This window comes from Heptranchias perlo, chromosome 12, assembly GCF_035084215.1.
Source record: "Heptranchias perlo isolate sHepPer1 chromosome 12, sHepPer1.hap1, whole genome shotgun sequence".
Lineage (NCBI taxonomy): Eukaryota > Metazoa > Chordata > Chondrichthyes > Hexanchiformes > Hexanchidae > Heptranchias > Heptranchias perlo.
The window spans coordinates 2,099,327-2,167,858 of NC_090336.1; the positions used below are offsets into that span (position 1 = coordinate 2,099,327).

Genomic DNA, 68,532 nt, shown 5'->3' on the forward strand with positions numbered 1-68,532 from the left:
CCCTTAATTAAGTTTTCAATACGGTGCATTTCATGTATTAAAGCACATCAAAATAGTGTCCTACCTGGCAGTGTGATTACAGGAGGTTTTCCTGAGGGGGAAAAAATTAAAGAAGCATTCAAAACAAAGAACTTTAGACACTAGCACTTACGAAAAACAAATGTCAAATTAATTCAAGCGTTAACAGCTTGAAGCTGCCCAATATAAACAGATGCCCGTGGAGATTATAATGGTGCCAGGCACTGCTTCAGGCAACTCCAGATAAACACCAATCTGATATACGGTCAATGTGATCTGAGGAGAGAATTCAAATGTCCCAAACTATTCCTTATTCACTGGAACGATAGGAGTAGATTCTGTTCTTCACTGCCCGGGGGGTAATCTGGGGGGGAGGACTGCACGGCCTTTACAGAACCCACTTGATTTTCATCACGTTGAAACTAATGGAATGAAAATCTGGCAGATTGTATAAAGGGCAGGTGATCCGCCCCCACCAGATTACTGATCAGGCAGTGAAGACAACAATCTATCCCATAGAGCCAGAGAGTTTTGACACCCACAGAGGAGGTCATTTGGCCCATCATCTCCATGCTGGCTCTCTGAAAGAGGGTGATACCAGAGATGAGAAACTATGAGGTGAGACTTGTGATACTGGGACGATTTTCCCTGGAGCAGAGAAGGCTAAGAGGGGAGTTAATGGAGAGTTTTATAATTATGAAGGGTTTAGCTAGGGTAAATAGAGAATGATTATTTAGTCTGGTTGGGGAATCAGTAACAAGGATGTCAATAACTTCAAATTCTCACAGAGCGGGGAGAGAAGTTAGGAGAGATTTCTTTAAGCAGAGAGTTGTTAGATCACTGTGGAATACTGTGCCACAGGGAATGGTTGAGGCAGAGACAATTACATCTTCGGAGGAAAAAGTAGATAAACGTTTGAAACAAAGGAAAATATGGAGGGAGTAGGGTGGAGTGGACTGTTCTAGGAAAATGCTGGTATAGAGATGATACGCCAAATAATATCCTTCTGTGCTGTGTACTTCTATAGTTCTAGTAGCATCTGAGAGTAAGTAATAGAGATTATCTCCCCCAGTAGGAATTGCCAGTTTAGAAATAAGATAGTTCTAAATGCTCAAAGCACCAATCGTTTTCTTTAACCAGGGCAATTGGAATATTTGAAAAAGTTGCTCCATTGGCAAATGCAACACAAATGTAAAGAATCTTACAACACCAGGTTATAGTCCAACAGTTTTATTTGAAAATCACAAGCTTTCGGAGATTATCTCCTTCGTCAGGTGAGTGAGCGAAGGTTTCACTCACTCACCTGACGAAGGAGGTAATCTCCGAAAGCTTGTGATTTTCAAATAAAACAGTTGGACTATAACCTGGTGTTGTAAGATTCCTTACATTTGTCCACCCCAGTCCATCACCGGCATCTCCACATCAAATGCAACAAAAAGGGAAGGAGGCCACGACATGCCAGGATATACTGTATCACAGTCCAAATAACCAGAGACAGGCAGTTTTCAACATTTGTGACTCCGGTTTAGAATTAGTCATCAAAAATATATCTTTCTAATTGTAGCATAGAATTCATCAACAATTAACACATGGAAATACAACAAAGTTATAAATCGGAACGAGGCCATTCAGCTCAACCAATCCGTGTCAGCATTGATACCCCATGTGAGGAAATTGTTCTAATCACGTTTACCTACCTTGTTCCCATACTCCTTCACTCCCTTTTCTTTCATCCACCTATCCAATCTAACGTTGAATGTTGACATAGTTGCTGCCTTAACCTCGAACTCTGGAAGTGAATGCCACAACCACACACTGAAGGAGATTCTGTTGCCTCTTGTTCTAAATCTCTTACATTTAATCTTGTTTCTGGACCCCCCCCCCCCGCCATCTACTGGAACAAGTCTGCTTCTGTCTACTCTGTCCTATCCTTTCATCATTCCTAAACACTTCTATCATGTGGGTTTAATTTTAAAATGAGATCTGGAAACATTAAACAAAAAATAACTTTTCAGCTGATTCTGACAATGAAAATGAATTCAGTGCCAAATGGATGGAATTTTCTTTTTCAGTTTCCAATCAATTCATTTTTCTATAACCTCGATTTTGAAATAGACGGTCACTTTTTTAACCAAGAAATGTGAGAAAGGTCTTGCCTTACCGCACGGTACACAGTGTTTTAAGTCTTCATGAAAGAACTCATCTTTACCACAAATGTAGCAACCTTTAAAAAAACATTACATTTGATCATTTGCCGCAGTCCTTTGAAACATTTAAGGAACAAGGAACAAATTTAACATTTCAAGCAGCAATCTATAAATCAGTCTGTACTAAAACACCCGTTAAAGTTACATGTAACGTATAAAATAATTCTATTGCTGCATGTAAAAGTATTCAATAAATACCTGATGATATTGATTTAAGTTCAATAAATACCTGATGATATTGATTTAAGTTCAATAAATACCTGATGATATTGATTTAAGTTCAATAAATACCTGATGATATTGATTTAAGTTCAATAAATACCTGGTGATATTGATTTAAGTTCAATAAATCCCTGATGATATTGATTTAAGTTCAATAAATACCTGGTGATATTGATTTAAGTTCAATAAATCCCTGATGATATTGATTTAAGTTCAATAAATCCCTGATGATATTGATTTAAGTTCAATAAATACCTGGTGATATTGATTTAAGTTCAATAAATACCTGATGATATTGATTTAAGTTCAATAAATACCTGATGATATTGATTTAAGTTCAATAAATACCTGATGATATTGATTTAAGTTCAATAAATACCTGATGATATTGATTTAAGTTCAATAAATACCTGGTGATATTGATTTAAGTTCAATAAATACCTGGTGATATTGATTTAAGTTCAATAAATACCTGGTGATATTGATTTAAGTTCAATAAATACCTGATGATATTGATTTAAGTTCAATAATATCTGATGATATTGATTTAAGTTCAATAAATACCTGATGATATTGATTTAAGTTCAATAAATACCTGGTGATATTGATTTAAGTTCAATAAATCCCTGATGATATTGATTTAAGTTCAATAAATCCCTGATGATATTGATTTAAGTTCAATAAATACCTGATGATATTGATTTAAGTTCAATAAATACCTGGTGATATTGATTTAAGTTCAATAAATACCTGGTGATATTGATTTAAGTTCAATAAATACCTGGTGATATTGATTTAAGTTCAATAAATACCTGATGATATTGATTTAAGTTCAATAATATCTGATGATATTGATTTAAGTTCAATAAATACCTGATGATATTGATTTAAGTTCAATAAATACCTGATGATATTGATTTAAGTTCAATAAATACCTGATGATATTGATTTAAGTTCAATAAATCCCTGATGATATTGATTTAAGTTCAATAAATACCTGGTGATATTGATTTAAGTTCAATAAATACCTGATGATATTGATTTAAGTTCAATAAATACCTGATGATATTGATTTAAGTTCAATAAATACCTGATGATATTGATTTAAGTTCAATAAATACCTGATGATATTGATTTAAGTTCAATAAATACCTGATGATATTGATTTAAGTTCAATAATATCTGATGATATTGATTTAAGTTCAATAAATACCTGATGATATTGATTTAAGTTCAATAAATACCTGATGATATTGATTTAAGTTCAATAAATACCTGATGATATTGATTTAAGTTCAATAATATCTGATGATATTGATTTAAGTTCAATAAATACCTGATGATATTGATTTAAGTTCAATAAATACCTGATGATATTGATTTAAGTTCAATAAATACCTGATGATATTGATTTAAGTTCAATAATACCTGATGATATTGATTTAAGTTCAATAAATACCTGATGATATTGATTTAAGTTCAATAAATACCTGATGATATTGATTTAAGTTCAATAAATACCTGATGATATTGATTTAAGTTCAATAAATACCTGATGATACTGATTTAAGTTCAATAAATACCTGATGATATTGATTTAAGTTCAAGAACAAATGAAAATCTTACTTCAATTCGGCCTCCTCTTTCTAGACTGTAAGGCTTAAGCTTCTCTAATCTTGGCGAATAGTTCATCCTCATTTAACAGATAATCGATGCCCTTACCCTCCATATTGAACTTTCCGAAGGTGTACACGTTGTCAGGACACAAACATGGCTGATAATGCCACCGAGTTGTGAAATTTCGAGTGGTATTTCGAGTATATTCACCCATGACAGAGTCCACCTTGTGTGAATTGAAATAGTCACAGTACACCGCTGAAATAAATTGAAAATGATTCATATTCATTATTTCAAACAGTCTCCTTTTTTATCTACAGCAAAAAAAAAACATGTAAATAACAGATTGGGTCAAGACCTTTATTCAGGACAGCTCTTTTTCAGATGCGATAAACCTGCTGTGTATTGCCACCATTATGGGCCAGAATATACTGTAGCCAGTGAGCGAACGGTGCCCGCTGTTCATTACACTGACCGGGGCCTCTTTAATTCCATGAGCTTTTGCGCGGCAAATTCCCGTCAGCGGGAGAGCGAAGCGGTGTGACGCATTCTACAGGGCAGCTGGGAACTGTGTGAACAGGGCAAGCAACTGTGTACCTCCATAACCAATCAGATTGAAGAATTGGTAATGAACAGCGCAGAGTCTGAAATAGGAAGGGGAAGTTAGATTAGTGAATACAATGTCAAATCAGGTACAGAAAGCGAAATAAAGTGAGCAGTGGCAACGGTGGCAGAGGAGGAGATCAGGAGAGCGGCCGATAAAAGAGGGGGGAGTCAGAGGAGGAGGAGAGCAGGAGAGCGGCCGATAAAAGAGGGGGGAGTCAGAGGAGGAGGAGAGCGGGAGAGCGGCCGATAAAAGAGGGGGGAGTCAGAGGAGGAGAGCAGGAGAGCGGCCGATAAAAGAGGGGGGAGTCAGAGGAGGAGGAGAGCGGGAGAGCGGCCGATAAAAGAGGGGGGAGTCAGAGGAGGAGGAGGAGGAGAGCGGCCGATAAAAGAGGGGGGAGTCAGAGGAGGAGGAGGAGGAGAGCGGCCGATAAAAGAGGGGGGAGTCAGAGGAGGAGGAGAGCAGGAGAGCGGCCTATAAAAGAGGGGGGAGTCAGAGGAGGAGAGCAGGAGAGCGGCCTATAAAAGAGGGGGGAGTCAGAGGAGGAGAGCAGGAGAGCGGCCGATAAAAGAGGGGGGAGTCAGAGGAGGAGGAGGAGGAGAGCGGCCGATAAAAGAGGGGGGAGTCAGAGGAGGAGGAGAGCGGGAGAGCGGCCGATAAAAGAGGGGGGAGTCAGAGGAGGAGGAGGAGGAGAGCGGCCGATAAAAGAGGGGGGAGTCAGAGGAGGAGGAGAGCAGGAGAGCGGCCGATAAAAGAGGGGGGAGTCAGAGGAGGAGGAGAGCGGGAGAGCGGCCGATAAAAGAGGGGGGAGTCAGAGGAGGAGAGCAGGAGAGCGGCCGATAAAAGAGGGGGGAGTCAGAGGAGGAGGAGAGCGGGAGAGCGGCCGATAAAAGAGGGGGGAGTCAGAGGAGGAGGAGAGCAGGAGAGCGGCCTATAAAAGAGGGGGGAGTCAGAGGAGGAGGAGAGCAGGAGAGCGGCCTATAAAAGAGGGGGGAGTCAGAGGAGGAGGAGAGCAGGAGAGCGGCCTATAAAAGAGGGGGGAGTCAGAGGAGGAGGAGAGCAGGAGAGCGGCCGATAAAAGAGGAGGGAGTTGGAGGAGGAGGAGAGCAGGAGAGCGGCCGATAAAAGAGGGGGGAGTCAGAGGAGGAGGAGGAGGAGAGCGGCCTATAAAAGAGGGGGGAGTCAGAGGAGGAGAGCAGGAGAGCGGCCTATAAAAGAGGGGGGAGTCAGAGGAGGAGGAGGAGGAGCGGCCTATAAAAGAGGGGGGAGTCGGAGGAGGAGGAGGAGGAGGAGGAGAGCGGCCTATAAAAGAGGGGGGAGTTGGAGGAGGAGAGCAGGAGAGCGGCCGATAAAAGAGGGGGGAGTCAGAGGAGGAGGAGAGCAGGAGAGCGGCCGATAAAAGAGGGGGGAGTCAGAGGAGGAGGAGAGCAGGAGAGCGGCCTATAAAAGAGGGGGGAGTCAGAGGAGGAGGAGGAGGAGAGCGGCCGATAAAAGAGGGGGGAGTCAGAGGAGGAGGAGGAGGAGAGCGGCCTATAAAAGAGGGGGGAGTCAGAGGAGGAGGAGGAGGAGAGCGGCCTATAAAAGAGGGGGGAGTCAGAGGAGGAGGAGGAGGAGAGCGGCCTATGAAAGAGGGGGGAGTCAGAGGAGGAGGAGGAGGAGGAGAGCGGCCGATAAAAGAGGGGGGAGTCAGAGGAGGAGGAGAGCGGCCTATAAAAGAGGGGGGAGTCGGAGGAGGAGGAGGAGGAGGAGAGCGGCCTATAAAAGAGGGGGGAGTCAGAGGAGGAGGAGGAGGAGAGCGGCCTATGAAAGAGGGGGGAGTCAGAGGAGGAGGAGGAGGAGGAGAGTGGCCTATAAAAGAGGGGGGAGTCAGAGGAGGAGAGCAGGAGAGCGGCCGATAAAAGAGGGGGGAGTCAGAGGAGGAGGAGAGCAGGAGAGCGGCCTATAAAAGAGGGGGGAGTCAGAGGAGGAGGAGGAGGAGAGCGGCCTATAAAAGAGGGGGGAGTCAGAGGAGGAGAGCAGGAGAGCGGCCTATAAAAGAGGGGGGAGTCAGAGGAGGAGGAGGAGGAGAGCGGCCTATAAAAGAGGGGGGAGTCAGAGGAGGAGGAGAGCGGGAGAGCGGCCTATAAAAGAGGGGGGAGTCAGAGGAGGAGGAGGAGGAGAGCGGCCTATGAAAGAGGGGGGAGTCAGAGGAGGAGGAGGAGGAGAGCGGCCTATGAAAGAGGGGGGAGTCAGAGGAGGAGGAGAGCAGGAGAGCGGCCTATAGAAGAGGGGGGAGTCAGAGGAGGAGGAGAGCAGGAGAGCGGCCTATAAAAGAGGGGGGAGTCAGAGGAGGAGGAGAGCAGGAGAGCGGCCTATAAAAGAGGGGGGAGTCGGAGGAGGAGGAGGAGGAGAGCGGCCTATGAAAGAGGGGGGAGTCAGAGGAGGAGGAGGAGGAGAGCGGCCTATGAAAGAGGGGGGAGTCAGAGGAGGAGGAGAGCAGGAGAGCGGCCTATAAAAGAGGGGGGATTCAGAGGAGGAGGAGGAGAGCGGCCTATGAAAGAGGGGGGAGTCAGAGGAGGAGGAGGAGGAGGAGAGTGGCCTATGAAAGAGGGGGGAGTCAGAGGAGGAGGAGAGCAGGAGAGCGGCCTATAAAAGAGGGGGGATTCAGAGGAGGAGGAGGAGGAGAGCGGCCTATGAAAGAGGGGGGAGTCAGAGGAGGAGGAGGAGGAGGAGAGTGGCCTATAAAAGAGGGGGGAGTCAGAGGAGGAGGAGAGCAGGAGAGCGGCCTATAAAAGAGGGGGGAGTCAGAGGAGGAGGAGAGCAGGAGAGCGGCCTATAGAAGAGGGGGGAGTCAGAGGAGGAGAGCAGGAGAGCGGCCTATCAAAGAGGGGGGAGTCAAAGGCCTGAGAACGGAGGAGGAGGAGAAGAAGGAGAAGGAGAAGAAGAAGAAGAAGAAGAGCAAGAGCGGGATAGCGGGAGAGCGCAAGAGCCCAAACATCAGGGAGAAAAAAACCCAAAGTGATATTAGCACAAGGAAAGGAGCTGACTGGTGAGTGTTTATTTTTGAAGTCGTTAGTTTATTTTTGTTTTATTAATCTAATAAATAAAGTATGGCAGGGCACCTCAGTCCCGTTGAATGTTAATCCTGCGCCATGTGGGATCTCCAGGACCCATCTCATGTCCTGGACAACCACAGGTGCAGGAAGTGTCATCAGCTGGAGGAGCTTGTGCTCTGGTTTTCGGACCTTGAGCAGCAGCTGGCGTCACTGCAGTGCATCTGCGAGGCTGAGAGCTACGTGGATAGCACATTTCAGGAGGTGGTCACCCCGCAGCTTAAGAGAGTGCAGGCAGAGAGGGACTGGGTGACCGCCAGACAGACAAGAAGGACCAGGCAGGTAGTGCAGGAGTACCCTGAGTGCAACTCGCTCCCCAGCCGGTATTCTGGTGGGGGAGAGGGTTCCTCTGGGGAGTGCAGCTACAGCCAAGTCCACAGCACCATGGGTGGCTCAGCTGTACAGTGGGGAGGAGAAAGGTCAGGAGAGCAACAGTGATAGGGGAACAGATGGGCGTTTCTGCGGCCGCAGACGTGATTCCAGGATGGTATGTTGCCTCCCTGGTGCCAGGATTAAGGATGTCACTGAGCGGCTGCAGAACATTCTGGAGGGGGAAGGTGAACAGCCAGAGGTCTTGGTCCATAACAGTATCAATGAAAATATGTAGAAAGAGGGATGAGTTCCTACAGGCAGATTTTAGGGAGCCAGGGAAGAAATTAAAAAGCAGGACCTCAAAGCTAGTAATTTCAGGATTACTGCCAATGCCACGTGCTAGTGAATATAGAAATAGGAGGATAGAGCAGATGAATGCATGGCTGGAGAGATGGTGCAGGAGGGAGGGCTTTAGATTCCTGGGGCATTGAGACCAGTTCTGGTGGAGGTGGGACCTGTACAGGCCAGAGGGGTTGCACCTCATGGGACCAATGTCCTCACAGAGAGGTTCGCTAGGGGAGGGTTTAAACTAATTTGGCAGGGGGATGGGCACCAGGAAAGGAGAAACAAGGTGCACAAAGGATTGGGAGAGACAGATAGCACTAGAGTAAGAAATAGTACAGTATTAGATGGGATCAGACTAAGGGAGAGTACAAGAAGATCTAAGATAGGTTTGCAGTGCATGTGTATAAACGCACGAAGAGTGGTTAACAAGGTTGGTGAGCTGCAGGTGCAAATAGCCACATGGGAATATGATGTTGTGGGGATAACAGAGACCAGGCTCAAAAAAGGGCAGGATTGGGACCTAAATATTCCTAGATACAAGGTGTTCAGGAAAGATAGGGAAGAAAAGAAAGGAGGGGGGGTGGCAGTATTGATTAAGGAGAATATTGCAGTGCTGGAGAGGGAGGATGTCCTGGAGGGGTCAAGGACAGAATCTATTTGGTTAGAGTTAAGAAACAATAGAGGTGCCATTACACTACTGGGTGTATTCTATAGGCCACCAACTAGTGGGAAGGATATAGAGGAGCAAATTTGCAGGGAAATTACAGAGAGGTGCAAGTGCCATAGAGTAGTGATAATGGGGGACTTCAACTATCCTAATATAGACTGAGATAGTAATAGTGTAAAGGGCAGAGAAGGGGAGGTATTTCTGAAGTGTGTTCAGGAGAACTTCCTTGATCATTATGTTTCCGGCCCAATGAGCAAGGAGGCATTGCTGGATCTAGTTCTGGGGAATGAGCAGGTCAAGCGGAGCAAGTGTCAGTGGGGGAACATTTAGGGAACAGTGATCATAGTATCATAAGGTTTAGATTAACTATGGAAAAGGACACGGACCACTCTAGAGTAAAAGTACTCAATTGGAGGAGGGCCAATTTCAGTGGGATGAGAATGGATGTGGCCTGGGTAAATTGGAATCAAAGATTGGCAGGCAAAACTGTAATTGAACAACGGGCGGCCTTTAAAGAGGAGATGGTTCGGGTACAGTCTAGGTACATTCCCACGAGGGGGAAAGGTAGGGCAACTAAAGCCAGAGCTCCCTGGATGACGAAAGAGATAGAGAGTAAGATGAAGCAGAAAAAAGGGGTGTATGATAGATGTCAGGCTGATAACATAAGTTAGAACCAGGCTGAATATAGAAAGGTCAAAGGAGAAGTGAAAAAGGAAATAAGAGGGGCAAAGAGAGAATATGAGAATAGACTGGTGGCTAACATAAAAGGGAATCCAAAAGTCTTCAATAGCCATATAAATAGTAAATGGATAGTAAGAGGAGGGGTGGGACCGATTAGGGACCAAAATGGAGATCTACTCATGGAGGCAGAGGGCATGGCTGAGGTATTAAATGAATATTTTGCATCTGTCTTTACCAAGGAAGAAGATGCTGTGACAGTCACAGTAACAGAAGAGGTAGTTGAGATACTGGATGGACTAAAAATTGATAAAGAGGAGGTACTAGAAAGGCTAGTTATACTTAAAGTAGATAAGTCACCCGGTCCGGATGGGATGCATCCTAGGTTGCTGAGGGAAGTAAGGGTGGAAATTGCGGAGTTACTGGCCATAATCTTCCAATCATCCTTAGATACAGGAGTGGTGTCAGAGGACTGGAGAATTGCAAATGTTACAACCTTGTTCAAAAAAAGGGTGTTCTTAAGGATAAACCCAGCAACTATAGGCCAGTCAGTTTAACCTCGGTGGTGGGGAAACTTTTAGAAACGATAATCCGGGACAGAATTAATACTCACTTGGAGAACTGGGGATTAATTAAGGAAAGCCACCATGGATTTGATAAAGGAAAATTGTGTTTAATTAACTTGATTGAGTTTTTTGATGAGGTAACAGAGAGGCTCGATAAGGGCAATGGAGTTGATGTGGTGTATATGGACTTTCAAAAGGTGTTTGATAAAGTGCCGCATAATATGCTTGTCATCAAAGTTGAAGCCCATGGAATAAAAGGGGGCAGTAGCAGCATGGATACAAAATTGGCTAAGTGACAGGAAACAGAGAGTAGTGGTGAACGGTTGTTTTTCGGACTGGAGGGAGGTGTACAGTGGTGTTCCCCAGGGGTCAGTACTAGGACCACTGCTTTTTTTGATATATATTAATGACTTAGGCTTGGGTGTACAGGGCACAATTTCAAAATTTGCAGATGACACAAAACTTGGAAGTGTTGTAAATAGTGAGGAGGATAGTGATAGACTTCAAGAGGATATAGACAGGCTGGTAGAATGGGCGGACACGTGGCAGATGAAATTTAATGCAGAAAAGTGCGAAGTGATACATTTTGGTAGAAAGAGTGAAGAGAGGCAATATAAACTAAAGGGTAAATTCTAAAAGGGGTTCAGGAACAGAGAGATCTGGGGGTATATGTGCACAAATCGTTGAAGGTGGCAGGGCAGGTTGAGGAAGCAGTTAAAAAAGCGTACGAGATCCTGGGCTTTATAAATAGTGGCGTAGGGTACAAAAGCAAGGAAGTCATGATGAACCTTGCTAAAATACTGTTTTGGCCACAACATGGACTATTGTGTCTAGTTCTGGGCACCGCACTTTAGGGAGGATGTGAAGGCCTTAAGAGAGGGTGCAGAGGAGGTTTACTAGAATGATTCCAGGGATGAAGGACTTCAGTTACGTGAATAGACTGGAGAAGCTGGGGTTGTTCTCCTTAGAGCAGAGAAGGTTGAGAGGAGATTTTATAGTGGTGTTCAAAATTATGAAAGGTCTAGACGAATAGGTAGAGAGGAACTGTTCCCATTGGTGGAAGGGTCAAGAACCAGAGAACATAGATTTAAGGTGATTGGCAAAAGAACCAAAAGCAACACGAGGTGGGTGAGTGGTTAGGATCTGGAATGAACTGCCTGAGGGGTGGTGGAGGCAGATTCAATTATGGCCTTCAAAAGGGAATTGGATAAGTATGAAGGGATATGGGCCAAAGGCAGGTATATGGAGTTAGATCACAGATCAGCCATGATCTTATCAAATGGCGGAGCAGGCACGAGGGGCTGAATGGCCTCCTCCTGTTCCTATGTTCTTATGTTGCTACTTGAAGAGAAAAAATTTGCAGGGCTACGGGGAAAGGGCAGAGGGTGGGACTAGCTGGATTGCTCTTACAGAGAGCCGGCACGGACTCAATGGGCCGAATCGCCTCCTTCTAAGCTGTAACCATTCTATGATTCTATCATTCTATGAGACGGACAGAAAGATTGGATTAAGAGAGAGAGAGAGATAAAAGAGACCCAACGAAAAAGTGAAAAAAAATTAATTTCAATTTTCAAAAAAATCTCCAACAACAATTAAAAGGTGAAGGAATGAGACTCCACACTTGTAAAAGTTAATTTTCAGTGCCAGAGAGGTTATTTGGCAGTAATTAAGACTTATCAAGCCATTAAAAAGGATACTTCGACTGAAAAGGACAAGCCCTAACTTTCTGTGGCAAGTTTAGTTTGCGTTTAACATGCAAATACAGGAACTTCACGCCATTCAATGCATTTGAATGGTGAGTCAGTCAGCGTGATGCCATTTTTGGGAAGCTAATGGCGGAGGGACGCATCTTGGACAGCAACTTCCGGATTTTCGGGTTTAACCTCGTATCTGCCCTCGCCTGAAGTTGCTGTGTGATTTGTGCATGTATAACGGTGAGCACTGTTAGCCTCACTGTTATTTTGACAGTAAATTCTGGCCCTATCTGTTTTATTTTTAGATTCCCAGCATTAGGATTTCTTTTACTTTTATATCTTTTAATCTTTTTCTCCCCACAGATGTTCAGCATATTATTCCAAGCCCTTTCATTTTAGGCAAGGTCAAAGACTAGGAAATTGAGTAAATTATGGAAGTGCTATTTTAAAGCATGCTGTGGATATATCTACAGATTTACCTTCATCTGCTTGAAAAAAGTACAGTATTAATTCAAGCACAATATGCTTTTAATCAAGAGACAGTTTTGTTAATACTGGTAATCTTTCCATGAATAAACTGGTGCACAGTAAAGTACAATATCGTCTACTCTTAGCTCAAAGCTGCTTTACTCAATTGGTCTGATAATTTGTGTTGAAATCTAGAGGAAAAAATACATCCGATTGAAAATGCATTGACAGTCCGTTGTTTAATTCATACCTCTTAATTTGAATTATTAGGCAACTCATTGAGTTTCATCGAGACTACAGCACAGAAACAGGCCAGTCGGCCCAACTGGTCTATGCCGGTGTTTATGATTCACACCAGCCTCCTCTCTCCCTACTTCATCTCACCCTATCAGCATATCCATCCATTCCTTTCTCCCTCATGTGTTTATCTCGCTTCCCCTTAAATGCATCTATGCTATTCACCTCAACTACTCCTTGTGGTAGCGAGTTCCACATTCTTACCTCTCTCTGGGTAAAGAAGGTTCTTCTGAATTCTCTATTGGATTTATTAGCGACTATTTTATATTTATGACCTCTAGCTTTGGACTCTCCCACAAGTAGAAACATTATCTCTATCCTATCAAACCCTTTCATTATCTTAAAGACCTCAATCAGGTCACCCCTCAGTCTTCTCTTTTCTGGAGAAAAGAGCCCCAGCCTGTTCAGTCTTTGCTGATAGGTATATCCTCTCAGTTCTGGTATCATCCTTGTGAATCTTTTTTGCACCTTCTCCAATGCCTCTATATCCTTTTTATAATATGGAGACCAGAACTGTGCACAATACTCCAAGTGTGGTCTAACCAAGGTTCTATACAAGTTTAACATAACTTCTCTGCTTTTCAAGTCTATCCTTCTAGAAACGAACCCCAGTGCTTGATTTGCCTTTTTTATGGCCTTATTAACCTGTGTCGCTACTTTTAGTGATTTGTGTATCTGTACCCCCAGATCCCTCTGCTCCTCTATCCCATCTAGACTCCTTATCCTTCCTACCAAAATGCACCACCTCACTCTTATCTATATTGAAATTCATTTGCCAATTCCACGCCCATTCTGCAAGTTTATTAATGTCTTCTTGCATTTTAATGCATTCTTCCTTTGTATTAACTATACCCCCCAACACGAGTTCAGATTCTCATCGTAAATGAGCCCTGACCAGTGAAATCCGTTGCTTTATTGGCATCGAGCCCATGATGAACATCAGGTAGCTCAGTGTGGTAACCCAACCTCATCTGAACGCAGTGCACATCTCGTGGAGACAGTTTGAGAACATGGGAAGGAAAAGCACAGCACCCAGGAGAACTGAGGGAAGTTGTGGGACAGAAATGTAACAACCCTCCCACCACTCTCTCCACTTAGCGGATCTTTTGCAGCCAAAAAAAGGATGCACATCTCAGCTCGTCCTGTCGTCATTTCAGCTTTGCTGAGCTGGTTCAATCAGGCTTGAGCAGCTCGCCTTCCTGAGCTATAAGGCTTCATCTTACTGCAAAAGGCAGATGAATCTGCTTCATAATTTGAAACTGACCCTGATTGACATCGTCGATTAGCTGTTTCAAAAACCGCCGCACGACCAAGTCCAGGTACACACAGGCAAGCGATGCTCCCACTGGAAGCATTGAAAACTCGGTATGTGATACAACTCCTGAAACGTTATCTCGTTTGGAGATTGAAGATATCTTCAACGCTGATGAATCTGGCATTTTTGACAAGTAGCACTCAAGCAGCAGGGTAACTTTGAAGAATGAAAAATGTTCAGGTAGGGGCCAAGCAATGAATTACCAGTTTGTGCTGGAGTGACTGGGGAAAAGGAACGCTGCTGCTGATTAGGAATTCCAATGTTTTGTGGTGTTGTCACTCTGCTTAAAACCTACAGAAACAATAAAAAGGCGTGAATAACTGGTGCTCTTTCTGAATCGTGGCTTTGTCACTTTGAAGTATGACGTCACAAGGTAGTAAAGTCTCCTTGATAGTTGACAGCTGTGGGGCTCAATGAGAACTGTCTGTGTCTAAATGTGATGGAGCATTTGTTAGTGATCCAGCCAGTATAGACTGGTGTGATTTATGCAATGAAACAGCAATACAAGAAATGTTTGGTGTGAGCAGTGATTACCATGCACCATGTTGGATGTTCTGCTGGAAATTGACAGGATCCATTCATTATCGGAGAAAGTGAAGCAGATTCCATTGTTAACTGCTTCGGTCACTGTAAATTAATCCCACCAGTGGAGGACACAGCTGCATCTGACAGTCAAGGATACCATCCCTGCACCGATTGCCAAATCTGAAGGAGTGGATCTCTTTGAGGGCATGAGTCTGCTGTTGCAATTGACAGCAGATGTGTATTTTGAATCCATTGTCTTTCCTTACTGACACTGAAATTCTTGATTGTGTGTGGAACAATGCTGCTGTTAGTGCAAGAGTGAAGGGGCCTTTTTTTTAGTCGTTCACGGGATGTGGGCATCGCTGGCGAGGACGGCATTTATTGCCCAACCCTAATTGCCCTTGAGAAGGTGGTGGTGAGCCGCCTTCTTGAACCGCTGCAGTCCGTGTGGTGAAGGTTCTCCCACAGTGCTGTTAGGAAGGGAGTTCCAGGATTTTGACCCAGCAACGATGAAGGAAAGGCGATATATTTCCAAGTTGGGATGCTGTGTGACTTGGAGGGGAACGTGCAGGTGGTGTTGTTCCCATGTGCCTGCTGCTCTTGTCCTTCTAGGTGGTAGAGGTCGCGGGTTTGGGAGGTGCTGTCGAAGAAGCCTTGGTGAGTTGCTGCAGTGCATCCTGTGGATGGTAAACACTGCAGCCACTGTGTGCTGGTGGTGAAGGGAGTGAATGTTTAGGGTGGTGGATGGGGTGCCAATCAAGCGGGCTGCATTGCCCTGGATGGTGTCGAGCTCCTTGAGTGTTGTTGGAGCTGCACTCATCCAGGCAAGTGGAGAGTATTCCATCACAGTCCTGACTTGTAGATGGTGGAAAGGCTTTGGGGAGTCAGGAGGTGAGTCATTCACCACAGAATACCCAGCCTCTGACCTGCTCTTGTAGCCACAGTATTTATATGGCTGGTCCAGTTAAGTTTCTGGTCAATGGTGACTCCCAGGATGTTGATGGTGGGGGATTCGGCGATGGTAATGCCGTTGAATGTCAAGGGGAGGTGGTTAGACTCTCTCTTGTTGGAGATGGTCATTGCCTGGCACTTGTCTGGCGCGAATGTTACTTGCCATTTATCAGCCCAAGCCTGGCTGCCTAATCGAGTAGATCCAATGAGCAGATGAACATTGAGGAACTAGCACCACCAGTGCTGCAGACATAATGGGAGGAAGTTGATGGCATGTAGTTATGTGCCGTTTGCTAATGGGACTCACAACTAAGCCAGATGTTCCAATGCAACTCTTCTCTGTGCTAAATACAACTGACAATTTTGTGGATGACTGTGCTTTTGGCAGGAAGCAAACCATAATATTTTGTGGAATGACCAAACTTTGTGTCGCACAGAACTTATACCGTGTTCAAGTTTTGATCAGGTGTGTATTCCAATAGTTGCTTTGATACTTTATGATCCTTTTTAGTGTTCCAGATGTGCTGTTTCACTAAAATTTCTTAATTCACATTACCAGATAATTGAAATATGCTGCACCTGTCACTGTCTAAGAATATACTTTAGTTGGACAATTGTTGTAAATGTGATTCTGTGCTGATTTACTTGTGACCATAACCTTAGATATACTCTATTAAAAGTCTAATTCTGTGCAGCTCGACATTCTCAGTTCATTGTGTTAATTTATCTTACCAAATTCTGTGCAATCTAACGTCCTGTCAAAATATATCAATAGAAGCAACTTTATCTATTTGTAAATGGACGATTACAAATTTGTGCTGGCATTGTTAAAAGTCAAGGCATCGAAATTATTCAGTTTAAAAACTATGCAGGTTTGATTTTAGTGAAGTTATCCCAAGAATCTGTGTACCTTAGGCTGTCAGACTAATGAAAGTAAGTGTGATAATGCAGATTAAGAATGTAACCTTTCCTGTATGGCATAAATGAGACGAGACGCATTAAAATAAATGTTGAAGCACTTGATTTAAACTCTCAAGACTGTCCACCTTGTGTCGATATTTTTATTATACGTCTGAGCAGATCTGCTGTGACATTGCTCATGGTGAGTCACAAGTTTTATAAGAACAGGAGTGTTATGCTAAATAGTATCACCAGGGAATTTCATTTATCAGGATTGGACGTCCTTGGCCTAGAAATCTGTGAACACTGGGATGGTGGCCCTGAATCTCACAGCACTGAGATGTGATTTCAGGGGCCGGGAGTATTTTAAGGGAGGGGGCCGGGAGCACAGAGAGGGTATGCCAGGAACATTAGAGAACGGGCTGCTTCTGGGATTTTAGGAGCATTGGGAGTAGGGTCTCAGGGTCTGGGAGCACTGAGGCAATTCTGGGATTAGGGAGCGCTGGGAATGCAATCAAGGTATTTGTGAGCACTGTGAAGGGACTATAGGGTCTGAGTGGGGAGGGGGTGTTTGGGGTCTTGGGGTCATGGTGCAGGACTGAGGAGAGGGTTTTGGAGCATAATGGGGGGTTGTTGGAATTTGGCAATATGGTGCGAGCAGTCGAACAGCCCCAAAGTCTTTCCTCTCGACCTCGTCCCATCGTGTCTGCAGTACACTTTTCACCTTTAGGAGCCCCCAGTACCACCTTCCCCATTTTCAGCTGCTTTCTGTTTTTATTTTTCTGCTTTAAAGCATTAAACTGCAAATTTTCTGCTTCCTAAAATTAATGGACAGAAAATGACAGACTGGGGAGGCACAGTTTCCTGATATACACTCCCAACATACACCAGGAGCAGAAAGGCAGAATGTTTTGTGCTATTAATGACTCACACAGTCTTTGATGAACATCAATTTCCATTAAAAAATATTATTTCATAAGACACTCAAAAGTTCATCGCATTATGCAGTTTCCATATTTTATATGTACAAAAACATTCCTTCAAAAGATTTTTTAACTGCATTTTCAACAGCAACCTATCGGTATCTTATCAAAAATCTTACGTTTGTTGCACTTCCCGTCGACAAAACTTTACTTCCTGTTGTCACCACTTTTGTCACACTTTTAGAATCATAGAATCATAGAAGTTTACAACATGGAAACAGGCCCTTCGGCCCAACATGTCCATGTCCCCCAGTTTATACCACTAAGCTAGTCCCAATTGCCTGCACTTGGCCCATATCCCTCTATACCCATCTTACCCATGTAACTGTCCAAATGCTTTTTAAAAGACAAAATTGTACCCGCCTCCACTACTGCCTCTGGCAGCTCGTTCCAGACACTCACCACCTTTGAGTGAAAAAATTGCCCCTCTGGACCCTTTTGTATCTCTCCCCTTTCACCTTAAATCTATGCCCCCTCGTTATAGACTCCCCTACCTTTGGGAAAAGATTTTGACCATCTACCTTATCTGTGCCCCTCATTATTTTATAGACTTCTATAAGATCACTCCTTAACCTCCTACTCTCCAGGGAAAAAAGTCTCAGCCTATCCAACCTCTCCCTATAAGTCAAACCATCAAGTCCCGGTAGCATCCTAGTAAATCTTTTCTGCACTCTTTCTAGTTTAATAATATCCTTTCTATAATAGGGTGACCAGAACTGTACACAGCTTTTCCTCACAAATCACTCAAAATGCTTTTTGAGAATTTTTCATCTGAAAACCTTCGATCTGCCATTTGTTTATCTCAGTAACTGAACTTCCTAATGTTCAAAATAAGGACTTCAATAGAATTAAAATTAGGCAGATTCTACACCAGGTGGGCGAACCACTTCGCCAGGTTACTGCCCAGACAGTGAAGTTGAAAATCACCCCTTGGATCTTTAATAAGATGTATACAGATATTAGTGCAGTATAATCACTTTAATTGTTTGTAAATATTTTGTCCGGGTTTCTCAGGTGAGTGCTGAGGATACATTGGCTGAGAAATCCAATGACCAAGGAAGGGCGGCTGTGATCGTGAAGTCAGGGGTTAGAGGTCATGGGTAGTGCTTGGGGAGAGTGGCCCTTAGCCCAACCACTACTAACAAGGAGAGGTAATCGGGTTGAGGGGGCAGGTAGGCCGCAGCCCAGATAAAAATCAAAAAGGCTAATGGAATGCTGGCCTCTATATCTGGAGGACTGGAGTACAAGGGGGCAGAAGTTATCCTACAGCTATACAAAATCCTGGTTAGACCGCACCTGGAGTACTGTGAGCAGTTCTGAGCACTGCACCTTCGGAAGGACATATTGGCCTTGGAGGGAGTGCAGCGTAGGTTTACTAGAATGATACCCGGACTTCAAGGGTTAAGTTACGAGGAGAGATTACACAAATTGGGGTTGTATTCCCTGGAATTTAGAAGATTAAGGGGTGATTTGATTGAAGTTTTCAAGATATTAAGGGGAACTGATAGGGTAGATAGAGAGAAACTATTTCTGCTGGTTGGAGAGTCTAGGACCAGAGGACATAGCCTAAAAATTAAAACCAGGAGGTTTGATTCGTTACATTTTGTTCTTTGCTTCGATCAGAATCAATCATGTGTCTGATTGGTGCCTATCTGGTATCGAGTCTCCGAAATATTGTACTTCACACAGGAATATAGGAACTGGAATAGATCATTCAGCCCCTCGGGCCTGTCTGCAAACTTTACTTTCTGTTGCTCTAAGTTTTGCCAGTTCCAACAAGCGAGCAGGGACTGTTTGTATTTTACAGTTTCTGAGCAGGAAGTTATTTAGTGTCTGTCCCATCTTTAGTTTCTGTTGCTCTAAGTGAATACAGTGGGTAGTAACCAGTTAAACACTCTCACATCTCTCTTTCCATTTCTCTCTCTCACTCAAACTCCCTCTGAGTTGGATACAGAACGGAGTACAGGAAAGTAGTGATGCAATCAGGGAGGAATGCAATACTTGGTGAGGAAGCAGAGCCTTCGAGCAAAGTGGAAGCTCGAACTGGGATGGAAAGAGACATAAGACCCAATTGAAGGTGCGATGGAAGGGGATTGGTCTCCTGTTAACTAACAACTGGGAACAGCAAAGCAGGCATTGGAGGCATTTCGAACTGAGAGTGTGAAGACACTACCGGGGCTCAGACTGAGAGGAGGTCTCCCTGGTAGCACTGAGACCAAGAACAGGGGGATCTGTGGCACTGAGACCAGGATCAACTGGAAGTGAGGCATCCGAGGCTCAAATTGAGGTAGGGGTGGCTTTTTGTAACATGTAGTGTACTCGGGCTTTTATTGTTTATGGTATGTTATGTATGTAGCTAGTTAGATTGTTTTTCCTGATAGTTAGATAGTTTAAAAGTTCATGCTTCACACTGTTTTGCTGTTCTTATACAAAATAAAATGACAGTTATTTTGAAAAGGCTTTCCTGGGTTTTAGTCCCGTTGATGGGAGGGAGGGGCAAGCCTTACGAACAGTGAGTCCTGACGTGCTCCATGAGTGGGCAGGTTTGCTGCCAATCATTAAAAAAACACCGAAATAAAAACAGAAAATGCTGGAAATACTCAGCAAGTCAGGCAGCATCTGTGGAGAAAGAAACAGAGTAAACGTTTCAGGTCGATGACCTTTCGTCAGAACTGGGAGAAGTTAAAGGTGTAACAGTTTTAAGCAAATACAGAGCCAGGGAAAGGGGGGAGGGAGGGGAGGAAAGAACAAAAGGGAAGGTGTCTGATAGGGTGGAGGGCAGGAGTGATTAAATGACAAAAGGGATGATGGTGCAAGGCAAGGAGGGTGGTAATGGGACAAGTAAAGAAACAAAAGATGGGTCCAGATGAACTGTAAATGGCAACATCAGAATCATCATCAACATTTGCTGTCCGAAAAAAATAGGAGCAGTGGTTATAATCTGAAGTTATTGAAATCAGTGTTGAGTCGAGAAGGTAGTAAAGTGCCTAATCGAAAGATGAGGTGCTGTTCCTTGAGCTTCCGTTGAGCTTCATTGGAACAGTGTAAGAGGCCGAGGACAGAGAGGTGGGAGTGGGATGGGGAATTAAAATGGCAAGTGACCGGCAGATCAGGGTCACACTTGCGGACTGAGTGGAGGTGTTCAGAAAAGCGATCACCCAACCTGCGTTTGGACTCCCCAATGTAGGGGCGACGCATCGTGAGCAGTGAATACAGTGTACTAAATTGAAAGAAGTACAAGTAAATCACTGTTTCATCTGGAAGGAGTGTTTGGGGCCCTGGACGGTGGGAAGGGAGGAGGAGAAAGGGCAGGTGTTGCATCTCCTGCTCTTGTGTGGGAAGGTGCCATGGGAAGGGGACTGGGTGTTCGGAGTGATGGAAGAGTGGATCAGGGTGTCACGGAGGGAACGGTCCCTTCGGAATGCTGAAAGGGGAGGGGGAAGGGAAGATACGCTTTGTGGTGGCATCGTGCTGGAGATGGCGGAAATAGTGGAGGATGATACGTTGAAAGTGGAGGCTGGTGGGGTGGAAGGTGAGGACAAGGGGGACCCTAGTGTGGTTCTGGGAGGGAGGCGAAGGGGTGAGGGCAGAAGTGTGGGAAATAGGACGAACGCGGTCGAGGGCCCTGTAAAACTACAGTGGAGGGGAATCCTTGGTTGAGGAAAAAGGAAGATATATCGGCAGCACTGGTGTGGAAGGTGGCATCGTTGGAACAGATTGACGGAGACGCAGAAATGGAATGGGGGAAAGTGGGGGAATGGAATAGGGTCCTCACAGGAAGCGAGATGGAAGAAGTTAATCATGGTAGTTGTGGGAGTCGGTGGGCTTATAGTCGATATTGGTTGACAGCCTAGCCCCAGAAATGGAGATGAAGAAGTCGAGGAAGGGAGGGGGAAGAGTCGGAGATGGACCATTTGAAGGCGAGGGAAGGGTGGAAACTGGAAGCAAAGTTGATTAGATTTTGCAGTTCGGGACGTGAGCAGGAAATGGCACCGATACTGGAAAAAGAGGTGAGGGAGGGGACCTGAATAGAACTAGAACAAAGAATCTTCCATGTATTCCACAAGGAGGCAGGCATAGCTGGGACCCATACGGGTTCCCATAGCGACACCTTATATTTGGAGGAAGTGAGTCGAGTCAAAGGAGAAGTTGTTCAATGTAAGAACAAATTTAGCCAGGCGGAGGAGGGTGGTGGTGGATGGGGACTGGTTGGGCCGCCATTCAAGGAAGAAGCGGAGGGCCCGCAGGCCGTCCTGGTGGGGGATGGAGGTGTAGAGGGGCTGGACGTCCATGGTGAAAAGGAGACGGTTAGGGCCGGGGAACTGGAAACTGTTAAAGTGGCGGAGGGCATCAGAAGAGTCGCAGATGTAGGTCAGAAGAGACTGGACAAGGGGAGAAAAAATAGAGTCGAGATAGGAAGAAATAAGTTCCATGGGGCAAGAACAGGCTGAAACAATGAGTCTATCGGGGCAGTCCTGTTTGTGGATCTTGGGAAGGAGGTAGAAACGGGCTGTACGAGACTGGGGGACTGTGAGGCTGGAGGCTGGAGGAGGAAGATCTCCATAGGAGATGAGGTCAGTGACGGTCTGGGAAACTATGGTTTGATGTTCGGCAGTGGGGTCATGGTCCAGGGGGGAGGTAGGAGGAGGCGTCGGTGAGTTGGCATTCAGCCTCCGCAAGGTAGTGGCCTGTTCACCAAACAACAACAGCACCGCCCTGGTCAGCAGGTCTAATGACAATGTCAGAGTTGGACCTGAGAGAACAGAATGCTACAAGTTCAGAGGGAGGGAGGTTAGAGTGAGTGAGGGAGGTTAGAGTGAGTGAGGGAGGTTTGAGTGAGTGAGGGGAGTGATTGAGACAGCCCATGTCACGCCAGCAGTTCCCAATAAAAAGATCAAGAGAGGTTAAAAGGCCAGAGGGAGGGGTCCAGGTTGAACGAGAATTCTGAAGACTCCTGGCCAAAGAAGTGGGCACTGAGGCGAAGGAAGATGAGCTCAGCATCGAGTTGAGCTCGAAATTCATTGAGGTGGGGGCGTAAGGTGTTGAAGCTGAGGACTGATCGTTCGGGGTCAGAGAGGGGAAGATCAGAGGGGATAGTGAAAACACGATTAAGGGTGAGATTGGAAGGAGGGATGGGGTCAGAGGAAATTAAAGGGGAAGAAGGATCAGGAGGGGCGTTGGTATCTAAGAGTTGTTGGAGCTTGCAGTCCTTGACACATGAAAGGAAGAAAAAAAGTTTTTGTGAAAGCACCTCCCCTCTCCTTCCCACCCCCCCCCCCAACTTTCCCTGGCTCTGTACTTGCTTAAAAACTGTTAAACCTTTAACATCTCCCAGTTCTGACGAAAGGTCATCAGCCTCAAACTTTAACTCTGGTTCTTTCTCCACAGATGCTGCCTGACCTGCTGAGTATTTCTTGCATTTCCTGTTTTTATTTCAGTATTTTGCTTTTGATTAAAAAATACCCGATGTATTCTCTTCTTTAGTGTGCCCCATTCCAAACTGTGTTTATTAGATTCAGAATGGAGGTAGCCTGAGTTGAATTCAGGGAAAAGTGGTAAGAGCAAACGGGGGGGATTGGTGGTCAAAGCACGGACTGGATTAGATTGGGGTCAGCAAGAGACTGCAGGAGGTAGCAGAAAGGGTGGAAGGCACGGGCAATCAGGTGGAAGAACGCAGCAAGGAGTGGGGAATGCAATGACCTCTCAGAAAGCTCGAGGCAGTAGGAGGGAGCGTTCGGATTGTGGGAATGGTGGAGAGAAGGAAGCAGGGCGAAGCAGTCGGAGATAACACAGGGCTTGGAAATTCAGGTGCACGGGGCAGGTAGGGGAAGGAAGAGAGGAGTGAAAAAGGAACTTTCCCCTCCCTCCCCAGGCTTAAAAATCTATAAGACTTCCCCACTACGGAAAGCCCTGCTTTTACTCACCAAACACAGCTGTTTGAATAATACAGAGATTACCAGAGTGTGATAAAGCGCTGTAGGAAATGCCTATAAGGATTCTGCACCCCCCCCACTACCAAACATACAAAAATGAAGGACAGGGAAAGACCAGCTTTTCCATCGAGCCCATCATGTGGGAGAGAGGAGTCGGCCGCTGCTGTCAAATTTCCGAAAGGCAGGAAGGCCCATCACCACCTTCTCAGGAAAACTAGTGACAGGCAATAAATGGCAGCGTCACCAGAGATGCCCACATGCCCGAAAGGGGGGGAAAAAAACCTGTCCCACACTGTAAACAGGAACCAGTTTGAATATTTTTTGAATGCTTTCAAAATATTAATAACTTTTAATAATATTAAATGCACTCAAAAGTACTTCAGAAACGTAAACCCCTTTCCAGCTCACAGTAATGTCAGGACCCAGGACAGCCAGAAGAACAAAGTGGAATGGACTTGAGGCTTACAATTACAAGAAGCGTGCACTTATACAAGACTTATGATACATTACGTTGAGGGTTGACTGTTTGATAGGTCCTTAGCAGGTTTGCATTCGGTTTGTATGATTCTTACCTCATTAGATCTGATTTGCTGCTGTTTTACTTTGAGCCAATCAGCCAAATATGACAAGAAAATATGACAGCAAAGGTGTGATAGGAAGAAAGCTGACACAGAAATGTGTGATGTATGCGAAAGCTTTAATATATTACTAACAGATCTCCCTTGGCATTGCTCATGGTGCATCAGAGGTTTTACAAGAATAGGAGTGTTATGCTCAGAAGTATCATAGTGGGTATTGATTATTAGTAATGGAAAGGCCTTAAAATCTGGGATCACTGGGAAGGGGGCTCGGGGTCTGTTGCTACTAGATCAGGTCTCAGGATCTTGTAGTATCTTTACGGGGCCCAAGGGTCTAGTTCTAACAGAGAGTGATTCAGAGAACACAGGAGTGGGTTTATGGATCTGGAACTACTGCGAGAGGGTACTTGGATCAGAGGATTGGGAGGGAGGTTCCAGCATCTGGGAGCATTGCACGCAGTTATGGCATCAGGGAGCTTTGTGACAGCTGACTGGGAGCAGTGGGGTGATATAGGGGTCCAGGAGCATTGGACATACAGACTAGTAGATTGTGAGCACTGAACAGCGATCCAAGAGAACTGGGGAGGGGTCACTATTATAGAGCCAGAGTCTGACACTATTGGGGGTGGTCCTGAGATCAGGCAGTATGCCGGGGGTTGTGGGGGGGGGCAGGGTCTCGTAGTCTTGTGAGGAAATGGGGCCGAGGAGAATGGACCCAAACTGTCCTTGGCCTCTTTAGAACTATCAGGGACCATCCATCCACTTCATTCCCACCTGCCAGCCTCCTCCCTAACCTGTCCATGGCACCATATACCCCATCAGCCACACCCCCAACTGCTTTCCCTGTCATTGCTAACGTAGTGTCCAAATTCTTACATTTAATAAACTTATCCTCAAGCCCCAAAGATGGTCCAGGAGATGAAGTTTTATTTTTGAAACTATATATGCAAATAAAATGAGGATGGAGGGGGCTTAGCATGATTGACATTGACTCTAGCCAATCAGAAAGAATTCTAATAATTGCAGTGGGTTTAAATCACTTGAAAACTAAACTGAAAAACTGAAATCCTCTTCAACTTTTCCACTGAGATTCTCTCTTTATTTGCTTTCTAACAAAGAACCACAGATATTAATCACTGGTGTTGTTCTAACTGAGCGGTTTGCGATAGAAAAAGGTGCAGTCGTTAATATTTTAAATGTGAAACCTAACTCACATGAAGCTTTGAGAATTTAACCTCCAATTTGTTTCAATATCTTTAGGAAAAAGCAGAGAAACTCTTAAATCCTTACAGGATGAAGGGACACACCTTTCTACATCAACTCATGGGGTTACAGGTGCATGTTCAGAAAGGCTGTAAATGGCACATATTTAGGTGTGATTGGGAACTTTTAAACTGTTCAGGGGAAAAAATATCCAGTCAAAGTCCAGACCTTTGAGGCTACTGAGGCCTTAAAGTAAAAACTGAGGAAGGTATTAAATGACACACAGGGTAATTTAATGAGTAGATTTAATCATATTACTATGGAATGTGTGCTCTTTTATTATCTTATTTCAAAGCTTAATTTTTAAATTAAAAATTTGAGTTGATGAGAAAAAAAATGGAAGAGAATTTTTTTCAAGAAACGTTTCGAGTGATTCAATTTTTTCCTTTTTTTTTAACTGGTAGGTTCTCCTGATTGGTCATTTCGGATTAGCTGTTTTTATAAGTCCTTAACTTGGGATTGGCAGTTTTCCAAAGCACTTCCCTCGCTTTGGAATTGTACAGTCCCAACCTGTTCGGTCTTGATTTACTTCTGTTTTACTTTGAATCAATCAGCAACATGTGATGAAGTGCTGACACCTTATAAATGTTGACATATAAAGCATGACTGAAAAAGTGTGACACAGGAAGGAAGGTTATTGTAATCATATAGTGCACACAATGCACCAGACTTTTAATATTTGAAAGATAAATGAGATAGATAGATAGATATCCAAAATGGGCTTTTCCTCTTCTAAAGGGAAATGTTTTACTGTGCATCACATATTTACCTCTGTCCATTAATCATTACAATAGCAAAATTCTAATAACAAAATTAATTATTCACAGAGTCCAAATAGTTTTACCAAAGAAAATACTATTATTCTCATTTCTGCTTATGAAATTTTGTCTTCAAGAATTTGTGTAATAAAAATGACTTACGGCAAAAGTCAGGGGTTCTCCAGTCAATGCAGACTCCAGCATCTAAGCATGCTTTAGCATAGACTGCAACAGCATCACAGAGGCACTCGCAATCCCCAACCAGTTCACAACCACATGCATCTCGGACACAGTTGTCGTAATATGGCATCCGGTAGACCTAGAACACAAATCAATGATAAAAACTTCAATTGCACGTTTTAGGAATTCTTAAAAGTGGAAAATAAAGGCCACTCTTGGGCAGAGCATTGGTATACAGCAACTTAGCAAACTTTCCATTTTATTACCTTTAAAAGCAAGCAGATTTTGTTTCCCCAATTTTCCCATGCCAGCCAATTTAATTTTGATCATTAGTTCTACTTCAGTTCGATGTTCATTTTGAATCCTTGGCCAGACCAATTGTTATGATTTAGGATTACTCAGGTTCGGCATTGACAGCTCCTTTAAACAGACCTTGTGTCCCCTACGAGCCTTTACCTACCCAATATCTAGGTAAACGATAGTGAGCCCTAGAGATCAAACAGAGAACCTTTGCCAGTAAGACAGCTTACTGGAATGTATCATGAGCTGCCCTGTGACTCCCCCGGTCTTTGGTTGGTGGACTAAAAATGCTCTCTATCAGTCCAGGTGCCAGGCAGATATTATTTGCCAACCAATAGACAACTTAGCCTACATCGGGTGAATGAACAGTACACAGGAGTACACATCAGTATATTTACGTAATTACATTGTTTACCAAGCTCTTGAAATATTAGCATTGAAATCCCACAATATTGTTGCCATTTTTAAGATGCTATTTCATCGCACCTACAACTTGTGAGGTGCATTCTGGGGCAGGACCCATATCCATGAGGTCTCTGCCTGTTAATGGCAGTGATCCAATTTGCAATCTCCATTGAGTCCTCCCTGCTATCCACCTGCCAGTCCTCCACTGATTCAAAGATATTTAAGTGAGGGTCTATGGCACTGACATGCAAAAATCCCAGATGTTATGCTCACAATGCTTTGAATAATTTCATGGAGGCGTACCTGTTGCCAGTCACAGCTGAGAAGTGCGGAAGTGACTTACTTTGTAGCCTAAAGAATGAGGAAACTGGAGCATTGATTGCTGGAGCTAAAAGAACTTTAGTGGTGATAGTTATCTGTCAAATGCAACTAAGGTGATATTGCACAGATTCCCCCATGGCTACTTGGAATGAGCCTGTGACATGAAAGTTGTGTGCGGTCGTCACTTTGAGAGCCACAGGCAGAACTGTCAGGCAGATGATCCTGGAAAGTGCGGTACTTGCCTCTGACAGCTTGAGTGCCTGTGAGACCACAGGGATATTTTGTCCTCCCTCACAGTGAGAGGTTCTGAGTACCAGGTATCAGATTCCTGTCGGGCATTCCTATTGCAATTATAATGGAGGAGGAACAGAGGGGGAAAGGAGAGAAAGGAGAATACAAGGTATTGCCCCCTCCCAAAGAATTAACAAGCTGTGCAGATCCTATGAAGACATTAGTGAGGAGCTCCATGTTAGAAGAGTGTGCTTCATCAAAGAGCTGTGCCAGCTGAAGATCTGATGCCAGGATTATCTGCCTGACAGTTCTGCCTGTGGCTCTGAAAGTGACAACCACACTCAACTTTCATGTCACAGGCTCATTTCAAGTAGCCAAGGGGAAATCTGTGCAATATCACCGAGATGCATTTGACAGATAACTAACACACTTTTAGAAGAGCTGGTGAAGTCATCCAGTTTGGCTTGACAGCAATGCAGCAAGGTGATAAGGGCCATCCAGTTTCATTGTGTGTGACCAAATGCAAAGATTCTTTCACATGAATTCTAGATTTGTTGCAAGTTGCGGAGATGCACTCAGAATTTCTGCCCTCTATGAGCTCTTCAACAAAGACATTCAAGTGAAGGGAAGGATTGTGTGTGATAGGCATACTCTTTGCTGCCATGAATAATATTTCCTCTAAGAGTTGCAAGAACAGCAGCTGAGAAGTGTCACAAGAAGGCACAATCCTCTCCCTGAGTGGTTATTGAGAGGACCATTTCATATACTTGTAAATTTAAAAATTTGCAGGGCTATGGAGAAAGAGGGGGACTAATTAGATCGCCCTTTCAAAGAGCCAGCCTCCTTCTGTGCTATAAGATTCGATGATTCATTGGGATCTTAAAAGGGGCACTTTTGCTGCCTTGATAAATCAGATGGGGTTTTTCAATGTGCTCCAGATCTGTATCCCTCATAGTTGCAGCCTTCCCAATGCTCTGCACAACTCTACCATCCAAAAAGGCCAGGACTTGGAAGGGTAGATTTTCGTCTTGCACTGCCTGGATGGTGATCTGGAGGAGTGGATTGCTTGCCCTTTATAGAACCTGCCTGAAATTCATTCCACTAATATCAACGGAATGAACATCGGTCGGATTCTATTACGGGTGGGCGATCCGCTCCGCCAGAATACCCCACCCCCCCGGGCGGTGAAGATGAAAATCTCCCCCCGAGATTCCTGGGGAGGTGGTCCCAGCTGCTTTGGAGGCAGAATAGAATAGAATGCAGCATCATGAAAGTAGTCATTGAGTGGGCCTCTCATTGACAGCTGCAAGGGGCATCAGAACTCATCGACGAGGTATTCTCTTCTGTTTAACACTGTTGACCTTTGTTATCATTATCATTACTCCTGCTCCTCCATTCACATATACATTCTATCATACTATCCTAGAACATCATATCACATCACACCTATTTTGCCCCATGTGACAATGCAAGTCTAAATCATCTGACTGGATAAGTCAGCACAAAATAAATGCACATTCTCCTTTATTACAAAAATGTGAGGACTGGAGAATTGCAAATGTTACACCCTTGTTCAAAAAAAGGGTGTAAGGATAAACCCAGCAACTGTAGGCCAGTCAGCTTAACCACAGAGATGGGGAAACTTTTAGAAACGATAATCTGGGATAGAATTAACAGTCACTTGGACGAGGGTGGATTGATTCGGGAAAGCCAGCACGGATTTGTTAAAGGCAAATCGTGTTTAACTAACCTGATAGAGTTTTTTGATGAGGTAACAGAGAGGGTCGATGAGGGCAATGCAGCTGATGTGGTGTATATGGACTTTCAAAAGGTGTTTGACAAAGTGCCCATGTCATATCAGAAGGCCATTCGGCCCATCGTGCCTGTGCCGGCTCTTTGGAAGAGCTATCCAATTAGTCCCATTTCCCTGCTTTTTCTCCGTAGCCCTGTAATTATTTTCCTTCCAAGTAATTATCCAATTCCCTTTTGAAAGTCACGACTGAATCTGCTTCCACCACCCTTTCAGGCAGTGAATTCCAGATCATCACAGCTCGCTGCGTAAAGAAATATTTCCTCATGTTGCCTCTGGCTCTTTCACCTTAAATCAGCGTCCTCTGGTCACCGGCTTTTCTGCCACTGGAAACAGTTTCTCCTTATTTGCTCTATCAAAACCGTTCATGATTTTGAACACCTCTATCAAATTCCCCCTTAACCTTCTCTGCTCTAAGGAGAACAACCCCAGCTTCTACAGTCTCTCCACGTAACTGAAGTCCCTCATCCCTGGAACCATTCTAGCAAATCTCTTCTGCACCCTCTCTAAGGCCTTGACATCCTTCCTAAAGGGATATGGAGCAAGGCAGGTAAATAGAGTTGAGATAAAGATCAGCCACGATCTAATTGAATGGTGGAACAGACTCGAGGGGCTGAATGGCCTAATTCTGCGACTACGTAATTGACAGTTACCTCAGTCTTGCAGCTACAACCTTCGTTCCTTCCAGCCTTTTTAAGGGCCTCCCAAACAAATTTCCGTCCTTCCACGCTGTGCAGTAACTCCTGTGTTACTCAGGAGTTGCACTACTGAAGTGCCAGTGGGTATTAGAATTAACTGACTCCACGTTCTCTGGCACAGTAAGCACTGTGATCAACAAGGATAAACCCAGCGACTACAGACCAGTCAGTTTAAGCTCAGTGGTGGAGAAGCTTTTAGAAACACTAGTCCAGGACAAAATTAACAGTCACTTGGACAAGTGTGGATTAATTAAGGAAAGCCAGCACAGATTTGTTAAAGGCAAATCGTGTTTAACTAACCCGATTGAGTTTTTTGGTGAGGTAACAGAGAGGGTCGAGGGTTGATGTTGTGTATATGGACTTTCAAAAGGCATTTGATAAAGTGCCACATAATAGGCTTGTCAGCAAAGTTGAAGCCCATGGAATAAAAGGGGCAGTGACAGCATGGATACGAAATTGGCTAAGCGACAGGAAACAGAGAGTAGTGGTGAACGGTTGTTTTTTGGACTGGAGGGAGGTGTACAGTGGTGTTCCCCAGGGATTGGTACAAGGACCACTGCTTGTCTTGATATATATTAATGACTTGGACTTGGGTGTACAGGGTACAATTTCATAATTTGCAGATAACACAAAACTTGGAAGTGTAGTGAACAGTGAGGAGGATAGTGATAGACTTCAAGAGGATATAGACAGGCTGGTGGAATGGGCGGACACGTGGCAGATGAAATTTAACCCAGAGACGTGCGAAGTGATACATTTTGGCTAGAAGAACGAAGAGAGGAAGTATAAACTAGATGGTATAATTCTAAGGCAGTGCAGGAACAGAGAGACCTCGGGGTACATGTGCACAGGTCGTTGAAGGTGGCAGAGTTGGTTGAGAAAGTGGTTAAAAAAGCATACAGGATCCTGGGCTTTATAGAGGAATAAGTATAAAAGCAAGGGGATCAGGATGAACCTTTATAAAACACTGGCTCAGCCACAGTTGGAGTATTGTGTCCAATTCTGGGCATTGCACTTTAGGAAGGATCTGAAGGCCTTTGAGAGAGCAGAAGAGATTTACTCGAATGGTTCCAGGGATGAGGGACTTCAGTTACGTGGATAGACTGGAGAAGTTGGGATTGTTCTCCTTGGAACAAAGATAGTTGAGAGGAGATTTGATAGAGGTGTTCAAAATCATAAAGGGTCTAGACAAAGTAGATAGAGAGAAACTGTTCCCATTGGCAGAAGGGTCGAGGACCAGAGGACATAGGTTTAAGGTGATTGGCAAAAGAACCAAAGGTGACATGAGGAAAAACTTTTTTAAACAGCGAATGGTTAGGATCTGGAATGCACTGCCTGAGGGGGTGGTGGAGGAGGATTCAATCGTTGCCTTCAAAAGGGAACTGGATAAGTACTTGAAAGAAAAAAAATTGCAGGGCTACGGGGAAAGGGCGGGGGAGTGGGACTAGCTGGATTGCTCTTGCAGAGGGCTGGCATGGACTTGATGGGCCGAATGCTTCCTTCTGTGCTGTAACCATTCTATGATTCTATGATTCTATAACAGGCGGAGACAACACCAGCATAACTGGCCTTGTGGATTTTCAGATCTATTGAACCAACATAGATGTTTCTCCCTGAGCCATCTCGAAACTTATGGTCATAGTCGTTCACCTCTTATTCATGGAGTCATTGACTTAGAGCAGTTTCTCTGCCGGTTCCAGCCTTGGTAAGCCCATAACAACGATTTCCAACACAGTGCTGTCCACCGAAAGGTGTCAGCCAGTTATTGACTCTACCCTTTTTTCACAAGCCTTAGACCCAGCTGTCAATCAAAATCACCACCCACACTGACTTGCTTCTTTGCTCAGTGCCAGGTAATTTGAACTACTTCTGATGGTTGCCAATTAACATGCTATCTAAGGCACTATTCGAGCCCAGGATCCTGTATGCTTTTTTAACCACTTTCTCAACCTACGCTGCCATCTTCAACAACCTGTGCACATGTACCCCGAGCTCTCTCTGTTCCTGCACCGCCCTAGAATTATACCCTCTAGTTTATACTTCCTCTCCTCGTTCTTCTGGCCAAAATATATCACTTCGCACGTCTCTGGGTTAAATTTCATCTGCCACGACTCTGCCCATTCCACCAGCCTGTCTATATCCTCTTGAAGTCCATCACTATCCTCCTCACTGTTCACTACACTTCCAATACCAATGAGTTTGCTTCATGCAAGATTGGTGTATTAAACTCCTCTTCGTTTGACAGAACCCAAAACTGAAAAGCATCTTAAGTGACTGGACGTGTGTATTTCTATACTGTGCAGACACCAGGAAGGAGCAGTATTAGCCCTGCGAGTGCTGTAGCCAACAATAAATAAACCATTCAATAAATTAACAGACAAGGGGGGTGAATTTCCTCAGGGCTTTTTCCGCTCTGCCACTGTAACTTCGGCTGAAGCCCTGTTTACATACATTTGGTTTTTTGCCAAATTTCTGCTAAAGTTAGTGGTGAAGTGGGAGAATTCCCAATGAAATTCACCCCTAAAAATGCTACATTTTTGTCACAGTAATAAAGCACTGCAATGAGATCTTCGACTGTTAAATATACTCACCAATTTGTGACATGTTTGAAACACCTTACTGTTAAGGATAGCACACATTTTTTCAGCCCGGGCAAAACGATATGGATTTTTGTGACATGGAAACACAACTTCAGTCACATCTCTGCATGTGGGATCCTCCTTCCAAGAATTTGCGAAGACCAGTAGATTGGAGACTAAGTATTTGTTCTGGGTTATATATTCATCGTCCACATTACCATTGTAATTACCACACAGTCCACACACTGCAAACTGACAAAGTACAAGAATATCACTTTTTTAAATGCTAAAACATCGTGATAATGCACTTTAGAATTGAAATTGGTCAGTGAGCTTAACAAATTATTTTATGTTTATCTAACGATGTGGATCTAGTTTCCCCAAAACAAATCTGAGGATGTACAAGCTTATTTCATATAGATCGCTTACAACAAGGAGAGAGAGCAGGTTTTCATCCCATCAGTGTGAGCTAGATTCAAACTCAGGACATTGTGGGCGCTAAATTGGGCCGTGTGGCTCTCGTGTTTCAGTACTACACGGCCTCTCCGACATCCAAGATGGTGTCTTGGATGCGCACGCACGTTTCCTGTGTGACGTGGGCCAGACGCCATCTTGGTGTCGGATTTAGCGCAGGCGCAGATGGCGAACGCTGGAATTATGTAAAGTAGGGAGAAAATGGCTTCAATCAGTGTGCAATGCTGATTTAAAGTGATAGACACCATTTTGGGACTTAACGCTCAACTCAACGCACGGTCTTAACCCCAACCATCTGAACGTGTCTTAGAGTGCCTGGAGGACCCCCCACTGGTGCTATTTAAAGGCACCATGCAGGATTTACAGGTTAGTGGCTGGATTATTGCTTCTGGCTGCCGAGACTTTTGTAACAGTTTTTGGAGGTCTGCTACACTTGAATACTAGGACGAGGGGACATAGCCTAACATTTAGAGCCAGGACGTGCAGGAGTGAAGTTTGGAAACGCTTCTACACACAAAGGGTGGGAGAAGTTTGGAACGCTCTTCTGCAAATGGCAGTTGATGCTGGCTCAATTGTGAATGTTAAATCTGAGATTGATAGATTTCTGTGAACCAGGGGTATTAAGAGATATGGGGCTAAGGCGGTATATGGAGTTAGGTCACAGGTCCACCATGATCTCATTGAATGGCAAAACAGGCTGGAGGGGCTAAATGCCACTGCCACTTGCTGCCTCCTGATTTGCGCCACCTTCTCCTGCAAGAAAGCGGGACGTGTGTCTGGGTGATGTGCCTGTCATGGTTGAATAGCTGCCAGTGTGTGGCCTGTGAGTTGTGGGTGGGTGGCTTGAAACAGTGGTAATGTGTAAGGGTGAGAGGAAGCATCTGGTTGGAAGAGTTGAGTACTGATAGAAAGAGTTTATTGGTATGTGGGTGATGGGGGGTGTAGTTGGTAGGAGACACCACTTGACAGTTGACCTCACTCACCTTGACCACTCATGTCAAAGTATTGAACTTCTTCCTGCACTGCATTCATGTTCATGATGCTCTGCCCCTGGCATTGACTTCGTCCCCCGCTGCCTCCCACTGCCTTTTGAGTATATTTCTGGAGGGCCTCTTGCCTCCCCTGCAGATATAGGATGTCCCTCCTTCTGCCCACCTCTTGCACCCAAGGTCTCTAGTGTTTCTGCAGAGAACCTTGGTGCATGCACTCTCACAGGCCTGGTACCAACTCAGATCGGCAGATTGGTGAGGTCTGACGTGCAGGTTGGAGGATGTGGGATTTAGTAGTGCACAACCTTTATTCAATGTTTAACATAACTCATCAGTGTGTAAACATAGGGATGGGATCTGCATCTGTGCTTTACGTGTGCGATGTCTGATCTCCGTTCAGAGTCCATGCAGACAGCAGACTGTTATTTTCAGCTAATAACAGGTACCAGCTACCTTTAAGGGATTTCTAAGAAACATCCTCCCTTTAAGAGATTGAGCTCCCCTGGTGGTGGAAAGTGCAAATTGCATTGATTCCACATACATGGCCTTGAAAGGAACACTGATTGCAGGTAAGTGCTCCCGTGGGTCTAAACTTGGGTCCTGCCTGGGCAGGGACCGTGCGCTCGTGCATCGTGTTACCACCGTCCAAAACAGACCCTTATTGAACTTTCCCCCCGTATCATCGACTGTGCAAGTCAATCCCTTAAATGTAGTCCCAAATACATAAGAAAATGGCTCCCTGATATATCAGCAAGAGTGTGTGTGTGTGTATATGTGTGTGTGTATGCATGTGTGTGTGTATGTGTGTGTGTATATGTGTGTGTGTGTGGTGTGTGTATGTGTATGTGTGTGTGTGGTGTGTGTGTGTGGTGTGTGTCTGTGTGTGTATATGTGTGTGTGGTGTGTGTATGTGTGTGTGTGCATATGTGTGTGGTGTGTGTGTGTGTATATGTGTGTGTGTATATGTGTGTGTGTGTGTGGTGTGTGTCTGTGTGTGTGGTGTGTGTCTCTGTGTATATGTGTGTGTGGTGTGTGTCTCTGTGTGTGTGTGTGGTGTGTGTATGTGTGTGTGTGCATATGTGTGTGGTGTGTGTATGTGTGTGTGTGCATATGTGTGTGGTGTGTGTGTGTGTGTATATGTGTGTGTGTGTGTGGTGTGTGTCTGTGTGTGTGGTGTGTGTCTGTGTGTGTGTGTGTGGTGTGTATGTCTGTGTGTGTGTATATGTGTGTGTGGTGTGTGTCTGTGTGTGGTGTGTGTGTGTGGTATGTGTGTGTGGTGTGTGTCTGTGTGTGTGTGTATGTCTGTGTGTGTGTGGTGTGTGTATGTGTGTATATGTCTGTGTGTGTGTATATGTGTGTGTGTGTATGTGTGTGTGGTGTGTGTATGTGTGTGTGTGTGTATGTGTGTATATGTGTGTGTGTGGTGTTTGTCTGTGTGTATATGTGTGTGTGTATATGTGTGTGTGTGTGTGGTGTGTGTCTGTGTGTGTGGTGTGTCTGTGTGTGTATATGTGTGTGTGGTGTGTGTCTGTGTGTGGTGTGGTGTGTGTGTGTGGTGTGTATGTCTGTGTGTGTGTATATGTGTGTGTGGTGTGTGTCTGTGTGTGTGTGTGTGTGTCTGTGGTGTGTGTATGTGTGTGTATGTCTGTGTGTGTGTATATGTGTGTGGTGTGTGTCTGTGTGTATGTGTGTGTGTATATGTGTATGTGTGTATATGTGTGTGTGTGGTGTTTGTCTGTGTGTGTATATGTGTGTGTGTGTGTATGTGTGTGTGGTGTGTGTATGTGTGTGTGTATATATGTGTGTGTGGGGTGTGTGTATATGTGTGTGTGTGTGTATGGGGGTGTGTGTGTATATGTGTGTGTGTGTATGGGGGGGGTGTGTATATGTGTGTGTGTGTGTGGTGTGTGTATATGTGTGTGTGTGTGTGTGTGGTGTGTGTATATGTGTGTGTGTGTGTGTGTGTGCGTGTGCGTGTATATACGGAGAGTGAGGGCAGATCAGGCTCAACTGTGATCCTGTCTCAGTTGTGTAACCTGCAGACATTCACCGTCAAAGCACACAAGTGCGTAATCACCACTTGGATGAGCTTGTAGAAAATGACCAGCACTTGTGCAACTTTACCCCAAGCAAGGAGTCAGTGGGGGTTATATTGGACAACCCCCAAAAACGGGCACTGGGATCACAGTGTGTGATTAACCCACGCTCGTTCGTTGTGATGCAGGCAGCATGTAACGTTCGTGCTGCCTGGTGATTTCAATGATAGCTGCGGGGATGTACAACTTAAAGGAAGCCTGTGCCTCTTAAAGGGGATGTGCACTGTGGCTGCGGGAAGTGCTGGAAGTCCACTGGGAAGTAAATCTGTGCTGCAATATAGTGAAGAATGGCTGTGCCTGAGAGAGAGCGTGCACCCAAGGTTCTCAGATGATGCACTAGAGGTCTTGGTGGAAGAGGTTGACAGAAGGAGGCGTATCCTATATTCGCGGCGGGGTGGGGCAAGAGGCCCTCCAGACACATACTCAAGAGGCAATGGGAGGATGTAGTGGATGAGGTCAATGCCAGGAGCATAGAGCCAAGAATATGGATGCAGTGCAGGAACAAGTTCAATGATTTGGCACGAGTGGTCAAGGTGAGTAAGTTCAACTGTCAAGTGGCATATCCTACCAACTGCAGCACTAGCCTAATCCGCTGCTCCACATACTACACACCCCATCACCTACTTACCAACAAACTTTTTCCATCAGTACACAGCTCTTCACATCAGATACTTCATCTCACCCTCGCACATTACCACTATTGCAAGCTGCACACCCACAACTCACAGGTCACACACACTGGCTATTCAACCATGACAGCCACTCGACTGATTCCTGGGATGAGGGGGTTATCTTATGAGGAAAGGTTGGACAAGTTGGGCCTGTATACACTGGAGTTTAGAAGAATGAGAGGTGATCTTATTGAAACATATAAGATCCCGAGGGGACGAGAAGGGGTAGATGCTGAGAGGATGTTTCCCCTTGTGGGAGAGACTAGAACTAGGGGCCACAGTTTAAAAATAAGGGGTCTCCCATTTAAGACAGAGATGAGGAGAAATTCTTTTCTCTGAGGGTTGTGAGTCTGTGGAACTCCCTCCCCCAGAGAGGGAGGAAGGGTCATTGGATATTTTTAAGGCTGAGTTGGATAGATTTCTGATTAACAAGGGATTCAAAGGTTATAGTAGGTAGACGGGAGAGTAGGGTTGAGGTCACAATCAGATCAGCCGTGATCTTATCAAATGGCAGAGCAGGCTCGAGGGGCCGAATGGCCTACTCCTGCTCTTAATTCGTATGTTCATACATCACCCAAACATCTTGCAGGACACTCTCAGACACACTTCCCACTTTCTTGCAGGAGAAAGTGGCACAAAACACTCGGCAGCAGGAAAGAACTACAGGAGGACAAGCACACTGACCCGTCCTAACCCCCATGGAGGAGAAGGTGCTGTCCATCATTGGAAGGGCCATCGCTGAGGCCATGGCCACTGGTGGTGCTGGAGGTATAAACAATGAGGGTCTCTGCATACTGAATCCTCCTTTCTCCTTCCCACTTCTCCCTCATCCCACAATCTTTTCTGACTCATCCGCTGCAGATTGTCCAAGCACGCACGTCTTACTTTCTCCTCTCCACTCACCACAACTCAACCCGTGTCCCTTTGTCATTTCAGACACGCAAGACCTGGAACCTTCCCAGTCAGAGGAGGCAGAGGAAGACGACAATGATGATGAAGACACACCCTCACTCGATCTGACACTCGCAGCCACCAGCTCAGAGACTGGCACTGCACGTAGTTTAGAGGGAAGTGTGTCTGAGAATGTCCGGCAAGATGTTTGGGTGATGTACGAACATACGAATTAAGAGCCATTCGGCCCCTCGAGCCTGCTCTGCCATTTGATAAGATCTGCGCGTACTCTAGGTTAGAGGAGGGATCTGCATGTGGTGAGACACAGGGCACAAGTGTGCAGGAGCCGGGCGGGGGGAACGGATACCACAGGTGCCAGCTCACCGGAGGGCGAGGTTGCTCACTAGTTCTGCTGCAGAGGAGTCAGATGAGGACTTCGATGGGCGAGGCTACAGAAGACGACTGATGGGCGTACACCACCAAATGCTTGGGGCACTGGAAAGCCTGCCAGAAAGCCTGCGCATAATGAGAAGGGGCATGGAGGAGTCCAGCTCCAACTTGGCACAGGGCTTTGGGCAGAGCTTGGAGCCCATCCTTTCCAACATGGAACAGGTGGTCACCTCCATCAGCGCACCTGTGGAACCCACCATGATGCAGCGTCTGATGACCGATGACACAGCTTCCATTGCGGCACAGACCGATGCCATCCAAGGCCTGACTGCTGCCTGGGAAGCTCAGACTGCTGCTATCGTGACTCTGGGTTCCACTGTCGAAGGGGGCTTCCAGTGCGTCTCAGCACTCCAGCAATCTGTTCTGCAGATCACCAGGATTGCTGAGGCGCTGCCCTGGGAGAGTGGCAGTGGCTCCATGGAACAGGAACCCCCTGTCCTCTCTCAGGATGACAGTGTTCCTGCTCCCACCCCTGCCACTCCACCAGTGCCCTTGCTGTTACCTGTCAGCAAGCCGGGCCAGACTGCTGCAGCCCAGGCCGAGATGGTGCAGTCTGAAGCTGGGCCCCTCTCGGCCCAGAGCTGCTCGAGGTCGTCCTCCAAGGCCGTCTGCACTCTCCTCAATTGAAGGTCAGCAGCCTCCCACCACCGATGCTCCAGCCATGGGGGATGCACCTTATGGGAGCACTGGGAAAGGTAAAGGCACAGGAGTGACAGGCACTGAGGGAATGCACACGGGTGAGTAGGATTATCTTGTTTGAATTATGAGGTGTTAATTTATAAATGTGGATTTGAATCTGTATTTGGTGTTGGTTTCTATTTCTGCAATGGGCTGGGGGAGGAAGCAATGTGTAATCAGAAGGAGGGTGATTTAATGGTCATGTGGGAGAGGAAAGGTAAGGAGTGTGGTGAATGGGGAGGTGTTGTAGAGTTACTGATACCGTTCATTAATAATCTGATCACACAGAGCCCTGGCAGACAGGGCCTGTCTACCTTGTAGCCTCCCTGCCTCTTCCTCCTCCTCCTCCACTTCCTCCTCCTCCTCCTCCACTTCCTCCTCCTCCTCCTCCACTTCCTCCTCCTCCTCCTCCTCCACTTCCTCCTCCTCCTCCTCCACTTCCTCCTCCTCCTCCACTTCCTCCTCCTCCTCCTCCTCCACTTCCTCCTCCTCCTCCACTTCCTCCTCCTCCTCCTCCACTTCCTCCTCCTCCTCCACTTCCTCCTCCTCCTCCTCCTCCACTTCCTCCTCCTCCTCCTCCACTTCCTCTTCCTCCTCCTCCTCCACTTTCTCCTCCGCCTCTTTCTCTGCCTGTTGCTCAGGTTCTCGCCTGATAGGCGGTGGTCAGGGCTGGTCCCTCATAATGGCGAAGTTGTGCAGCATGCAGCATTCAACGACAAATCTTGATACCTGCTCAGCTGAGTACTGCAGGGCTCCTCCAGAGCAGTCCAGGCAGCGGAAGCATTGCTCGAGGACGCCTATGGTGCGCTCAATGATGTTCCACGTGGCACCATGGTTCTCATTGTAAGCCTGCTGTGCACGTGTGCGTGTGTTCCTGACCGGAGTTCATGAGCCATATCATGAGGGGTTAACTCTTGTTGCCCAGTAGTCAGCCTTTGACTTGCCGTGCTGATTGAAATATAGGTGGAACAGAGGACTGCCGCAGGATGAAGGAATCACTGCTGCCAGGATAGTGAGCATTGACCTGCAGGATGCACTGCCTATGGTCACACACCAGCTTCACATTGAGTGAGTGGAATCCCTTTCTGTTCATGAATTTGGAAGTTTCCTATACTTGGCTAAAGTTGCAATATTCTATAGATGTGGTCTGGCCGATCTGACAGTACTTTTAGTGGCATTGAAAATAGTGTGCTGGAAAAAATTGCTTCCATGACATGGCTGGCCTGCCAGGGCTTCCTCTGGGAGAATGAAGAGAGTCCATGCAGAACAGGACAAGCTGCAGAAGAGGGAGGAGGACGAGGAGGAGCAGCCAGAAGCAATAATCCAGCAACTGACCTGTAACTCCTGCATGATCCCTTTAAATAGTGCTGGTCGTGGGGGGGTCCTTCATGCCATTTAAGTCCTGTCCAGCTGTGCGAGGTTAGGACAGTGCGTTATTTGGAGAGTGGAGTTCCAAAATGTCGCCGGCCGCTTCAAACCAATACTGCAGACTGCCACCGCTCATTAGGTGCGTGCACGTTGCCAAGATGGCGTCCTGCGTACTTAACGTCAGACGTGTGCACGCGCATCTCGGATACCATTTTCGGGGCTTAGGTGTCCGCCTAGCGCCTACAAAAAACGGGTGCTAAACAGCCCAACTTCATCCCCAATGTCTTAAACAGAGATTGGGAGGGAAGGAAAATCGGAAATGCAAAAATGCCATTTGGAAGCTCATCCCTTCAGTCCCCTAACTCTCCCATCTTAACATTCAAGTCTATTTTAGACGCCCCTAATCTTTTTGTATCTCCACTACCATGCCTGGCAAATTATTTCAAACATTTATCATTCTGAGCAAAAAAGTTCTTCCAACGCTATCTGTTTTAAATATACATCACTGTCACAGAGCACCAACACAGACACAATGGGCTGCTGTACTGTAAGCGTCTATGATTCTACTTTTACTAACGTTCATTGATGTTCTCTGAGCTTACTTTCAATACTCTAAGTTTACCTTAGCTACACTATTGAATATTTTATACTCTTTATCAATTAGAAACAACAATCAAGTGACGTCTTTCATTCAACACAGGAAATATGAATTCAGAACTACTCAATTAGGAAGCATTTACAGTGTAGAATAGATTTGATGGTTAAACACAATTAAAACAGCAGTAAAACACTGCCCGTTTCACTGTGTTAATACTTAATTTTCACAAAGTAAAAATAGCGCTGAGGAGCTGCTCATAAATTCAATGAATCAGCCTTGTTTGGTAAATTGGTAGATGTTGCGTCTGATGTTACTTTAAGGACTAAGATTATTTTTAGCAGTAAGATTTCAGTAGTGTCAAAACTATTAGCCCATATATTGCTTTATAAAATATTGTAAACTATTTTAAAGTATTAGAAGTTTCAGTAACATTGCTTGCTTATCCTATTTTTGTTACATCTTAATCGTGTTTAAATGTACAGGTCTAAAAAATGTAACTGACTGTACACATCCACCTGATGAAAACTTCCCAGATTTCACTTCAGTCAAGTATTTCAGTGACTTTACCAATAAATGCCGTTCTGAGCCCCGTCATGATTATGGAAATATATAAGGGCTCATTTCCAGATATTGCCTCAACCCAACTGAACATCTCCAGAATGAAGTGGATAAAAGGAGAAAGGAAAGGTCAGCATGTTTTGAAGGAATACTGATCCAGCATTTGTGTAACATGTGGATTAAGATTCCAGTGAAAAGTGCAGAGGAACGTCAGACACAAAACAGTGGGAGCGTTCAGAGCTTACGAACATGCTTCAAACACCCATTGGCTAAAATAAAATACTGTATTTTTTTGGTAACAATCCAATCTTTTTACAAACTGACTTGAAAGTAGTTTCACTTACACACAGTGACACCTAATATACCAGTTTGTTTGCAGATTACTTCTGTCTATAAGAGGGCAAACTATTGTCAGGAGTTTGTTTTTGCGTTACCTCTGATAGTTTAGTGATTGAGATGTAAGCATTCATGTTCTTGTTCCAGATAAGCGTTAGTTCAAGTTTTCCACTGATTCTTAAATCAAATTTTAGATACAGTGGATTGTTGATCACTTTGAATCTTTCCACAGCATTTGGAGGTGTTAACTTATAGTGTCCATCTGTCAGCTTAATTAGGAAATCCTGAAAAAAACACAAAGTATGCATGTCTTTCATTATGAAGGTAATGATGCATGCAATTTGTAATATTATAATTATTATAATATGAACTCAACTTCTCTATTATCAGTCACCCAGCAATGTCAAAAATATTGGGGTATAAATTCATCCGGGGCAGCAGAGAGCCCGAGCGAGCAGACAGTCCGATTTGCACTCCACTCGATTTTGTTTTCCATCGAAGTCAATAGAAAAGAAGATCAGACGGAAGGTGAAAGGGGCGGCCGATTGACTATCGCCTGTTTCGTGCGATCGCCCGAAATGAATTTCACCCCTTTTGACGGAGCTTAAAAAAAACTGTAGGTAAACAACTCTGAGATGTATTCAGAAAAGTAAAAATGACAGGGACGCGCAAGTGACCCTCACCCTGGCTCTGCAGTAGCACCCTGGCCTCTGAATCATCGAAGGTCACGGGTTCAAGCCCCATTCCAAGACTTGAGCACATAATCAAGGCTGACAGTTGAATGAAGTACTGAGGGAGTGCTGCACTGTCAGGGCCACGGTCTTTCAGATGAGACATTAAACTGATAGTCTACTGGTACAGGTGGATGTAAAAGATCCCACGACACTTTGTTCAAGGATGGGCGTGGAGTTCTGGCAACCCTCAACCAATTCTAAAAAGATTAAATGGTCGTGTATCCCTTTCCTGTTTGTGAGACCTTGCTGTGCGCAAATTAGCTGCCATGTTTTTCTACAAGACAATAGTAATCAAACTTCAGAAGTAATTCAATGGGTGCGAGCACTTTGGGGCATCCTATACAAAAGGAAATTCTTCATTCCTCAATAGTTCATGTTAAGTCCAGGACCAGTGTGCACTGTAACCATATGCCACCCGGGGAATGAACTGATGTTGTGGATCAGACGCCCCTAATACAAACCACCTGATTTTCCTTTCCTTTGAAATCAATGGAAATCAAAATGGGTGTTTTCTATAATGGCCGGTTTAATGCTTGAACAGCAAGTTGAAAATCTACCCTATATTTTCAAATATTTATAGCATTATTAAATTTCCTCTTAATTCCAGATGTTCTGCTGCTCTGATGGTTCTTTTTCTCCCTATTTTGGTTATCATTCTGAAATGTATGTTAAATCAATGCAAAGTGGGTAACTGTTTGCTGATTGTTTCTTATATAAGTATTTGTCATATGTGTGTGTGTATATATGTACATGTGTATGTGTGTGGTACATATGTGTACATAAATTCGTGGATGTATGCATATATATGGGTATATGTGTGTACGTATGTGGGTGTACTTGTGTATATGTGGGTATATGTGTGTACGTATGTGGGTGTACTTGTGTATATGTGGGTGTACTTGTGTATATGTGGGTGTACTTGTGTATATGTGGGTATATCTGTGCATGTATGTGGGTGTACTTGTGTATATGTGGGTATATGTGTGTACGTATGTGGGTGTACTTGTGTATATGTGGCTATATGTGTGTACGTATGTGGGTGTACTTGTGTATATGTGGGTATATGTGTGCATGTATGTGGGTGTACTTGTGTATATGTGGGTATATGTGTGCATGTATGTGGGTGTACTTGTGTATATGTGGGTATGTGTGTGTACGTATGTGGGTGTACTTGTGTATATGTGGCTATATGTGTGTACGTATGTGGGTGTACTTGTGTATATGTGGGTATATGTGTGCATGTATGTGGGTGTACTTGTGTATATGTGGGTATATGTGTGCATGTATGTGGGTGTACTTGTGTATATGTGGGTGTACTTGTGTATATGTGGATGTACTTGTGTATATGTGGGTATATGTGTGTATGTATGTGGGTGTACTTGTGTATATGTGGGTGTATGTGGGTATGTATGTGGGTGTACTTGTGTATATGTGGGTATATGTGGGTATGTATGTGGGTGTACTTGTGTATATGTGGGTATATGTGTGTATGTATGTGGGTGTACTTGTGTATATGTGGGTGTACTTGTGCATATGTGGGTATATGTGTGTATGTATGTGGGTGTACTTGTGTATATGTGGGTATATGTGTGTATGTATGTGGGTGTACTTGTGTATATGTGGGTGTACTTGTGTATATGTGGGTATATGTGTGCATGTATGTGGGTGTACTTGTGTATATGTGGGTGTACTTGTGTATATGTGGGTATATGTGTGCATGTATGTGGGTGTACTTGTGTATATGTGGGTGTACTTGTGTATATGTGGGTGTACTTGTGTATATGTGGGTATATGTGTGCATGTATGTGGGTGTACTTGTGTATATGTGGGTATATGTGTGTACGTATGTGGGTGTACTTGTGTATATGTGGGTATATGTGTGTACGTATGTGGGTGTACTTGTGTATATGTGGGTATATGTGTGCATGTATGTGGGTGTACTTGTGTATATGTGGGTGTACTTGTGTATATGTGGGTGTACTTGTGTATATGTGGGTATATGTGTGCATGTATGTGGGTGTACTTGTGTATATGTGGGTGTACTTGTGTATATGTGAGTGTACTTGTGTATATGTGGGTATATGTGTGTATGTATGTGGGTGTACTTGTGTATATGTAGGTGTATGTGAGTATGTATGTGGGTGTACTTGTGTATATGTGGGTATATGTGGGTATGTATGTGGGTGTACTTGTGTATATGTGGGTATATGTGGGTATGTATGTGGGTGTACTTGTGTATATGTGGGTATATGTGGGTATGTATGTGGGTGTACTTGTGTATATGTGGGTATATGTGTGTATGTATGTGGGTGTACTTGTGTATATGTAGGTGTATGTGAGTATGTATGTGGGTGTACTTGTGTATATGTGGGTATATGTGGGTATGTATGTGGGTGTACTTGTGCATATGTGGGTATATGTGTGTATGTATGTGGGTGTACTTGTGTATATGTGGGTATATGTGTGTATGTATGTGGGTGTACTTGTGTATATGTGGGTGTACTTGTGTATATGTGGGTATATGTGTGCATGTATGTGGGTGTACTTGTGTATATGTGGGTGTACTTGTGTATATGTGGGTATATGTGTGCATGTATGTGGGTGTACTTGTGTATATGTGGGTGTACTTGTGTATATGTGGGTGTACTTGTGTATATGTGGGTATATGTGTGCATGTATGTGGGTGTACTTGTGTATATGTGGGTATATGTGTGTACGTATGTGGGTGTACTTGTGTATATGTGGGTATATGTGTGTACGTATGTGGGTGTACTTGTGTATATGTGGGTATATGTGTGCATGTATGTGGGTGTACTTGTGTATATGTGGGTGTACTTGTGTATATGTGGGTGTACTTGTGTATATGTGGGTATATGTGTGCATGTATGTGGGTGTACTTGTGTATATGTGGGTGTACTTGTGTATATGTGGGTATATGTGTGTATGTATGTGGGTGTACTTGTGTATATGTAGGTGTATGTGAGTATGTATGTGGGTGTACTTGTGTATATGTGGGTATATGTGGGTATGTATGTGGGTGTACTTGTGTATATGTGGGTATATGTGGGTATGTATGTGGGTGTACTTGTGTATATGTGGGTATATGTGGGTATGTATGTGGGTGTACTTGTGTATATGTGGGTATATGTGTGTATGTATGTGGGTGTACTTGTGTATATGTAGGTGTATGTGGGTGTGTATGTGGGTGTACTTGTGTATATGTGGGTATATGTGGGTATGTATGTGGGTGTACTTGTGTATATGTGGGTATATGTGTGTATGTATGTGGGTGTACTTGTGTATATGTGGGTATATGTGTATTGAAAGTGTTTTCTGGTTCTTTGATGAGTTGGGTTTCAGCTTTACTCCTTCCTTCAGTGTTGTGTGGAAATTCTTTTATAAGATTTTAACTCACAGCCTTGAGTCTCTAGCCTTTTACTAGGTTCACTGAAACTGCCAGGGTTCTGATGGCCATGCGCTGGCATTCAGGTATGATGGGTTATAAACATCTGTTTAAACACCTACACATCTGGTTAAATATAGAGGTGCTCCAGGTTAGGTGATGAGTGCTGGTGTAAACCTGCTGCCTGCTGGACTTGCTAAGGCAGTTCACCCGGAAAGACCCCCTTTTACAACATCTTCCTGAATCAAATAGATTTCCACTGAGGTTACCAACATATTGTGTGAGAGCTGTGCTGCAGGAACTGGGAGCAAGAGCAACAACTGACACCAACATAAAGGCAGTTTAAACGCTCTGTGGGATTGAGATTTGAATTAGTTATTGGTAGTTGGTTTGTAAGGACCTTTTTAGATTGCGAACAGTCGTTAATTTCTTTGCCCTTAAAGGTATTGTGAGTATTCAAATGTAAATCTATCACAGTCTGTCTTTTTGTGATTTATTATCCTTATTCTCAGGAGTTGATTTTTCATCCCATTCAAGACATAAACACATGTTCACCTGCAATCCTGTCAGTCCATTCTGTCTAATTTGGGTAGGGAAATTTAAAATGACAATGTAGTGGTGATAATATAAAATATGATTACACCTTCAGAACCAGCTTTCCCCAAATCCTATTTAATAACCATCAGCTGATTTATTTAATTGATATCATTCTATTACTGTGATACAGTCATGGTAGTGGCTGAAGGCTGAACCGACAGATACATGTTGAGTTTAGTCAGTTTTGAGCAGTATTAGCTGTGAAATATGAGGCTCTAAGGTGTGGTAAAATGAGTACGATAACCAGATAATAAATGAGAACTTGATTATATGGAATAGGTCACTTTCCACTTCTGTCAGCACAGCTACATGTCTGAATTGAGATAACTGAAAATGTAATGCACCACTAAACTTCCTTACCTCAAAGTAGACCTTTATGGACTTAGTACAGACCACTCCTGTTTTACCACAAATAATATTTTCTGATACTATCTTGAATGATGGCTGTCCGTAATTAATAGAACAAGCGTCCTAAATAAACAGATTGAACATATTGGTTAATATACAAATAATGAGAGTACATGCACACAGAAAACTGAATAATTTAGAAGGATTACAATAGAGGAAATTTTTGTATATTACCTGAACTAAAGTATATTCACAACTGCCATCAAATACATATTTCTTCCCATCGAAGGTAGTTACATGGCCTTCTCCATGAATTATGCAGGTTGAGGGACATTCTACGTCTCCTGTGCATTCCCATTTACCTCCGATGCAGATACTATTCAATTACAAAGTGTTGCAGAGATTCATTGTAGATTTCATGTAGTAGCTACTCAAAAGACTTCTGAATACCTAAAGATATTGCAACTGCACATTTCCAAATTGTAGAAATAGAATTATAACAGCAAACTGTTCAAGTCACATCACTGTAATTAAAACACGGACGTTTTCTGGGTTTCAGTGCTACTTTTAAGTATGAAAATAATGTACTCACCCGTCCCCAGCAGCATTTGGAAGGAAGTGAGCTGGACAAATTGGTTATAAAAGCACATTTGAATAGTAACTGTCGTTCCTAATTTAACTATACAGCAACTTACATTCATATACCACTCCTCACACAAAGAATCTCTCGGAATACTTAAGAGGATGAAAAGGCAGATAGTGAGCAGGAAAAGGAGGAATTAATGGTGGTGGAGAGGCCCAAGGCTTGGCAAAAGATATGGATTTTAGAGGTGTTTTGATGACAGGGATAGTGAGGTAAATTGGTTTAGGCAAGAGGAATAATGATTGGCCTCTGATGGTGGAACAGAGAGCACGGGGTGCAAACAGTAATCTGGAGGATCAGAAGGTGCAAGACAGGAGAAGATCACCCAGAGTGTGCGCACAGAAGGAATGGAGGAATCTGAAGACAAGGATGAAGAATTTCAAGTCAATTCATTGAGGAACAGGGAGCCAGTGAAGATTAGCAAGAACCAGAGTGACATGTGTGGGACTTTGTAGAAGGGAGTTCTGGATTAGCTGATGTTTGTGAAGGGTGGAGGTTGAAATAAAAGAAAGAACCTGCATTTATATAGCTCCTCTCACATCCTCAGGATGCCCCAAAGCACTGCACAGCTTGGACTTACTTCTGACGTGGTCATTGTTGTAATATGAGCACATGTAGCAGACAATTTGCACACAGCAAGATCCCACATACAGCAATGAGACAGATGACCAAATAATCTAGTTTAGTGATGTTGGTTGAGGGATAAATGTTGGGCATGACATCAGAAGAATACACTGCTCTTCTTCAAATCGAGCCGTGGGGTCTTTTACCTGAGAGGGCAGACAGGACAGTGCTTTAACTTCTCACCCAGAAGACGGCACTTCCAACAGTGCAGTACTCCCTCAGTGCTGCACTGAGGTATCAGCCTAGGTTATGTGCTCAAGTCTCTGTACTAGAGCTTGAACCCTCAGGCTTCTGACTCAGAGGCGAGAGTGCTACCTTGGAGCCAAGGCTGACAAAGTCGGCAAGTAGAGTGTTTGAGAAGTCGAACTTTGAGGCAACGAAGTGGATTAGGGTTTCAGCAGTGAACCTGTTCCAGGGCCTCTATATCTCCCACCGTGTGACAGACCAAAACTGGACACGGTATTCTAGATGAGGACTGACCAAGGTCTTGTACAGAGGCAGAGTAGAGTTTCTTGTTTTCTCCTGGCACGGACTGCTTCATTATCTGAGGGGTTGCAAGTGGAACTGAACACTGTGCAGTCATCAGCGAACATCCCCACTTCTGACCTTACGATGGAGGGAAGGTCATTGATGAAGCAGCTGAAGATGGTTTGCCCTAGGACACTGCCCTGAGGAACTCCTGCAGCAATGCCCTGGGGCTGAGATGATTGGCCTCCAACAACCACTACCATCTTCCTTTGTGCTAGGTATGACTCCAGCCACTGGAGAGTTTTCCCCCTGATTCCCATTGACTTCAATTTTACTCGGGCTCCTTGGTGCCACACTCGGTCAAATGCTGCCTTGATGTCAAGTGCAGTCACTCTCACCTCACCACTGGAATTCAGCTCTTTTGTCCATGTTTGGACCAAGGCTGTAATGAGGTCTGGAGCCGAGTGGTCCTGGCGGAACCCAAACTGAGCATCGGTGAGCAGGTTATTGGTGAGTAAGTGCCGCTTGATAGCACTGTCGACGACACCTTCCATCACTTTGCTGATGATTGAGAGTAGACTGATGGGGTGGTAATTGGCCGGATTGGATTTGTCCTGCTTTTTGTAGGCAGGACATACCTGGGCAATTTTCCACATTGTCGGGTAGATGCCAGTGTTGTAGCTGTACTGGAACAGCTTGGCTAGAGGCACAGCTAGTTCTGGAACACAAGTCTTCAGCACTACAGCTGGGATGTTGTCGGGGCCCATAGCCTTTGCTGTATCCAGTGCACTCACCCGTCTCTTGATATCATGTGGAGTGAATCGAATTGGCTGAAGACAGGCTTCTGTGATGGTGGGGATATCGGGAGGAGGCCGAGATGGATCATCCACTCGGCACTTCTGGCTGAAGATGGTTGCAAACGCTTCAGCCTTGTCTTTTGCGCTCATGTGCTGGACTCTGCCAACATTGAGGATGGGGATGTTTACAGACCCGCCTCCTCCCGTTAGTTGTTTAATTGTCCACCACCATTCATGACTGGATGTGGCAGGACTGCAGATCTTTGATCTGATCCGTTGGTTGTGGAATCGTTTAGCTCTGTCTATAGCATGTTGCTTCCGCTGTTTAGCATGCATGTAGTCCTGAGTTGCAGCTTCACCAGGTTGGCACCTCATTTTTAGGTACGCCTGGTGCTGCTCCTGGCATGCTCTTTTACACTCTTCATTGAACCAGGGTTGATCCCCTGGCTTGTTGGTAATGGTAGAGTGAGGAATATGCCGGGCCATGAGGTTACAGATTGTGCTGGAATACAATTCTGCTGCTGCTGATGGCCCACAGCGTCTCATGGATGCCCAGTTTTGAGCTGCTAGATCTGTTCTGAATCTATCCCTTTTAGTACAGTGGTAGTGCCACACAACATGATGGATGGTGTCCTCAGTGCGAAGACGGGATTTTGTCTCCACAAAGACTGTGTGGTGGTCACTCCTACCAATACTGTCATGGACAGATGCATCTGCGACAGGTAGATTGGTGAGGACGAGGTTCTCACAACTGGAGTATTGTGTCCAATTCTGGGCACCGCACTTTAGGAAGGATGTGAAGGCCTTAGAGAGGGTACAGAAAAGATTTACTCGAATGGTTCCAGGGATGAGGGACTTCAGTAATCTGGATAGACTGGAGAAGCTGGGTTTGTTGTCCTTGGAGCACAGAAGGTTGAGAGGAAATTTGATAGAGGTGTTCAAAATCATGAGGGGTCTGGACAGAGTAGATAGAGAGAAACTGTTCCCATTGGCGGAAGGGTCAAGAACCAAAAGATTCTCTGGATTTAAGGTGATTGGCAAAAGAACCAAAGGCGACATAAGGAAAACCTTTTTTATGCAGCAAGTGGTTATGATCTGGAATATACTGCCTGATGGGGTGGAGGAGGATTCATTTGTGGCTTTCAAAAGGGAATTGGATAAGTACTTGAAGGGAAAAAATTTGCAGGGCTACAGGGAAAGGGAGGGGGAGTGGGACTAGCTGGATTGCTCTTGCAGAGAGCCGGAGCAGACTCAACGGGCCGAATGGCCTCCTTCTGTGCTGTAACCAGTCTATAATTCTATGATTCTAAGGGCAGCAGCCGGATTTGTTTGGAGATCCCTTATTCTAGGCAGGACTGCATCCACATCAAATTTGACACTTCAATTTTAGCGTCAGCCTTACGATGTATAATTGGTAACTCAGAACCATCTCGATGCAAAGCGGCCAATTTAAACCTTCTATTTGCAAAATTGTATCGCAAGCCTTTGTGTAGCAAAACTGGCTTTGATTTTATTTCTTCATCAGGAAATTCAAAATACAGTTACTGCTACTTCTTCTATTACTGTTTGACAAATTTGTTTGACAGTTAAAGTCTAAGGCTAACTCGTTCAACTGCCTTCCAACATAGGAACATTGGAACAGGAGTAGGCCATTCAGCCCCTCGAGCCTGCTCCGCCATTTGATAAGATCATGGCTGATCTGTGATCTAACTCCATATACCTGCCTTTGACCCATATCCCTTAATACCTTTGGTTGCCAAAAAGCTATCTATCTCAGATTTAAATTTAGCAATTGAGCTAGTATCAATTGCCGTTTGCGGAAGAGAGTTCCAAACTTCTAACACCCTTTGTGTGTAGAAATGTTTTCTAATCTCGCTCCTGAAAGGTCTGGCTCTAATTTTTAGACTGTGCCCCCTACTCCTAGAATCCCCAACCAGCGGAAATAGTTTCTCTCTATCCACCCTATCTGTTCCCCTGAATATCTTGTAAGGTCAAGGAAGTTCTGGTGAAGGCATAGGATAGACTCAGTAAGCAAAGTAATCAGAAGAGGGTTGTCATTTTGTTCCTCAGCCACATTACAAGTTTTACTTAGATATAAGGGCAAGTGAAAACACTGTCTGGGACAAAGGGAATTAAGGCTCACCTCTGAGAATAGTCTGAGACAGGGAACCCAAAAACTGCCAGAGTTAAAGAAAAGGGAAGAGAAACCAAAAACACAACAGGCGTCTCTGGGTATTTATGATCGATTATGTATTGTTCTAACATTATCCATCCCTCTTTTGATGCTTCTCCGTGTTCTTAAATTGTAAAAAAGTGTGTTTGATAATTTAACCTGCTAAAGCTTCCAATTGTGTTTGGCATTTCCATCATACTGAATTGATTGAAAATTGATTGAGTCTGTGTAAAGTCCAGAAGGCAAATTGCTGCATTTGGCATAACCATTAGACCACATTATTAGCAATTATAGATTGCATAACGATACAGCATCTGGATGGTGAGGGATGAGGTCCATGCTCAGAGAGGCTGTGAAACCATCCAAAGGTTTTTGACTTATCTTCCTCTGTAAGTAACAAGGCCAATTGAGTGAATCCTCAAGGCAATTCTGTCGATAGACTTTTAAAATAAATCCCAAATTGTAGCACAGTCACTGGACATTTTGAGGCAATTTAGATTTTCTCAGGAGTTGTTTTTTTTTTGCAAAGTTTTGAAACACAATCAGTTTAGGAGAGTGCTACATTGTTGATGAAACTAATTTACTTATAATGGCAGCTCCCTTACAACAACGGTTTCCATATTACATAAATACAATGAACAGAACCTTACCATTTCTGGCATTCTTTCAGTATCGCCTCATTGGGATGATAGTACACACCACTGTATTCACAAGGACAGTCTTGAGGATAAACACATTGATCTCTCTCATTCAACACCATTCCAGATGGGCAAACACAGCCAGAGAGACACTTGGCTGCTAACTAAAGAGGAAGAAGTGAATTGACAATCAGAACCGTGTGCGCTTAATTCAAAAACGTGGGTAAAGTAGGGATCTAAAGAGTAGCACTGGGAATAAACAGAAGGCTGACAAAATGTACAGTCTGGTGGACAGGAGGATTAGGTCAATTATAAAGATTATCAAATTCAGTTCAGAAAAAAGAGAAACATGGAACGTAAGATTTTTGAGAACATCTAAAGTAACTAAAAGGTGTTTTGAAATTATATGCAAGAAAGGATGAATGAAAATGTTGATACATTTAAAATGATGGGGCGAAGGCCAGATCGGAAAAATGGAAACAGCAGTTGTTAGTTATTTCCCTTTTGTATCTGCAGAGAAGGAGCTAGATACTCGAAAAAAAATAATGCTGATTCAGCCATTTAAAACATCCAGATCCTCTTCAAAGTCAGTTATGTTGCTGTTGTACTTTAAAAAATATGTAGCACCCGCTGATGGCCTGTAGACTGGGTTACACCTGGGTTACCCGGGACTGCTCGTTTGTATACCCATTGGAGTCAGCATGTAAATTGGGTGGAAGTAACTGAATTACATGAAAACACAAGTGCAGCCTATAAAAACACTGTTCAGCCGGTACACAGTCAGATAAGGAAAGAACAGTGCTTGGCTCTCTCACTTCACTCTCCCAGAACTTCACAACATGTCTTATCAATATTTTTATCATACTTTTCGAGAAATATGACATCAGCAACCGCAGCGCCGAGAAGGCAGCAAGGCACAGCGCCTGGAAGGCAGCAAGGCACAGCGCCTGGAAGGCAGCAAGGCACAGCGCCTGGAAGGCAGCAAGGCACAGCGCCTGGAAGGCAGCAAGGCACAGCGCCTGGAAGGCAGCAAGGCACAGCGCCGGGAGCGCAGCAAGGCACAGCGCCTAGAAGGCAGCAAGGCACAGCACCTGGAAGAAGAGCTTCACTCGTTCAGATCTCCAAGCCTCTCCTGCCAACCCCCTCGTCCTTTTGACTGCAGAACAGAGACACAGAAAGTTCCATGTCCTCAGCAGGGTCGGTAAGATTACACATTGCACACCTCTCTCCCACCCTAGGTCAAGTGTACTATTCACCATCTTAAAGTAATGCTTCCACAACTAGCCCTTCACAATGCTCTCTGGATAAGGGAGGGCTTTAACTCAGGGTTTTGCACAATGACTATCCAGATCCCCGAACACCAATTACTTACATGCTCTACCCTAAAGCCCCCACCTTGACTTTAATAGCTTAATACCCCCCACCCCCCATCTCTTCCTTCACCTTTCTCATACCATTTAGCATAGACTCAATGCAAGCCTTACCCCCATTCACTCTATCTTTTTGCGAGACAAAGTGGTGCACAATGCCTGTCACAGACAGGGCACCGGAGAGGGCTCCCCCAACCTTAAATATCTCACCCCATTCGAGGAAATGGCCACCGAGCTGATGGGGAGACACTCTGCTCTTAACATGGGAGATGGTAAGGTCAGCAGTATCTTACCAGCGCTGGGTTACTGACTGGGCATCTACACTGTGACCCTGTGAAGCACAAAACAGCCACAACCTTCCACCCCCTACTCCGTCTCCTTATTCCCAAGGAGCGAATGGCGACACGACTTGCATTTATTTAGTGTCTTTCACAACCTCAGGAGATCCCAAATGAATGAAGTACTTTTCGAGAGTCCTAGGCCTCAGTGTTAACATGGGGAACGAAGCAGGCAGGGCGATAGGGGGCGATGAACGCACAATGTCGCAGGATGGGCAGGCCTGGCCGATTTTAACAGCCGTGCCTCATTTTCGTACTGCTTCTGGGCTTCTGACTAAACTGGGCGCGAACGGACGTGACACGGACCCGCACGACGCAATTTCCCTACTTAAAGGGCAGTTACTAGTTTCGACTACTTAAAGGCCCAGTTCAGCGATGAAACAGAGGAGGGCATTTGTAGGTCAGAAGTGTCTGCACTGGAAGGAAAGAGACGATAGAGATGGAAGACTGCACTGGACGCTGGATGTTCTGCTGGGTGCAGTAAGGGCCAGGAAGAAGATCCTGTTTCCCAGCAGCGGCAAGAAAAAAGACTCAAGAAGGCGTGGCTGGAGGCGGCTGAGGAGGTCGGTAGCTGGAGCGTCACCGTGAGGTCCTGGATACAGTGTCACAAATGCTTCTATGACCAGACCAGGTCAGGAAAGATCAGCAAACGTAGATATACATCGACATCCTGTATTGTACCCCCTCTCATTCTATCTTGTCAATCGTACTCCATTCACAGCACTCCTCACACCCACTTCACTTTCATTAGCACCTATCATTCCGTTTAAATGCACATCCTCGCATCCCTCTTCCTCCCTCCACCACTGCCTGTCACCCCAATCCTTATGTAATCTGATACCACCTCATTCAGCTCCTCCGATTCTCAGCACACGTCCTGAAATAGCACCGTCAACACGTTCTCAAATGCATGCCAGTGCCACTCATGATGCATCTGCCTGATTGTCAGCTTCACCGAATGCACTGCATCCTTTGGATGTACACATTCCTCAGAGCCACTCATAGGTCTATCGTGCCACCCTTGCAGAAGAGAGCGCAGAATGCCAGGGAAAGGACAAGGACTGGAGGCGGACCCCGACAGATCGTTGAACTTTACCCGATGGGAGGGGGAGACTCTGAAAATAAGCGGCATCTCTGCCTCCCTCAGCATCGGAAATGGTGAGATTGGTTGTCCATTAGAGCAGGATGACAGCATTAATCTCTGGCCCACATCTCCTACAAGACAAAGTCATCTTGAGTTCACTCCAGCACATCATGAAATATGATCACTTTACTGATGTGCATTTCAACATTTTTAAAGTTCCAGTACTAAATCTTATCCATCTGTTCTCTCCTCCAGGGCCATCGCGCAAAGAACATGAGCCCCTGCCCGGAGGGGACGAAGACTCCTCAGAGGAGCTCAATGCTGCTGAGGGCCCACCTCACAGGAAACATGCGTTGCAGGCACCAGCGCAGATACGAGCACATCGGTGGGTCCTCTTAGACAGTTAGATGGGATGTAACCTGGTGGTTGTCATGGCGCAAGTGAGCACGAGCAGAGAGTGGTGTCAGGGACAGTTGTGGAGAGTGCCACCCTCTCCAAGCTCTGTTCAGCTGGATAGAGAGGCTGAAGCCGGGCCGCCATCAATTAAAAGGAGGATGCTGGAGGCTCAGCAGCAACTGTGTGAGGTAATGGCAGTAGTCCTGTCGGGCACACTCTCCATAATGGCACAGAGGATGGAGGAGTCTAGCTCGAACATTTGCGGAGTGATGATGTTGCAGGGCTTTTCAAACAGATAATCTTCCATTGAGAGTCTAGCTGCCTCTATGGAAGTTGTCTCGGAGCAGATAAATGAGTCCGTGCATGCACAGATGGCAGCCTTGCATACTATGGTGCCAATATTTCTACCGGATTCCACATGCTGGCAGATAGATTTGACGTGGGCTTATAAGGCATCACCGATTTCCTCCAAGCTGCTCTCCTACAGAGAGACAGGAGTGATGTGCCGCTGCCCTGGGGAGGGAGGATGGTGATAAACAAGAGGAAAGTGTGCATGCTTCTCAGATCATATGCACGTCTCACCCGTTGCCCCCACCCCCCTACAAACAGTTCCTGACATACCACCTCCCCTCAAGCTGGCCCAGTCCGCCCCTGCACAAATGCAGGAGGAGCAGTAACTGGCAGGACCCTCACTGGCTCCAACACCCAGACGCCATTGGCCATGAGCACCTCTGCTGAAGCCACAGGAGTAGCACCACATGGAAGTGGCAGAGATAGGAAAAGAAAGGCTTTATAGTTCAACAAGGGTGTAAGCACATGATGTATTTTTATATTTGTTGTTAATATTTAGTTCTTGGATCACATTAAATTTATAAATTCACACCACCTTCCCGTGTGCCCCATTTATGAATGGCGAGTGCCCATTCTGCTTTTCATTTATTTGGTGTGGAGGGTGGAGATGTATTGATGGCCACCAACCGGTGGATGTGGAATGAGTGAATGAATGGTTACAGGACTGTTTGTGCGAGGGGGGATAGTTCATTACATTGGTCCAGTGTGAGTGACTAACTGAACCTTCGAGCGATCAGGGCATCCCTGGCATCTCGAGCAGGGGTATGATCGGCTGGCCTTGTGTTGGACGCCCCATCTTCCTCCTCACCATTGTAATCCTCATCAGATGAAGAGTCCTGAGCGGTACTTCCTCCCGGACCTCTAGTCCTCGCTGCTGCACCATGTTGTGCAGCACACAGCAGTCCATGATTATCCTCGAGACTCTCTCTGGTAAGTACTGAAGGTCGCCTCCAGGCCTGTCTGGGCACCCGAAGTGGAACTTCAGCATGTCGATGGCTTGCTCAATGACACATCTGGTTGTCATATGGCTCGAGTTCTACCACTCCTGTTGTTCATTGGTGGGGTTCCTCAGAGGTGTCATCAGCCAGGTTTGAAGGGGGTATCCTTTCTCGCCTAGCAGCCATCCTGTCATAGGAAGATAGGAACAGGAGTAGGCCATTCAGCCCCTCGAGCCTGTCCGCCATTCAATGAGATCATGGCTGATCTGTATCCTAACTCCATTTACCCACCTTGGCTCCACATCCCTTAATACCCTTGGCTAGTAAAAATCTATCGAGCTCAGATTTAAAATTATTAATTGAGTTAGCATCTACTGCTTTTTGTAGGAGAGAGTTCCACACTTCTATAACCCTTTGTGTGAAGAAGTGTTTCTTAATTCCTCTTCTGAATGGCCTGGCTCTGATTTTAAGGTTATGCTCCCTTGTCCTAGACTCTCCCACAAGCGGAAAAAGTTTCTCTCTATCTACCCTATCACTTCCTTTCAATATCCTAAAAACCTCAAATCACCCCTTAACCTTCTATATTCCAGGGAATATAAGCCTACTTTATTTAATCTTTCCTCATAATTCAACCTGGTAACATTCTGGTGAATCTTCACTGCACTCCTTCCAAGGCCAATATATCCTTTCTAAGGTGCGGTGCCCAGAACTGTACACGATACTCCAGATGTGGTCTAACCAGGGCTTTGTATAGCTGTAGCAAAACTTCCTCCCCTTTATATTCTAGCCCTCTAGTTATAAAAACTATCATTCCATTAGCCTTTTTGATTATTTTTTGTACCTAACCACTACATTTTAGTGATCTGTGTACATCGACCCCTAAATCTCTTTCAACTCCACAGTTCCTAACTTTTCATCATTTTAAAATTACTCGGATCGATCTTTTTATGGTCTAAAATGGATGACCTCACACTTACCTGTGTTGAATTCCATCTGCCACAGTTTTTCCCACTCACTAAATCTATCCATGTCTGTAATTTTATTCTCCTACTTTACTACGCCACCAATCTTTGTGTCATCGGCAAACTTGGATATATGGCTCTCTGTTATGTTAGCGAAGTCATTAATAAATATAGTGACTAGTTGAGGCCCCAACACAGATCCTTTTGGGACACCACAAGTCACTTCCTTCTAATTTGAGTACATACCCATTATCCCTACTCTCTGTCTGCTGCCACCTAACCAATCTCCTAACCAGGTCAATAATTTGCCTTCAATTCCATGAGCTTTAATTTTAACTAACAGTCTCTTATCAAATGCCTTCTGGAAGTCCATATAAACTATATCCATAAGACCATATGAGATAGGAGCAGGAGTAGGCCATTCGGCCCCTTGAGCCTGCTCCGCCATTTAATGAGATCATGGCTGATCTGATTTTTACCTCAACTATCCTTAGACATTCCCCTACCTAGTACTTTAGTTACTTCCTCAAAAAATCCAATTAGGTTCAGCAGACATGACCCACCCTTTACAAATCCATGTTCACTCTCTCTAATCAGCTCAAATTTTTTTAAGTGCTCAGTCACACTTTCCTTAATTATAGTTTCCAATAACTTCCCCACTACAGATGTTAGACTAACAGGTCTATAATTTCTTGGTTTCTCTCTCTCACTTTTCTTAAATAATGGAGTTACATTTGCAATTTTCCAATCTAAAAGGACAATTCCTGAATCGAGAGAGCTTTGGAAGATTATGGCTGAAGCATCTGCAATTTCCTTTAAAACCCTGGGGTAGAAACAATCAGGTCCTGGGGATTTGTCAGTCTTCAGTGCCATTACTTTTGCTAATGCTGTCTTCTTGCTTGCGTTAACTTTAGTGAGTTCCAGTACTTGATTCATTATTGGTTTCCCTGGAATATCAGGTATATTATCCTCTTCCTCTACTGTGAAGACTAACACAAAGTAAATATTCAACAAGTCTGCCATTTCCTGATTTTCATTTGTATTATTATCCACATCTGTTTTGAAAGGGCCCACATTACCCTCGACTACCCTTTATCTTTCAGGTTCTTTCCAGGTGGAATATGTTGGGGATGTAGGTCTGCCACAGTATGAAAGCATCATGGCAGTTACCAGGGAATCTCACGTAGAACTGTATGAACCTTTTTTTTAATGGCAGTACGCCATCTGCACACTGATGGAATGAAATCCCTTATGGTTTGAAGAATGCTCTTGGTTGCTCACAGGGTGCTTGGGTTGCCATATGTGTGCAGTCGATGGCGCCCTGCACCTGTGGGAAGCCATCTGGAGATGCAAATCCCAGTGCACGCTCATTCTGGCTACTCTCATCACAGGGGAAGCTTATTTATCTCCCAGCCCTGGCAAATAACCTGTCCCTCACCTGCCATATGCTTTTAAGTGCAGCCAACTGCAAGACCCTCGCTATGTCTCCGGTAGTGGCTGGAAAGAGTCGGAGGCAAAGAAATTGAGGGCGGTGGTGACTTTCACAGCCACTGGTAATACGTGGCCGCCAGGTCCAGTAGGTAGCAGACCTTTCTGTTGGAGGCTGCAGAAGTCTGCAACCACCTGAGGTGACAATTGCAACCTTCGGATGCACTGCTCCTCCGACAGCTCAAGGAAGCTGAGCCTCTGTACACCCTGTTCGGTGGGTAGGGCCTTCTGCGAGCTGGTCTCCTCTGTTGCTCCCTTCTCTGCTGGCCACCTGCAGCTCCCGCCACAGCACTTGCTGCTGTTGAACCTCATTATCCTCCTCTTCCTCAGTCTAATCGAGAGCAGCCATGGTGCAACCCAACATAAGATTCTCTCTCTGAACAACTCAAAACTCTCCAAATCACTCTCTCACACCAAGTACTCTCACCAAACTGAAAGGCACAAGGAACCGAGAAAGAACCTGTGAGTAATGAGCCTTTATTCACATCGGGCCTCCTGACCTTTAACCACCCCGATAAAGTGGTGAGCAATCTCACCACCGTTTCATTAGCGACTTTCCTGACCTTCTGGAAACCCATGCCTGCAGCAGTCAAATTCAATTTGGGGTCACATTTGCATTATAGCGCCCCTGTTTAAATATGTTGATGAGCCCCCCACTTCTCCACAGCGGGACACTCGGTGGCCCTGATAATCAGCGCTGTATAAAAGGTTGCGCGGATCCGACATTTTAACCCCATATGATTGTATAGATGCCATGAAGGCGAGGTGCAGGTGGATTGTCCCTTTAAATGACATGTCCTTATAGAACTTGCATTTATATAGCGCCTTTCACGGCTTCAGAACATCCCAAAGCGCCTTACAGCCAATGGAGTACTTTTTGAAGTGTAGTCACTGTTATAATGTAGGGAAATGTGGCAGGCAATGTGAGCACAGCAGAGTCTTGCAAACAGCAACGAGACAAATGACCACATCGTTTGTTCTAGTGATGTTGGTTGAACAATAGATGTTGGCCAGGAGAACTCCCATGCTCTTCTTTGAAAAGTGCCATGGGATCGTTCACGTCCACCCGGTTTAACGTCTCATCCGGAAGACGGCACCTCTGACAATTCAGCACTCCCTCAGTACTGCACTGAAGTCGCACTCAAGTCTCTGGAGTGGGACTTGAACCCCATGACCTTCAGACTCAGAGGCGAGAGTGCACCCTTAAAGACGAGCAGGACCCCTTCTGGCAGACAATGTGAATTGACAGGGTGGTTGCAAGTTCAGATGGTGTTTGAACGTCTATATCGGCACCCTTTGCACATGTACTGGCAAAGAAAGAGTATGAGGGAAGGAAACGAGTGAAAGGTATAACAGCAGTGGAGGGTGCAGATTGATAAGAGTGCCTCGATTTCACTAGCTCCCTGCATAAACCACACTATTAGAAAATACACAGAAACAGTACACATCAAAAAAGATTACAGAGGATGCTCGAATATAAAGCCCTCATTTTAAATCCAGGCACAAATCCGACGGGCGGGGTGAGCGCGAAGCCTCCATGACGTCACCAGCGTGAGGCCTGGGCGATTTTAACTCCTTCAGTTTAATATGATTGACGGGCTGCCCACCCCATCGCATCAGGAAACGGGCAGCCAGCCGACTTTATCTGCGGTATTTCCATTGGCCTCCTGAGGCTTATTTAAAGCAGGAATGCACCTCTCAAAGCAGGATAGCAATCCCTGCTTTCAGATTTCGTTCCAACGCTGAGGACACAATTCTGGTAGGACTAATGAGTCGGACGGCTGCCCCCAGGTTTTCTGATGCCTCCCTGGAAGTCCTCATGGAAGAGGCCAGGGCAAGAAGGGAGGTAGGACCCGCAGGAGCATTCCCAGGGCCGCTATCTAGCAGGCCTGGACAGAGGTGGCTGACAGGGTCACTGCCAGCAGCATCAGACCCAGGACTGGCTTCAGTATAGGAAGAGATTCAATGGACTCACAAGAGCAGAAAGGATGAGTACAACCTCTTCAGCTCTCCATCTCTTTCAACAACACCTGACAACGTTCCTTTCACCCCCCTCCTCGTGACTCTGGTGGCTTATCTCGACAGGGTGTCTGCACGTTACTTGTAGCCCTTCATTCACCTCAGCACAGATTCAGCAAGCTTCACAACTTCAAGCTGCAATCTGAAGACAGTCACTTGCTAATGGCTAGCCTCTCGGTGTCATCCTAACCCTTGTCCCTTTTCTCTCTCCCCTAGGTCCGTCTCAGCACCTGGACACCGCAGAAGAAGATACTTCAGAGAAGGACAATCTTGCTAAGGTTGCACCGTCATATGCTCCACCCATCCTACGCACCAGCGCCGACATTAGCTCTCCACATAGGTTGGATAGTGAGCCAGAGGGGTCTGCATGTGGTGATACACTCAGCAGGTACAGCCCAGGAGAGAGCTCACAGGAGAGGAAGGTTCTCTCCCAGCACTGCTGAGGACAGAGATGAGGGGGGTAATTTTAACCCGGATCGGGGGGGGGGGGGTGGGTTGAATCGCGGACGGGAAACTCGGTATTACGGGTTTCCCGTATGTCCTTATGGTTTGACGTAAGGATGTCTTTTTTTGGTCGGTTTGCCGTCCGACTGGCCGGCCTGATTGACAAGCTGGCCTCAGTAGGACAGCAGCAGAGCAAGGAAGAGGATGTGAAAAGGTAAGTCTTCAGGTAAGTCTTTCATTGTATGGATGGGGGGGGGGGGGCATTGGGGGCATATGTGGGCACGGGGTTCTTGGGTGGGCATGGGGGACATGGGTGGGCACAGGAGTCATGGGTGGGCATGGGTGGGAATGAGGGCACCGATGGGCGTGAGGGCCCTGGTGGGCATGGGGGACACGTGGGGGGTGGGGGGGCGTCAGTCAGTCATCGGAGGAGTCAATCATGGGGGAAGGGATCGGGAGTCAGTCACCGGGGGTGGGGGAGGGTGAATCAGGGGTCATCGTGGGGGTCTGCGGTCATTGGGGGGGGTCGGGGTCATCACGGGGGTCCGTGATCGTTGTGGAGGGGATCGGAGATCGGGGGGGAGTGGTGGTGGGGGTCCGCGAACCTTGGGGGGACGCTGCAGGGAGGCTTGTTGAGCCTAGGGAAAGCACTCCTGCTCCTCCAGGCCCACAAGCAGTGCCAGAAAGGCTCTTACCTGCAGTTTCTGGCCTTCTCGCCTCCTTTCTCGTGGTGTGAAGGAGAAGGCCCAGGAATCCCAGCCCCTAGGGGTTGAAATCGAAAAACCTTTGAAAGTGGAGGTTCACAGAGAGGAAGCAGCAGTTGAAGGAGGGTGACCACAACATCTGGCAGCAAGAGATGTGAGGGATGAGTTAATTGCTCAGCAATTCCACTGACCTGCTCATTCCCTTGCCCTGAAAACTTACACCGAGCCCCCTTGCATTAACAGTCCTGGACACGGGTGGGTCTGGGGCGGCTTCGAGGCGGGGTGGGTGCAGGTCTGAAATTGATGCAATTTTCAATGCCCACCCACCGACCCCCCCACAGCCCCCACCCGTTTTTCAAAGTTAAGATTCTGTCCGTGGACCTCTGGGGCCCAGCCATGAAAAGAAAGCTGCTTGTCTCACACGAGCCATTATACCAGGTCTGCCAAGGTGTTTCAGCACCATGGCTGAAAGTAGGGAGGATTCTGCTTACAGACTGTGTGGTGTCATCGCACATACCATCAGACTGTGTGGTGTCATCTCACATACCATCAGACTGTGTGGTGTCATCTCACATACCATCAGACTGTGTGGTGTCATCTCACATACCATCAGAATGTGTGGTGTCATCTCACATACCATCAGACTGTGTGGTGTCATCTCACATACCATCAGACTGTGTGGTGTCATCTCACATACCATCAGACTGTGTGGTGTCATCTCACATACCATCAGACTGTGTGGTGTCATCTCACATACCATCAGACTGTGTGGTGTCATCTCACATACCATCAGACTGTGTGGTGTCATCTCACATACCATCAGACTGTGTGGTGTCATCTCACATACCATCAGACTGTGTGGTGTCATCTCACATACCATCAGACTGTGTGGTGTCATCTCACATACCATCAGACTGTGTGGTGTCATCTCACATACCATCAGACTGTGTGGTGTCATCGCACATACCATCAGACTGTGTGGTGTCATCTCACATACCATCAGACTGTGTGGTGTCATCTCACATACCATCAGACTGTGTGGTGTCATCGCACATACCATCAGACGGTGTGGTGTCATCTCACATACCATCAGACTGTGTGGTGTCATCGCACATACCATCAGACGGTGTGGTGTCATCTCACATACCATCAGAATGTGTGGCGTCATCTCACATACCATCAGAATGCTGCAGTCCACCTTGGAGAGTGTGGCCACCTCCAGGGACACTGCAGCCAGGCCTTCACTCAGGAAATTAGTGTCACCAACCTCTGCAACTTAGATGGAAGCTCCAACAGTTGCCATGCAGGCTCTGGGCTCCACCTTGGAGAGAGTGATGGACCACATAGTCTTCTTCTGCAGTCTGATCTCTCGTAGATCAATGGGTGCGGCAATGGTATGATGGAAGCAGTGCGTGTTGCCCTCTCTCAGGATGTCAACACGTTTGGCTCCTTTGCCACCCCCTCAACCAATACCCGCCATGGTGCCGGCAAGTTCGCTGGGATAGACTGCTCTGGCAGCAGCTGCGGTGCAGCAGTCTGGAGCAGGGCCCTCACGGACTACAGCACCCAGAAACCACTGGCCACGAGCACCTCAAGGGTCCCCACATGAACAACAGCAGTCTTCCACCAACTTTGCTGAGCCCACTAGGAGAGCACCTTGTAAAAGTAGTAGAGTTAGGAAAACCTTTTATAAGAAAGTTACTATGAGTCGATCACCCGGGTGAGAAATGAATGGAAGGCTCTTATTGTATTGGGAATTAAATGTATCACCTTTCTCACATTCAGCACTTTGGTCTCCAGTCTGGTTTTATAGCAGCTTCTGAGTCTGCATTGTCAGTACGTCATTGATATAGAAGTTGGCCCAATGGTTTCAATGTTCTTTAATGCAGGATTAAGGGAGTGGTGGGAATGTATCCAGGACTGTTAATGGAGTGGGGGGAGAAGGGCAGGGGAATGAGCAGGTCACTGGAATTGCTGAGCAGTTAACTCATCCCTCACATCTCTTGCTGCCAGATGTTGCGGTCACCCTCCGTCAACTGCTGCTTCCTCGCTTTCACCATGGTCATCCTCGTCCAATGAGGGCTGCTGCCGCTGCCGTGCCCCCTCCAAATTAAGGCCTCTCTGTACGGCGAGGTTGTGCAGGATAGAGTACACTACTACAATGCAGGAGACTTTTTGTGAGGTATATTGTAGGGAGCCCCTAGGCCTATCTAGATACCTGAACCTCTGTGTCAGCAGTCTGATGGTATGCTCAATAATGATCCTGTTGGTCCCATGGCTTTCATTATACCTGTGTTGCTCAGGTGTGGTGGAATTGCGGAGGAGAGTCATGTCTGTAAGGGTATCCCTTGTCCCCCAGTAGCCATCCTGTCACCTTGCTGGGAGGGTAGAATGTTGGAGGGATAATTGGTTGTCGCAGGATAAATGCATTGCGACAGCTGCCTGGGTATCTTGCACAAACTTGCATGATCCTGTTTCCACAGTCCAAGACTACCTGGATATTAATGGAGTGGTAGCCTTTCCTATTCACGGTGGATGCTGGCTGGTGCCCAGGTGGTAACATGTGTGCAGTCAATGATGCCCTGGACACGAGGGAAGCCAGCCATTTGCTGTAAACCCTGAGCTCTCTTGTGTTGACTTGAGGTCAACGGGGAAGGAGATACCTTGGTCAGCCCTGGTGGACAGGACATCAGTGACCTGGCTTAATGCAGCTGTGTACAGCAGACTGGGAGATGCAGGTGCAGACTGGAAGGAGCCACTGGCAAAAAAGTTAAGGGCTGTAGTGACTTTGACAGCCAGTGGCAAAGCAAGGTCCCCCCGGTCCAGCAGGCAGCAGATCCTGTTGCAGGAGGCAGCACAGGTCTGCAACAGGCTGCTTGGAGAAGCACAGCCTCCTGATGCACCAAGCAAGTGAGTCTTTACCTCGACACCCTGTGTGCTGGGTATGGCTTCTTAAGAGCAGCTCCACTCACCCGTTGTCTACTAATAGGCCCAGCTGCTGCTGCTGCTCCTCGTCCTCCAACTATTCTACAATCTAAATGAAACTGGCAGTAATAGCACCCACAATGAGCTGATGGAGCTTACTGAGGGTAAGTAAGGTAAAAGAAAAACTCAGAAAGAATCAAACCGGAAGCTGAAAACACTCCAAGCAATCCTAGCAGCAAAATGGCAGACAGCTTCTCTGATCAACTTACCTGCAGGTGACAGTCCCCCGTGTAATACTGCTTCACTGGCTCTGACAGATCATTCCCGCTTGATTTTACTTTGCGTTAAAATGGCGTTGGGGTCCCAATTGCGTCATAGGACCCAATTTTCATATATTCATGAAGAACTCGCCTGCCTCTGGCGGGTGCCTTGGACGCCTCAGAAAACTGCACAGTTAAGATGGCGGTGGGCAGGAGCACATCAGGAATGCGGGGTTAAATTCGGCCCAAGTAGGATTGATCAGATATATTTTGCGAGTTTGCTTCGAAATTCTAAAAGATTCTCAAAGGTGAATAAGATAATGGGGCAGACATTGCTTGGAGAAGAGCCCACCGTTGTTAGTGGTGAAATCGAGGAGCAAGTGTTCTCGCACGTAGTGAGACGTGGAAATCCAGAACTTGCTCCTCCTGGTTCGCCGGCGATATGACAACTTCAAATTAAAGGTGTATTACCAGCTGGAATCAGTGAAATCATTGAAAAAGCGGCAACTTGCTCATCTGCCCAGTTGGAAAGTAAGTAATATCGCCACAAAACAGGTACACTTAAAAATACCAGGTCGAAACTAAGTTTTACTAGCCCGGGAAGTCTTAATGACTGCCAAACAACTAAAAATTAACTTCTAAAAACGTGAAGTCTCATTACTAATAGTTTTTGGTCACTAAAAAAAATTTAAATTAAAAAAATTAAATTTAAAATTAAAATTTAAAATTTAAATTTTATAATTTTTTAAATTAAAAACATTTTTTTTCTTTTCTTTCTGTCTCTTTTGCTTAGTTTGATTATTTCTTACCCTCTCTTTTTTCCGCTGTCTATAACTGTTTTTACAATGATTTTAATGTTGTACCTTTCACTTCCTGGATTTTCAAGCCTGCCGAAACAGTTTCGCAGCTTGTCAAACGTGCTGCAATCTGATTGGTCAAGGGGAGAGGGGGATCCTCTCGCTCCTCCCATTGGTCCTAGCTTTGCTTGAACTGACGCTGGGATCTTCTCTGATTTCTATTGGAGGAATTGCACCCAGTAAAGACCGCGGTAAGTTAGTGGGATAGTATATATCTATGGAGTGGTGAGCACTGTGGGTTCGTCACTCTGAGCCATTTCTGGCCCAATAAATTAACTGCAATGGATGATTTGAAAAGATCTATTACCAGCAGTGCTCCATCATTGGTGGGTTTAAAATTTATTCGCTCAAACTTCAAACAGAGGATCCCAGCAGTATATAAGAGATACAACTAGAAATATAAGTGTCCAACGCTGGTAACTCGCTTTCCTACATTATCACTATCTGTGGCACTTCTAGTCCCAGTTTTTTTATATATATATATATATATACGGCTCAAATCTCCTATTTGAAATTTGAAGGGATAAATCTTAAACCAACCAATGATGGAGCAGTGCCAAGAACAGACATTTCCCCTGCCAAATTCAAGCAGGCAAATCTATTGGCGCAAAAATTATAACCAGAATTCGCTTTCGGTTTGCAAGTTCACTCAGATTGAAGTCAACCTCCTTCAAATCGGCCCTCGTAAGTCCAGCAAGAAGTCAAAAGCAGAGGGATGAGAGGACATTGGTAGAAAAATAGCAACAAAACATATTTCTGATGAACGGTGCCCGTCCAAAATGTTAACCTGTGTTTTCCTCTTCCAGGTGTTTGTGGACCTGCAGTGTACCTTCAGAATTTTCTATATTCTTTTTATCTCTAGCAGAAGAGCAGCTATTGAAAGAACTGACATTGTCAGTGTGATCATGCCTACAAGTGTAAAATAGGGAGCAAAGGAACGAAGGAACGATAGTACAATTTATACATTGTTCAGAATAAGCTTTGAACTTCCATAGACTATTTTCTACTCACACAACGAGTTTCTGTAGCACGCATCTGACACGTTGGTTCACAAGCTGCTCCATATTCACCTCCTTTTGCATTTGCACAATTGAAGTAAATTTTAGGATGTTCACACATGTCTAAAGAAGAATATTTAACGTTTAATTACTAAAACACATAACATACTTGACATGCATCAGGAAATCTTACGGCAAGTCAGGTTCATAGGATAGATTTGCCAACGGCCAACTCGTGTCTCAAATTATTACGGAATCTTACAACACCAGGTTATAGTCCAACAAATTTATTTTAAAATCACAATCTTTCTGAGATTATCTCCTTCGTCATCTGACGAAGGAGATAACCTCCGAAAGCTTGTGATTTTAAAATAAATTTGTTGGACTATAACATGGTGTTGTAAGATTCCTTACATTTGTCCACCCCAGTCCATCACCGGCATCTCCACATCAAATTATTACAATATTACTTCATACCGCATCACTTTTGGCACATTTTAAATGATTAAGAGCTAATATTTAGAGATGAGTTGAGGTCTGAAACTATAATATGCAACGTGAAGATTATTTTTCGTATTTTATATATCTTATGTTTTTATGTTTATAGAAGAATAAAAGTTAACAATATTTCCTACCTTCAGGGATCAAAGGATGGCCAGAACAGTCAACTTTCCCATTGTGACAAAAGCTGGAAGTGAAATAAGACAACAGAATGATGTGCAACTTGTAGCAATTATAAAATTTGTACCTCCCAAGTTGCATCCCCTAGTTTAGCCGTAAATTTATAAAAAGATTTCTGAAGGGAAGTTGTGCTAATTAGAAGCTCGCCCTTGACAATACCCAAAGTGCGAAGTTGCTTTAATCATGAATCCCTGGCAGGCATTGCCAATTACCACTTTACCCATTCATCCTTGCTATTTTGTTTCTGTTGTACAGCCACTGGGGGAAACGCTGCAGCCTGAGGAAAGCTCAGAACTTCATTACAAGAACCCCTGGATCAAATCCAAAAAGTTCTCTCTGTCAGTGGGTCTACAGTGAAACTGCCAAGGAACAGTAAAGATTGATTGAAGATATTGTGACAACCTCCAGCACATCATGCTTTGATGATGAGCTGATTGAACTTTGCTGCTGGAGGTTGTGTCTTTGGATGCCTTGTTTGCCCACCATGAAAGGAAAATTGTCAAAACTGTGGCTTGCAGAGCATGGCAAGGGATCACTGAGGCGATTAACTCCAGCAGGAGAGGGATACAGTGTCGGAAGAAATATAATGACCTCACCAGCAGGGGAAAAGTAAGGACAGCAGATTGCACATATAATGCTGCCTTTTAGCCCTCGAGCAATAGCTCC

General features: G+C 45.1%; 1 protein-coding gene across 1 annotated transcript; it reads right to left on the minus strand.

Annotated features, from left to right (window-relative positions):
• Nucleotides 1-4,236: 4,236 nt before the first annotated feature.
• On the minus strand, nt 4,237-47,946 carry LOC137328115 (mucin-6-like; the record flags this gene model as incomplete). The annotated part of the gene is made up of 6 exons (XM_067994295.1): nt 47,932-47,946; nt 46,721-46,831; nt 41,725-41,910; nt 32,530-32,769; nt 26,156-26,312; nt 4,237-4,322 (listed from the first exon to the last, which is right to left on the minus strand). Coding segments are annotated over exons 1-6 (795 nt in total), but the record flags the coding sequence as incomplete, so codon positions are not given.
• Nucleotides 47,947-68,532: the final 20,586 nt, after the last annotated feature.